We start from the raw sequence: 60,948 nt of genomic DNA on the forward strand, positions 1-60,948 counted from the left end.
TTATGGGAACAGTGTAGGGCAGAAAAAACTGGTCAGCTTTAGGTGTAATTTCATTTTTTTGACGGTATCAGCCCATTATGAAATGTAAATGTACATTCAGGAAATATGGTGGCTTTAACAACTGAAATGACTAGCACACTTAGCTGAAATAGCTGGCAAGCCCGAACAACTGGTTTGGTTTCTTCAATTAATGCTAAATGTGACCTTTCCATATTTCACTGCAAGTCTCACACACCTAGGATTCTATTCCACTGTACTCGAGAGCCTTGGAGACATCACCTCTCAGGTGAATGGAAGATAGAAATACATAACATAAGGGAGTTTCATACATTTGTGTCAATTGTGCAGTCAGAAATCTTTATTCTACTGCAACACCAGACTTCATCTTTCCTACTAGCAGTGAGCAAGGTAAATGTGTAAGAGAAACAAGGCAATGACAAAGTTAAGAGAAAAGTCATTTACTTCAGGGAGCCAACAGGTTTGTTTTTCCCTTTAGTGTGAGAGCAGTACTAATCATATAATGGAAAGATAAAGTATTTTAACTAGTAAAATAATTATATATATTTTCTATCCATCTTTTCTATTTTGTCTTGCAATTTTTTTTTTTTGTTATATTTGTTTATATCGCAGCTAAACTGATGGCTTATCTTGTGGTTTTTTTGCTCCTTTTCTCAGCTTCTGGGTATGCTGTGTGCATGTATTGTGCTCTGCAGAAGAACTCGTGATCCGGCCTATGAACTTCTCATCACTGGTGGAACCTATGCATAAATCCACTTGGTTACATTGCCCCCTGTGCTTTGGATCCTTTAGCCCTTATTCCTGAGGAATACGCTCTGGGATAAGATACTCTCCTTGTCCAAGTAGTTTTTACACCACTGGCTCTCGGCTATGAGTGAACAGTGGGTTTCCTCTGCCCCTGGACTGTTCTCTACCTTAAGCCTGTCACTTTAATAGAGTTTGTCTTTTGTTTTTTTAGATTAATTATTATTTTGTGCAGATTTGTAGGTTTTAGCATTAGTAACTGGTGTTTTTGTTCTAAGATTACTAGTAAAGTAAAGGCAGCACTGTGTTTAAGTCATTGCTGGGAATCCAGTTCTGCCAGGATCCTAGACTCAGATTAGCGAGTGATGTCTTAAGAACATGCTGCTGTGTGTGGTGTTTTTCTTCCCATTTGGCTGTGGAGGGGTTAATATCTAGAGATCTTTTACTTGCCTGCATCCTATACACCGTTTTATTAAAACTCATGCAGCAAGCACGGCCAGTATTTCCCAGATGTCTGAATAAGGTCTGAGTAATGTTCATACACTGTAACTTCTACACGTCAGAGGTGGGGATTTTTCTATTTCCATATGAGGAGCAAAATGTTGTCCTCTGGGTACTTTATACCTATGTAAAATTGTATCATAAGTGCATTATTCGAGTGGAGTGAGACTGAACACTGGATTGAAACATGTAGCACGCACAACATACTACTTGCACAGAGGACGGGTGTTAATAACTGTCATGCTTTGTAAATCCTAATGCGGAAGGCACTTTATATAGTATTTACTCGGCATGTGTACCTCCACCAAAAACTATCAACATTAAGCTGCCTCTTCACATAAATATTGCTACTTCCTACGTCCAAAGGTGTAAAGGAAAATATTCATGCAAGTTGGTCATTAACTTAATACACTTGTTAAAACACCATTAAGAGTTTTTGTTTGGTTTTTTTTTAACCTCATCATGACTTGTCAGAACACAGATCTTCTGGGACATGTTTCTGTTCTCCAAGGAGACAGAATTATGCAGAGGAGAGTGTGACTTCTGGAACACTACATGCACACTACAGATAAGCGTGAGCTTGCTCTTTTGTCCTGGCCCACGCTTTTTGGCTTTATACACAATCTGAGTGAGATGCAGTTGAACCTTTTGACATCTGTAGTATATATTAAGGTTCTTTGCTCAGAAGATCAATTTCTGTTGGTAATCACGTATGTGTAGAAATATTGTAGCAGCCTTAGCATTCCCTGGATCAATATTATCTCCATTTAGAACAAACGATTCTGTAACTGGAACTTGACCTGTAAATAGCAACTGATTCAATAAAATGTACATCTACCTTTTGTCTGTCTACATGTTATTTACTTATTTTCATACATTTTTATTTCATGTTAAAATCAGGAAAGTATACAGTAAAAAGAATACAGAAGGAGGGAATGTCCGGCTTACAGTCTATGAGAGAATGGGAGGGCACAAATAGGAAAGGTGGTTATACTGTGATGAAGCTATCTGGGTAACACAAAGGTGTAAGTGCAATGGTGTGCAGGGTTATTCTTAGATGAGGGCATTTGTGTCTGAGGAATAATATATAAGAGGGGGAAACCTAAATTAGTTTGGGGATATGGTAAACCAGCCTTAAACATTTGTTTGAAAAAATGGAGGTTGGATAGTAATCTGATTGATCATGGTAGTATAACTCCGGAGAAGACTTGGAGACTGCAATGGGGGTTCTGGATTATGTAGTCATGGTCTTAAATCACTGGCAGAACAGAGAGCATTGTCAGGGTGGTAAACGGAGATGAGGGGGGAGAGATGTAGGGTTGTACAGTGCTAAGGTGGACAGGCAACCTGTGCAGTGACTGGCACATACTGGAGGTATCAATGTAGCATTTTGACTGATAGTTGAGCTTGGCTGCTGCATTTAGAGTGCTTGCAAAGGGGAGATTAGAAAGTGGAAAAATGATGATTGTAAAGGAATTACTGTAGTCGAGATTTTTGACGTTTCTATGGTAATTTGAGGTTCGATTCTGGAGACTGTTGAGGTGCAACTGATAAATATAAGGGGTGAAAAAGGTAAGTCATATGTAACTCCAGGACAGAAGAAAACCTTTCACCACCCCCAGCAAATCCAGAGCTTTACATCAATTAATAGCTTCTGCTCCACCAATTCTGGGACAGTTGGAATTTTTTTTTCTCTAGACTGCATGGTCCCTGAACAATCAATGCTGTTAATTCTGGTGCACCATTGAAGCTCTGTACTGTTAGGCAGGAGCAGGCAAGGACTGTGATTCTGAGCTCTGACATTGGCTGCCTCTGACTGGAGCTTTGAATCACACCCCCTGCCTGATACCACCCTCCTGACCAAAATTACCTGCACCGATTGCTTGGGAATGTTGATGGCTAGAGAGAAAACTCCAATTGCGCTGGAATCAGTGGAGCAGTGCCTTTTAATGGATACTAAGAACTTGAATTGGTGAGAGGTCCTTGTAAAGAGTTATGAAAGACCACAGACTGCAATGGAAATGCCAGGTAGATGGATAGTGGAAACACAAGTAGTTTCATTTTTGAAAGATACTCTTGTATATATGGAAGGCATGATGTGACCGCAGACAATTACAGGTGTTTTGTAGTAGTTCTGGGGTGTCGGAGATAGATGCATTCAATTGGATGTCAGCATAAAGATGATACTGAAAGCCAAGTCTTCTTACGGCTTTACCAGTAGTGTCTCTATAAAAAAGAGAAGGGACAAGGACTGGGCCCTGCAGAACTCGTGACAGCAAGGGGAATAGGTAGAACCTGTAAATGGTACACTGAAAATGCAGTCAGAGATGTTAAGAGAACTGAGAGGCCAATAGAATAAAGCATACTGAGGAGGAGTTTGCAGTCTACAATATCAAACAGAATAAACAGGTATTAGATTTAGCTGAATGGAGCTTATTGTAGTCTGGAAAGGGCAGTCTGTGAGAGTGTGAAAGCCACATTGTAAGGGGTTCAGAGAAATGTAAGATTATAAAACAAATTTAAAATTCTAATTTGGGTATTTGCTGTGTAAGGGTACATGCACACTACGTAACGCCGGGCGTGTATGAGAGCCGTACACGCCGGCGTTACAGCAGGGCTGCCGAACACTTCCCATTCACTTCAATGGGAGCGCTCGTAAACGCCGCTGTTACGAGCGCTCCCATTGAAGTGAATGGGAAGTGTTCGGCAGTCTGCCGTAATGCCGGCGTGTACGGCTCTCATACACGCCCGGCGTTACGTAGTGTGCATGCACCCTAAGAGTTTGGAATCCTTTTTGTACCAAAATGCTCTTCTCTTGAAACTGTTTGCAAGCGGACAGACACCCGACGCTGATGTGAACCCAGCCTGAAACTAAAGCAATGATTTGGAAATTTTATGACCGTTGTTTTCGTAGTAGAACATGGACTATATATCAGAAGATGAAAGAGTGAGTCTTGCCAATCTATGAGAAACTGCATTTAAAAATTTCATAAGAAATGTTCTCTAATGTAAAGTTGTAAAGACTTGGAATTTCCCACCATCTACAGTACATAATAAAGATTCACAGAATCTAGAGAAATCCATGTGCACATGGCATAAGGCTGCTGGTTAACATTGAATGCTTTGTGATCTGTGGGCCCTCCGATATGAATTGATAAAGCAAATCTCTGCAAGGGATCAGGAATACTTCCAGAAATACATGTGAACGTCGTTCACCATGCAATCCACAAATGCACATTTAAGCTGTATTGTGCAAAGAAGAAGCCATGTAGCAATACAATCCAGAAATGCCACGGAATGCTAATAGAAAATTATGGCAAAATAGAAAACTCTCCTGTGGTCAGATGGATCAAATGTGAGATTCTGATTCTTGCCCGGCATCCCAACTTTTTGGAATTGGGGTTGTAGATCATTTTAAGAAATTATTTTAGACTTTTTGCCAATGCAACCTTTTTTATATGCCCAACCATGTAATAGCTGGAGTGAATTTATACAAATTACTTTTTAGAGTTCCCATGGGTTTGTAGGTTGCGCGCTTGGGAAAATGTATTATCACTCTAGCTAACACACAATTGTAGGCATAAGACTGCCTGTAAAGTACAGGTATCCTATTCCTGATTCTCCGGACATAGTGCTGCTCTGCTACTTTATACTGATGGTGCAAAAAACCCACACAAACATCCTCTATTTTCTATGGCAACATTTTGTTCAGATCTCTAGTGTTCCATGTATTAGTCTGGAGTGCTATATGCCCGCTCCATTAGTTTCTTGTACCATAATCAGTGTTGGGTAACTCTTTATTGTACTTTCAGAAAACAAGGCAAAATCCTATTGTTAGCAATGGACCATACAGGCTTTTGTCTGGGGCTTGGAAGCTACTCACACAAACTCCTTCTTGACATGCACATTTGTTATTCCTTGTGAAGAGTTCTCTTAATGCAGCAGATGCAGGTCATAGGTCTCTGCTTTCCCAAGAACTTTGTTCAGCCAATTGCAAGGCAGAAAAAGGGAATAGGATACAAACATCTTCAGAACGCTGGATAGATGATAGGTGGTTTGTAATATAAAATAGCTTCAACTTGTGGTTACATTCACATAATTATTGTCGTGTTCTCAAAAATAGTAAAATTGTGTAAACCATAATGCAAATCCAGTTTGTGAAACCAGCCTAATGTAGTCAGTCAGATCGGAGACGTCACTTGGAATCCTTTAGTAATAAGAAAAAGCTATGTGTAACCTTCTAATGGAAGTAAATGCAGTGTAAACTATATATATTGTATCACCAATGAGGCCAGTGACTGGATTAGACGGCAAGTGAACAGCTAACCAAAAATTAAGGGTGACTATATGTTCATTTATTATTGTCCCAGAGCCCCCAGCAGCTTGTATGTTTCTTAGCAGACCACTCCTCTCCAGGGGAGATTTATGAAAAGAAATACTGCCAGTGTTCGCTTTCACTTCATATTTTGTACTTGAAGCATGAAACACACACTTTGATTTCTGGGTATAGTAAAAAAAAAAAAAAAAAAGATTATTTTAGAAAGTTTGGGGTAAATATTGCACCTTCTGAGTGTCTCAGACTGTGTTCAATAAACCCCAGAGCCAGGTCTCTCTATCACAATGCTGCTCCCATTGTGACCAGCACAGAGCAGTTTCCACAGATTGTTTTTATTTCACACTTATAACTGCGGTAACTTGTTTTATATAACACAACATTGTTTTATTGGTTATAGTTCTGACTGTAGTTTCAGTTGATCCTGTTCATTGTACCAGCCTTTCAATGCTATGCATGTAGTGTGGTGTATGCCCAATTTGTACAAGTTTGTGCCTTGAGGCTTTGTCTTTCACACTCGCCCTTTATCAACATTTACTTTAATGTGTCATATTCACATATCTATTTCCTGTTCAGCGACTGCTCCAAGTGTGGGTGAAGTAAAGGCCTACACTGTATTGTACTGCACTGTTTGCATTTCACCAGCTGGATATTTTGTAAGCGTCCCAAGTAGTCGTCATACCAGAATATCAGATCCCAGGTAACAATATTCAATGCTTCATATGGGACTTGTAGTACTCTACTATTACAACTATTTCAGTTTTCTGGACTGGAGGACAGGTTGGTAGTGGGAGTCTTCCAGTCCACACCTCTAGTCCACTATGGGGTTTTCCCTAATTCCAGGTGTTCCCCGGTGAGGCTTCCTGGAATTCATTAAAGGGGAAGGAAGCCTGAAAAGGGCTGACAGGTTTGTAGCCTGATGGAGAAAGCACCCCTAGGATGGTTTGCACAGTTGGCTGCTGTTAGGAGATGTGTTTTTGACCTGCACTAGGTTAGTAGGGCAGTCTGGTGTATAGTTAGAGCCGGACAGGCTTAGGTTTTTGTTTTGTTTGCACAGTGACTTTTTTGTGCTAAAGCAACTAAACATAAGCACCCTTGGAGTTGAAACCTGCTACCTGTGTGAACTGTGTCATTGCTGACCCCACCGTGTGAGCTGATTCCCTATATATACACTGTATATATATATATATATATATATATATATATATATATATATATATATATATATATATATATAATGTGGTGGTCCTCCCATGCTCCCTTGGTTACTTGTCAGCCTTATGTAATAAATAAATAAATAAACTACTTGCTTAAAATAATTTATTTTTACACTCTCAATTTTTCAATGCATAAACATAATCTATAGACAATCTGTATCGGTGTGAGGAAGAGGCTGTCCTTATCTATATACCCACATTCTAGCACTGGCTGTTTAGGTGAAAGATGCTGTCAGTAGAGTTCTCCAATTTCCCTGACATCTGTAGTTTATCATATTGGGCTCTATTGCTAAAGTATAATATGATGATCTATAATAGTATGTTATATACAAATGGTTTCTACTGGAATATATAGGAATATTATTAGAAGTATATAAATGGAGAGCAGGACAGACAGAACCTGTAGTGGACAATCAATGCATGGCTATCGTCTGCTACTGATACAAGGTGCAAGGAGGCTACACTGGAATGATTAAAAGGACCAGAACGTGCCCTAAAATAACACAAAGAAGTCTGTACATTAACATACAGCAGTAGATGTTAAAAAGTTGTGAAAGTCCATTGATTTGGAATCTAAACTACTAGTGACAATGTATTACCTATATTTTACTAGTTCAAATGTAATCCTAAAACATTCTTTTTGTGGAGACTGGAGATGTGACCATCACTTTTTAGGTATCATCTGCCTCCAACTTTATAATAGAGGCATTACCTTTCCTTATAAGCCTGTCTGATGGTGAGATGACTGCCGAAGAGTGATCTATGTAAAGCAGGAAGAGGTAGCCTATTATGAGACATGGATTAGATGCATGATCTTGAGATTGTTTTTAAGTTTAGATAAATACATGGAAAATAAAAAAAAACAAAAACAAGCAAATATGTTTCACAACATCAGATCTTTTTGTGGTGATAAATTCCCTTTAACCAGCCAGTGTCATGACTCTTTTCAGTTAATACAGTGCAGTTTGACGAGTGGCTCTTTAAACATTTCATGATAGCTTTTCTATGAGATACTTATTGATGTATACGGCATTGAGTAGGCTGCACAATTATTCCTCATAACACAATTTACAGTATAGATTTACCATTTACAGTGAACACAAACACATTAACTGCCATCCATAAAATACTGAGCATAGAGAGTAATTTATCCGTACCATGGAACTTGTCTCTAACCATTATGTCTTATGTAACTGGAAGTCATTTTGTCACTTAAAGCTTGTTAAGGTAAGAGCCAGGCACAAGACCCGACTGTCCATTTCTCTCCACAGTCCACCAGCCATCTTCTCCTTCTTCTATGACCCGCACCACGTCGCCAGCACTAACATCCAGCTCTTCAGTGCTCTGGAAGAATCAGACATTGTGGGTGACATGTTTATATGGACATATAGATACAGATCACTGGATAAAATACTGATCATCTCTCGACCTTTTTATCCTGTGTGAAGTTGAAATACTGTAATGTTTCAATGAAAAAAAATCTAAATTATTAATATTAGTAAGATGGGTTTATGCAGTATTATTGTTAGCACTGGTGTCCTGTGTGTGAGGTGCATGGTCATTACAGAACCACTTAGTGATACAATAATTCCTATATTGTCTGAAAATAGATAAAAACAATAACCACTTGCTTTGTCCATTACCTGGGCGGTGTAGTCATACATGACAGTGTAGTCTGGTGATTCTGTCTCCTGCTCAGTGGGATCTTCTCTAGGAACTATGGGTATACTAGCGTACTCTGAATCCCCTGTTATGGAAAACCACAGTCAATATCTAAAATCAATAAATGTGTGTTCTATCTAAAATATATACTCTATTATGCTCTTACCTGTAGGCGGACTGCTGTTCAGTTCAGACAGGTTCTTGGTACTTCCACTACAGCCATGTAGGATGTTAGAAATTCTAGAAATAATAAAAATGTGCTTTGTTCTGTGAGTTGGTATTTATACTATTGTTGCTGTCAATAACATCCGGGTCAGATGTCACTTTAAAACAACAATATAAAAGTTAAAAGCAATGGATACCTTTGGGGGATATTTTTGTATTGTTGCACTGTACTGTACTGTACTGTACTGTGGGCAGAGCCAACTGCATATGCCCACAGGCTACAAGAAAATGGGCACTTACTGTGTAAGCGGCCGTTTTTCTTGTGGCCACAGGCATGTGCAGTAGGCTCTGCCCGAGGCCTACAAGTTTCAAAGCCTGCACCGGAAGAAGACACAGGGAGATGAGGTTCCTGACGAAGATGGAAGCGGCGCTGGAGAGTTCTCTGGCAGCATTGTGAACGCCCCCAGTGCTGTGAGAGAACTCATTTGCATACCGGCGAAAACCGGTATTTCAAGCGAACGGCGGCCCGGAGAAGACTTCTAAAGGTAGGAGAAGAATAGCCTTTCTTAAGGTTATGCCTATGTGATAGGAAGAAAAAAAAAATGGGTTTAAATGATAGGATCCCTTTAAGTTTGTTAAGTCTTGAGAAGAGGGGACGGGAGATATTATAAACCTATAGAAATATATACATAGTCCATACAAAAAATATGGAGAAAAGCTGCACCATGTCAAATCCCCTAAACAGACAAGGCGGTACTTACTCTGGAGAAAAAAAGGTTTATTCTCAAGATCCAACAAGGTTTCTTCACTGTAAGGGTAAGTTCATACGGAGATATTTGGCCAGGATTTTGAGGCCGTATCCGCCTCAAAATCCTGACCAAAAAGACAGGAGTTTTTTCCGGGAGTGAGGTGCGAGGTGCTCATTCTTCATGCCGAGTCACCTCGCGATTCGGCCTAAAGACACTCCCTCTTCCGGACTAGGCCCATTCATTGGGCCTAATCCAGAGTGGAGTGCGCGGCTGAATGCCGGTGCAGTGCACCGGCTTTCAGTCGCAGCTGAAAGCCTAAGGACTGTGAATCTGTGGAATAGCCTACTCCGGGAGCTGGTCACATCAGTCACAGCTGACAGCTTCAAAATAGGATTAGATGTCCTTTTACAGCCAAATAGCATTGATGGTTATGGAAATGTATAGAATACTTATTTTCTTTACTCGTGCCGTTTTTCAACTTTTTGTTGAATTTGATGGACATAAGTTTTTTTTCAACTGTATTAGGTATGTAACAATATCAGTAGAGGTAACATAGTTATTAGAGATGAGCGAACACTAAAATGTTCGAGGTTCGAAATTCGATTCGAACAGCCGCTCAATGTTCGTGTGTTCGAACGGGTTTCGAACCCCATTATAGTCTATGGGGAACAGATACTCGTTAAGGGGGAAACCCAAATCCGTGTCTGGAGGGTCACCAAGTCCACTATGACACCCCAGGAAATGATGCCAACACCTCTGGAATGACACTGGGACAGCAGGGGAAGCATGTCTGGGGGCATCTAACACACCAAAGACCCTCTATTACCCCAACATCACAGCCTAACAACTACACACTTTACACACTCAATACCACCTCTCTGACAGTAGGAAAACACCTTGAAACATGTGTATTTGGCACTTGCAGTGAGGAGAGCTTGTCACCAGCAGTGAATTTGGCCCTTGTAGTAAGTTGAGGTTGGCACCAACATTTGTTTTGAAAATCAGGGTGGATTGAGCCTCTAACCAGCAGAGTTTGGGCAAATTCATGGTGGAGGGAGCCTCTAAACACCCCAGTTTGGGCAAATTCATGGTGGAGGGAGCCTCTAAAAACCCCAGTTTGGACCAATTCATGGTGGAGGGAGCCTCTAACCAGCCCAGTGTGGGCAAATTCATGGTGGAGGGAGCCTCTAAAAAACCCAGTTTGGACCAATTCATGGTGGAGGGAGCCTCTAACCAGCCCAGTTTGGGCAAATTCATGGTGGAGGGAGCCTCTAAAAAACCCAGTTTGGACCAATTCATGGTGGAGGGAGCCTCTAACCAGCCCAGTTTGGGCAAATTCATGGTGGAGGGAGCCTCTAAAAAACCCAGTTTGGACCAATTCATGGTGGAGGGAGCCTCTAACCAGCCCAGTTTGGGCAAATTCATGGTGGAGGGAGCCTCTAAACAGCCCAGTTTGGGCAAATTCATGGTGGAGGGAGCCTCTAAACAGCCCAGTTTGGGCAAATTCATGGTGGAGGGAGCCTCTAACCAGCCCAGTTTGGACCAATTAATGGTGGAGGGAGCCTCTAACCAGCCCAGTTTGGGCAAATTCATGGTGGAGGGAGCCTCTAAACAGCCCAGTTTGGACCAATTCATGGTGGAGGGAGCCTCTAAAAAACCCAGTTTGGACCAATTCATGGTGGAGGGAGCCTCTAAACAGCCCAGTTTGGGCAAATTCATGGTGGAGGGAGCCTCTAACCAGCCCAGTTTGGACCAATTCATGGTGGAGGGAGCCTCTAACCAGCCCAGTTTGGGCAAATTCATGGTGGAGGGAGCCTCTAAACAGCCCAGTTTGGACCAATTCATGGTGGAGGGAGCCTCTAAAAAACCCAGTTTGGACCAATTCATGGTGGAGGGAGCCTCTAAACAGCCCAGTTTGGGCAAATTCATGGTGGAGGGAGCCTCTAACCAGCCCAGTTTGGACCAATTCATGGTGGAGGGAGCCTCTAACCAGCCCAGTTTGGGCAAATTCATGGTGGAGGGAGCCTCTAAACAGCCCAGTTTGGACCAATTCATGGTGGAGGGAGCCTCTAAAAACCCCAGTTTGGACCAATTCATGGTGGAGGGAGCCTCTAACCAGCCCAGTTTGGATCAATTAATGGTGGAGGGAGCCTCTAAACAGCCAAGTTTTGGGAAATTCATGGTGGAGGGAGCCTCTAACCAGCCCAGTTTGGACCAATTCATGGTGGAGGGAGCCTCTAAACAGCCCAGTTTGGGCAAATTCATGGTGGAGGGAGCCTCTAAAAAACCCAGTTTGGACCAATTCATGGTGGAGGGAGCCTCTAACCAGCCCAGTTTGGACCAATTAATGGTGGAGGGAGCCTCTAAACAGCCAAGTTTGGACCAATTCATGGTGGAGGGAGCCTCTAAAAACCCCAGTTTGGACCAATTCATGGTGGAGGGAGCCTCTAACCAGCCCAGTTTGGGCAAATTCATGGTGGGGTGAGCCTCTAACCAGCCCAGTTTGGACCAATTAATGGTGGAGGGAGCCTCTAAACAGCCAAGTTTGGACCAATTCATGGTGGAGGGAGCCTCTAAAAACCCCAGTTTGGACCAATTCATGGTGGAGGGAGCCTCTAACCAGCCCAGTTTGGGCAAATTCATGGTGGAGGGAGCCTCTAAACAGCCCAGTTTGGGCACATTCATGGTGGAGGGAGCCTCTAACCAGCCCAGTTTGGACCAATTAATGGTGGAGGGAGCCGCTAAACAGCCCAGTTTGGACCAATTCATGGTGGAGGGAGCCTCTAAAAACCCCAGTTTGGACCAATTCATGGTGGAGGGAGCCTCTAACCAGCCCAGTTTGGGCAAATTCATGGTGGAGGGAGCCTCTAAACAGCCCAGTTTGGGCACATTCATGGTGGAGGGAGCCTCTAACCAGCCCAGTTTGGACCAATTAATGGTGGAGGGAGCCGCTAAACAGCCCAGTTTGGACCAATTCATGGTGGAGGGAGCCTCTAAAAACCCCAGTTTGGACCAATTCATGGTGGAGGGAGCCTCTAAAAACCCCAGTTTGGACCAATTCATGGTGGAGGGAGCCTCTAAAAACCCCAGTTTGGACCAATTCATGGTGGAGGGAGCCTCTAACCAGCCCAGTTTGGACCAATTAATGGTGGAGGGAGCCTCTAAACAGCCAAGTTTGGACCAATTCATGGTGGAGGGAGCCTCTAAAAACCCCAGTTTGGACCAATTAATGGTGGAGGGAGCCGCTAAACAGCCCAGTTTGGACCAATTCATGGTGGAGGGAGCCTCTAAAAACCCCAGTTTGGACCAATTCATGGTGGAGGGAGCCTCTAAACAGCCCAGTTTGGGCAAATTCATGGTGGAGGGAGCCTCTAACCAGCCCAGTTTGGACCAATTAATGGTGGAGGGAGCCGCTAAACAGCCCAGTTTGGACCAATTCATGGTGGAGGGAGCCTCTAAAAACCCCAGTTTGGACCAATTCATGGTGGAGGGAGCCTCTAAAAAACCCAGTTTGGACCAATTCATGGTGGAGGGAGCCTCTAACCAGCCCAGTTTGGACCAATTAATGGTGGAGGGAGCCTCTAAACAGCCAAGTTTGGACCAATTAATGGTGGAGGGAGCCGCTAAACAGCCCAGTTTGGACCAATTCATGGTGGAGGGAGCCTCTAAAAACCCCAGTTTGGACCAATTCATGGTGGAGGGAGCCTCTAAACAGCCCAGTTTGGGCAAATTCATGGTGGAGGGAGCCTCTAACCAGCAGAGTTGGTGGAAATCAGGGTGGAGGGAGCCTCTAACCAGCAGAGTTGGGGGAAATCAGGGTGGAGGGAGCCTAGTATTAGCAGAATTGTGCAACGCTTATGGTGGATGAGTATGAGGATGCGGAGGAATTGGAGAGGTTGAGTACAGACATGGAGTTTCATGTTGGGGTGCTTTACACAGGTGGGCACAAAAATGACGGCTCTACCCAGTGGTGGTTCATTTTTATCAAAGTGAGCCGGTCGGCACTCTCAGCTGACAGACGGGTGCGCTTGTCAGTGATGATGCCACCGGCTGCACTGAACACCCTCTCAGATAGGACGCTGGCGGCAGGACAGGACAGCACCTCCAAGGCATATAGGGCAAGTTCAAGCCACAGGTCCAACTTCGACACCCAATACGTGTAGGGCGCAGAGGGGTCGGAGAGGACAGGGCTGTGGTCGGAAAGGTATTCCCGCAACATGCGCCTATACTTCTCACGCCTGGTGACACTAGGACCCTCCGTGGCGGCACTTTGGCGAGGGGGTGCCATCAAGGTGTCCCAGACCTTAGACAGTGTGCCCCTCGTTTGTGTGGACCGGTGAGAACTTGGTTGCCTACTGGAGGAACTGCCCTCCCTGCCGCCAACGTCACATGCTGGAAACATCTCCATCATATTCTGCACCAATTGCCTGTGGCAAGCATTGATGCGATTGGCCCTCCCCTCTACCGGAATAAAAGACGAGATGTTGTTTTTATACCGGGGGTCAAGGATAGCAAAGATCCAGTACTGGTTGTCCTCCATGATTTTGACAATACGCTTGTCGGTTGTAAAGCACCCCAACATGAACTCAGCCATGTCTGCCACAGTGTTAGTTGGCATGACTCCTCTGGCCCCACCGGAAAGTTCAATCTCCATTTCCTCCTCATCCTCCATGTCTACCCATCCGCGCTGCAACAATGGGACGATTCGAAGTTGCCCGGAAGCCTCCTGTATCACCATCACATCATCGGACAACTCTTCTTCCTCCTCCTCCTCCTCCTCCTCCTCCTCCATTAAACGCAGTGAAGCGGACAGATGTGTGGACCTACTCTCCAGCTGTGACGGATCAGATGCTATCCCTAACTCCTCTGTGTGATCTGAGTTATCCCTGATGTCAATCAGGGATTCTCTCAGAACACACAAGAGCGGGATTGTAAGGCTCACCATCGCATCCTCAGAGCTCACCCTCCTTGTGGACTCCTCAAAGACCCGTAGGATGTCACAAAGGTCTCTCATCCATGGCCACTCATGGATGTGAAACTGAGGCAGCTGACTTTGTGGCACCCTAGGGTTTTGTAGCTGGTATTCCATCAAAGGTCTCTGCTGCTCAACCACTCTATTCAACATCTGAAACGTTGAGTTCCAGCGTGTGGGGACGTCGCACAAAAGACGGTGTTGTGGCACATGCAGGCGTTGCTGGAGAGATTTTAAGCTAGCAGCGGCTACTGTCGACTTGCGAAAGTGGGCGCACATGCGCCGCACTTTCACCAGTAGCTCTGGAACATTGGGGTAGCTCTTTAGGAAACGTTGCACCACTAGGTTGAAGACGTGGGCCAGGCATGGAACATGTTGGAGTCCGGCAAGCTCCAGAGCTGCTACCAGGTTCCGGCCGTTATCACAAACGACCATGCCTGGGCCCAGGTGCAGCGGCTCAAACCATATTGCCGTCTCATCGAGGAGGGCATCCCTCACCTCGGAGGCAGTGTGCTGTCTGTCCCCCAAGCTGATCAGCTTCAGCACAGCCTGCTGACGTCTACCAACGCCAGTGCTGCAACGTTTCCAACTCGTAGCTGGGGTCAATCTAACAGCGGAGGAGGAGGCGGTGGCGGAGGAGGAGGCGGTGGCGGAGGAGGAGGCGGTAGAGGAGGAGGAGGAGGGGGGTGTTCTTCTCGTGTCCCTGCCAGGAATGTTAGGCGGGGAGACGAGGTACACCGGGCCAGTTTGGGAAGCAGTCCCAGCCTCAACTACATTCACCCAGTGTGCCGTCAGTGAAATGTAGCGTCCCTGTCCGCATGCACTTGTCCACGCGTCGGTGGTCAAGTGGACCTTTGTGCAAAGCGCGGAACTAAGGGCCCGCCTGATGTTGAGTGACACGTGCTGGTGCAAGGCGGGGACGGCACACCGGGAGAAGTAGTGACGGCTAGGGACGGCATAGCGAGGTGCCGCAGTTGCCATCAGGTCCAGGAAGGCGGGAGTTTCAACAAGCCGGAACGCCAACATCTCCTGGGCCAGCAGTTTAGCGATGTTGGCGTTCAAGGCTTGCGCGTGTGGGTGGTTAGCAGTGTATTTCTGCCGCCGCTCCAATGTCTGAGAGATGGTGGGTTGTTGTAAAGAAACGCCTGATGGTGCCTTTGATGGTGCAGGAGAAGGAGATAAGACAGGACCAGGGGAGGATGAGGTAGAAGTCAACAAAGTGGCGGAGGCAGATGAAGTGGTGTCCTGGCTCGTCCTCTGGAGTGCATCGCCAGCACAGTCAGCAGTGGCAGTGGCAGAGGCAGAGGCAGTGGCAGAGGCAGTGGCAGTGGCGTGAACGGCAGGCGGCCTTTGTCCTGCCGTTGCTGCCTGCCACTGATTCCAGTGCTTGGATTCCAAATGACGGCGCATTGAAGTGGTGGACAGGTTGCTCTTCTCGGAGCCCCTAATCAATTTCGAGAGGCAAATTGTGCAGACAACACTATATCTGTCCTCGGCGCATTCCTTGAAAAAACTCCACACCTTTGAGAAACGTGCCCTCGAGGTGGGAGTTTTTCGGGGCTGGGTACGAACTGGAACATCTTGGGAGATTCCGGGTGTGGCCTGGCTTCGCCTAAGCTGCTGACCTCTGCCTCTGCCTCTAGCTACCCTTTTTGGTGCTGCACCTGCCTCAACATCCACACTACTTTCCCCGCTTGACATCCCCCCTGTCCAGGTCGGGTCAGTGTCCTCATCATCCACCACTTCCTCTTCCAACTCCTGTCTCATCTCCTCCTCCCGCACAATGCGCCGGTCAACTGGATGCCCTGACGGCAACTGCGTCACATCATCGTCGATGAGGGTGGGTTGCTGGTCATCCACCACCAAATCGAACGGAGATGGAGGAGACTCTAGTGTTTGAGCATCTGGACACAGATGCTCCTCTGTTAGGTTCGTGGAATCGTGACGTGGAGAGGCAGGTTGAGGGACAATGAAAGGAGCGGAGAACAGCTCTGGGGAGCAGGGACAGTTTGGGTTATTGTTCTGTAAAGCTTCGGAATTTTGGGAGGAAGGAAGACAAGACTGTTGGGTAATAGGAGGAGAGGAGGCAGAGTCTGACTGGCTGCTGGACAATGTGCTGTAAGCGTTCTCTGACAGCCATTGCAAGACCTGTTCCTGGTTCTCGGGCCTACTAAGGTTTGTACCCTGCAGTTTAGTTAATGTGGCAAGCAACCCTGGCACTGTGGAGTGGCGCAATGCTTGCTGCCCCACAGGAGTAGGCACGGGACGCCCTGTGGCTTCACTGCTACCTTGCTCCCCAGAACCATTCCCCCGACCTCGCCCACGGCCTCGTCCACGTCCCTTTCCAGGAGCCTTGCGCATTTTGAATTCCTAGTTAGAAATTGGCACTGTATACCAGTAGTAAAAATTGTGGGTGCACGTAACCACAATATATTCTTTGAATTACCAGTCAGAAACTGGCACTATATGGCAGTAGCAAGAAATGAGGGTATTTGTATTCCCAATATATTCTTTGAATTCCCAGTCAGACAATGGCACTGTATACCAGTAGTAAAAATTGTGGGTGCACGTAACCACAATATATTCTTTGAATTACCAGTCAGAAACTGGCACTATATGGCAGTAGCAAGAAATGAGGGTATTTGTATTCCCAATATATTCTTTGAATTCCCAGTCAGACAATGGCACTGTATACCAGTAGTAAAAATTGTGGGTGCACGTAACCACAATATATTCTTTGAATTACCAGTCAGAAACTGGCACTATATGGCAGTAGCAAGAAATGAGGGTATTTATAACCCCAATATATTCTTTGAATTCCCAGTCAGACAATGGCATTGTATACCAGTAGTAAAAATTGTGGGTGCACGTAACCACAATATATTCTTTGAATTACCAGTCAGAAACTGGCACTATATGGCAGTAGCAAGAAATGAGGGTATTTGTATTCCCAATATATTCTTTGAATTCCCAGTCAGACAATGGCACTGTATACCAGTAGTAAAAATTGTGGGTGCACGTAACCACAATATATTCTTTGAATTACCAGTCAGAAACTGGCACTATATGGCAGTAGCAAGAAATGAGGGTATTTGTATTCCCAATATATTCTTTGAATTCCCAGTCAGACAATGGCACTGTATACCAGTAGTAAAAATTGTGGGTGCACGTAACCACAATATATTCTTTGAATTACCAGTCAGAAACTGGCACTATATGGCAGTAGCAAGAAATGAGGGTATTTATAACCCCAATATATTCTTTGAATTCCCAGTCAGACAATGGCACTGTATACCAGTAGTAAAAATTGTGGGTGCACGTAACCCCAATATATTCTTTGAATTCCCAGTCAGACACTGGCACTATATGGCAGTAGCAAGAAATGAGGGTATTTGTATTCCCAATATATTCTTTGAATTCCCAGTCAGACAATGGCACTGTATACCAGTAGTAAAAATTGTGGGTGCACGTAACCCCAATATATTCTTTGAATTCCCAGTCAGACACTGGCACTATATGGCAGTAGCAAGAAATGAGGGTATTTGTATTCCCAATATATTCTTTGAATTCCCAGTCAGACAATGGCACTGTATACCAGTAGTAAAAATTGTGGGTGCACGTAACCACAATATATTCTTTGAATTACCAGTCAGAAACTGGCACTATATGGCAGTAGCAAGAAATGAGGGTATTTATAACCCCAATATATTCTTTGAATTCCCAGTCAGACAATGGCACTGTATACCAGTAGTAAAAATTGTGGGTGCACGTAACCCCAATATATTCTTTGAATTCCCAGTCAGACAATGGCACTATATACCAGTAGCAAGAAATGAGGGTATTTGTATTCCCAATATATTCTTTGAATTCCCAGTCAGACAATGGCACTGTATACCAGTAGTAAAAATTGTGGGTGCACGTAACCCCAATATATTCTTTGAATTACCAGTCAGAAACTGGCACTATATGGCAGTAGCAAGAAATGAGGGTATTTGTATTCCCAATATATTCTTTGAATTCCCAGTCAGACAATGGCACTGTATACCAGTAGTAAAAATTGTGGGTGCACGTAACCACAATATATTCTTTGAATTACCAGTCAGAAACTGGCACTATATGGCAGTAGCAAGAAATGAGGGTATTTATAACCCCAATATATTCTTTGAATTCCCAGTCAGACAATGGCACTGTATACCAGTAGTAAAAATTGTGGGTGCACGTAACCCCAATATATTCTTTGAATTCCCAGTCAGACACTGGCACTATATGGCAGTAGCAAGAAATGAGGGTATTTGTATTCCCAATATATTCTTTGAATTCCCAGTCAGACAATGGCACTGTATACCAGTAGTAAAAATTGTGGGTGCACGTAACCCCAATATATTCTTTGAATTCCCAGTCAGACAATGGCACTGTATACCAGTAGTAAAAATTGTGGGTGCAATATTCCATTCAGGATCCTGGGAAAGCTGGGTTGCGGCGATTGAGCCCGTCAGTGCCACGTTACACTGACAAGCTTCTCCCTGGAATTTAGCTCTTATAAGAGCTGTTGGTTGTCTTCTCCTTCCTATCCTAGCCTGTCCCTGCCTACCCAGAATCTAAGCCCTAGCTAGCTGGACGGAAACCTCCGTCCCCGGTGAATTGCAAGCTCAGAATGACGCGAACCTGGGCGGCGCTGTTCTTTTAAATTAGAGGTCACATGTTTTCGGCAGCCAATGGGTTTTGCCTACTTTTCTCAATGTCACCGGTGTCGTAGTTCCTGTCCCACCTACCCTGCGCTGTTATTGGAGCAAAAAAGGCGCCAGGGAAGGTGGGAGGGGAATCGAGTAATGGCGCACTTTACCACGCAGTGTTCGATTCGATTCGAACATGCCGAACAGCCTAATATCCGATCGAACATGAGTTCGATAGAACACTGTTCGCTCATCTCTAATAGTTATATCTTTAGAACTTCATTCTGGTTTGTAACATTCACTGCATAGCCGCCGGTGTGATAGATAAGACCTAGAGTAAAGCTATGCTTAGGCTTCAGTGTTTAACAGTAGTAATAAAGTGTTAGATAACTCAATGGGATCTATAACCGTAACGTATAATAAAGCTATAGGTCAAAATATGAATCTTACCTTTTCATCACTTTATTGCTGTTAGAATGTGGATTAATTCCATTACTACTTCCTGGAAGATATCCATTACTATAACCTTCATATAACACAGGGCCTGGAGACAAACAATACGGAACACATCAGCTGTTTTTTTTCTATTTTTACTTTTCCTGTTAAGGAACTGAATTATTACATTTTTCCTGTATAAAGTCTACAAGTGCTGCATTTCATTATATAAATTGTTGTGTACAAGAAATCTGTGTCCTAACATTACTTTAGCCAGTGCTTAGTATACTTGGAGCAGTCCCAAGCAGAAAGAAGTTCCTGTCTATTTATGCAACTTCTCAGTCAATCAGATAACAAAACCATGATAAAATACTGAAAGCCTAAAAAACTGCACCAGTTGGGTGGGAGTTCTCATTGCCTGGGACTCCTACAGAAATGTTTCTTTGTTTTTTTTGGTTTTTTTTTAAAATAAATTCTTTATTTAAATAAAAACAATAACAAATACAACATTGAGGCGTGACAAGGCTGAAAGTACCGGCCCATCCGGGCTGGAAGTACCGGCCCATCCAGGCCGGAACAAACAATAATGCATCCAAAATAGATGAAGGGAACAGAACAAAACATATGCTAGCAAACAGAGCAAGACCATACTGTTACATTATATACAAGTTAGAGGGGGGGAAGAAAGGAGAAAAGAGAGGAAAAAAAAAATAAAAACCTCAGTGGGGGAGGGGTACCAAGGCTCCGGAGCAAAAGCCCCAACAGGCCAACCGCCAAGGGGTCTCATCCAACCAGGGTTTTGTAACATTGAGTGCCCTGGAAAAGTAGCCATGGCATCCAGGCGTCCATGTAGGCCGCATGAGCGTCTCGGAGGGAGGCTGTGAGATCCTCCATGATCCTGATGTCCTCCACCTTATGAACCCAGTGGCGGAGGGAGGGGGGGTTGGAAGATTTCCAGAGGGCCGGAACACAGGCCCTGGCCGCATTAAGCATATGGCGCAGAGAAGATTTACGGTAGGAATGTAGAGAAAGATACGACAAGTGAAGTAGAAAAAAGGCCGGGGTGAAGGGCAGAGAGGAGTGAAACACCTGACAGTGCAGAAATGTTTGTTCTGGTATTAAGTGACAGTAGAGCTTATCCTCCTGTGTCTCAGCAGGGGCAGGGTTTAATGGGGGTGTGACCAGTGGCGTAACTAGGAATAGCGGGGCCCCGTGGCTAACTTTTGACATGGCCCCCCTCGGACCAACGCCCGCCGAAGACCCAACCAACCCCCCCCCCCACACACACACACACACACACACATTCCTGCGCTCTCTATTATTCCTCTTAGTGGCCCATGTACACACTATTATGCCCCATAGTGGCCTCTGTACACACTATTATGCCCCATAGTGGCCTCTGTACACACTATTATGCCCCATAGTGGCCTCTGTACACACTATTATGCCCCATAGTGGCCCCTGCACACTGTATTATAACTCATAGTGGTCCCTGCACACAGTATTATACCCCATAGTGGCCCCTGCACACAGTATTATACCCCATAGTGGCCCCTGCACACAGTATTATAACCCCAGAGTATAATAATCAGAGACAGAGAGGGGATACAAACATTAAAAACACTGTTACTTACCTATCCTTGGCTCCGCTACAGTCCTCAGTGGGGTCGGCCTTCTTCAAAGACGTCCAGGACGTCACATGACCCGGGACGTCACATGAGCCACGTCAGGGAGCGTCCAGAAGTAGGCCCGAACCTGCCCGGAGCATAGAAAGGTAAGTAACATGATTTTTTATGTTACTTTACCTCCCCTGGACCTCCGATCATTATACTCGGAGGTCTGAAAAGACCTCCGAGTATAATAATGATGTTTATGGGACCCGTGGCATCACTTACCGATCCCGGCCCCTGCCAGGATCGGTAAGTAAATAGGGCCCGTTACCGGCTGGAGTTACTAGGAGTAATGGCCTATTAAAAAAAAAAGTACAAAAACGCAGGGGTAGCGGCTGTCGCTGGGCCCCTAATGTCCCGGGCCCTGTGGCAGCCGCTACCCCTGCTATCCCGGTAGTTACGCCACTGGGTGTGACCAATAAGACCCCCATGATATGGTGAGAGGTGTATTACCCACTTTATGCATTTAACATGATTGCAGCCACTGGCAGTTCTTCTGCATGCTATATCTAGCGTCTGTAGTTCTCTCTGAGCTGGTGGGTGCAGACTATCTGCCATGTACTGCAGGAAGTAAGTAGAGGAAAATCTGCTCTATAAATGTCTCTCTCACTCACAAACAGCCCTAGAAGCATGCAGGAAACATGTAGAAAGTACTGACCTGTACATCGTGCTTTATAGTTCCAACATCAGACTATCTGTTTAAATTATTTTATTTCCTGCACTTCTCCCTATCTATAGACTTCTATAGACACAAGTAAAGTGCATTCAGCCTGGAGATGGATATAGCAAGGATTTTCAGAATTAAAGTAAATTTAGCAGAGGGAGGAAGTCAGGAAACCAGACTGATACGAGCTGAAAGAGATCTCTCTCTGATAAGATATATTACAATGTTTCTTATAATCTGAAAAAAAGTAAGCAGACTGGATCTTACCACATCGTTCAGCTATCCTAGAGATGCCAAAACCAAAGCTCCGGACCATGGAGGGTAGCCAGACGTAGAAGTAGTACATAAGAAAAAGTGGTTTGCAACACTCTGGAGCTCTTTAAAACTTTGATGTCTTTATTCCATGCTGATTAAAAAATATTAATGTCTAAGAACAGACACTGACCAAATAGCTGTATATCATAGATCTAGTTCTGAATGAAAACCAAAAACTCCTCCCATCAAGTCACGTGACAACTGTTTTTTCCTACTACCACTGTTTATATGTTGTGTGAAAAACTTTTTTAATCAGCATGGAATAAAGACATCAAAGTTTTAAAGAGCTCCAGAGTGTTTCTTATAATCGACTGTACTGTTTATTTTTGCAAAATTTGTTAAAATGACCCTGCCTATTTAGAGGGAGTCTGTCAGCAGTCTGGGAGTCTGGCTGCCAGAAACCATATATGAAGTATACAGTCTAGCCCATACAGTGTAGAAGTGGCTCCTGGAACTGCAGCCCCATTGATATTTCCTTGAATAAGAGCAAAGCTGCTTCTGGGTCATATACCTAGTATATGATTGGTATGGGGCCCAGGTGTTGGACTCCAACCTCTGATCAGATACAGTATCAATTACCTTCAGGTCCTAGACAAAGCCTTTAAGTCCCAAGAGAACCATGATTTCTCACAAATGCATCCATTGTGCATGCAATTTATATTGTACTGTGGAATATGTTACTGTGATGTAAATAAAGATTAATATTATTACCAGGTGGGATCCGTCCTGTGGTTTTGCTCTGAATAAAGGAATTCAGTTCAGCTTCTACATCACATTGTTCCAGGCTCTGTCTGACCTCTTCCAGCATCTAGAATGACGGCAGTAAGTAAGTGCAATGTTCCTTTTATTTGGAATACTCATGTTATTTGCATTCTGCCATAATACATATACATGTATATAGATATGCCTATATTTCATAATAAAGCTAATGTGATGGTGTGACATCATAAGTGAGTTTCAGGTTCATAAGCTGCTGTGACATCACAAGTACATTTGTGTCAGGTAACAGCTGTGATATAAAAACCTCTTCACAGCACCAGTGAAGTTGTGGTGTTGTCTGTTCGGTACTCTGGTGCAACACCACAAATGTATTTCTAGTAAGTAAACCACTGCAAGCTCACAGTTGTGTTTCTGTCAAGTTATTACGACATCACAAACTATTTGTCAAATATGACATCACAAATGAGTTTTAGACATGTAAGTTACTATGACATCACACATGGGATCCAGTCAGACAAGTTAGGCTTAGTTCACACGTAAATTACGTGTGGCTTATTTTGGCACCGGAAAAATACGCTTCCTAATTAGGAAGCATTTTTTGGACCTTGGCCCACTTTTTGTGGAGCGTTTTTTTTTAAAAACCACTTTCAACAAGGCCAGGCGGTTTTCCCATCCCTTAAAAGAGAACGGGCCGCAAAAAACGTGTCGCGTTTTTTACCGTGCTTGTTTTTGTAAAAAAAACATGAGGCGTTTTTATGCGGTAAAAAACGCGCGTTTTGCGCTTCCCATTCACTTCTATTGCTTTCTTCAGGCAGAAAACGCCTGAAGAAAGGTCATGTCGCTTCTTTTTTCGCCTAACGTAAAAAAACGCTAGCAAAAAAAAAACAAACAAGCCCTCTACATAGACTATCATTGTATGGAGGCGGATTATGACGTGGATTCCGCTGTCAAAATCCACCTCCATTTCCCCATGTGTACTAGCCATTACAGTGAAATCACACATATGTGCAACTGCTGTGTCACAAGCTTTAGTGACTTCATAATCATTCATGCGGGCAGTGCGCGGCAAGCACATGGACCCCATTATAATCTAATATAATGTCTAGTATAATATGGTCTACAGACTAAATATATAAGTTTGGGGTTCTTTGTTGTACATATTTGATCAAACCAGATATGTTACAATCTGCACTAGCATGAATCTCCCAAGTGCAAAATAAAAAAATATCTCTCAGCAAGTGTTCGAGTGAGTTGGAGTGTATGTGCTTTGTGGAGAACAGTTGCTGCTTTTATATGAGATGGATTAGACTGTGGGCTGTAAGAACATGATGCTGCCGTTACCTCGTCATCCTTCACACACTGCATAGAAAACTGGTTGGAATGAACCCAGAGGGAGTTGCGCAATATACTGATCCGGTCCTTCTCCTGCTGTTCAAATGCCTGAAGTGCACAATACATAATTGATGCCTGTCACCCACATGATAATCCAGACACAATGCTAATGTACAATGACGTGTGAGTACCTCACAGGTGTTAACATGTTCAGTCTCCCATTCTAGTCGAGCTTTTTCCAGCAAAGTAATATTTTGTGTGTATAATCGGTCTAGAAAAAAACATACATACAGTGCTTTAAACAATAAAATACAGTATATTCAACTGGTAGGCTATGCTATTAACCAACTGTACAGAACAGGGGAGGATATACCATAGGTGCAACCTGTGCATTTGCACTGGGCTCTCTGGTAGTGGGGGTGCACTCAACCGACCCAGAGCAAGCAGGATAGTCTCTCATTTTGATTTTGCAATTATAGAAACGTTGGCTGATATAGGGGCAGAAAATAGGGGCATAATATAATAGGTATAATAGGGGCAGAAAGTCTGCTGAGGTTTTTTCTGCAGAGTTTTTTTTGCGGTGGCTTGCTACGTGGGGCCTTAGCCTTAGACAAGTAATATACTGTGGCATTAGTGAAACAACACAACTGAGATTTTCTCAGGCAAGTTCTGCAACACTGCAACTTTCCTTCTCAGGTATGCAGTTGTGACAACACAAGCGAGTTTCAGCCTCAAGACAGAAATTGAGATAAAGCCATCAGTGGATTCAGCAGAAAGAAGTACAAGTCTTTCTTCATATTTTCCACTGCGTTTAAATCCACTCCTGGCTTTGGCTAAAAAAAAGCACAGCAAAATCTGCAACAAAAAACCAACAAAAGCTCAGTGGGAGGATTGAGACCAGAAGACCAGAATATTGCATATAGTATACTGGTGGTGATGATCCCTGTGCCAGCGGAGAATAACCTGATTTATATAACCAGGCCTTGTCATACATCAGACTCATCCACCAGCGGGCCGCGGGCATAACTGGAACCTATGGCAGCTTGTAGCTGGTGTATATCTCAAGCATGAGTGAGGATAAATCTGCTGGGGCCATCAGCACACTCTAACCATGCACTCTTTTAGGGAAATTTGCGAGGGCCGCATAAAAACAGCACTTATACTGTAATAGAATAATTATTCAAGCAAGTGGCATGTAAAAGCCCCAAACTCCAGGTTTGTGACTTTTTGCCCTAGAAAAGTGGTGGAGACACTTAATGATTACCCTAATGCGTGTCTTCAGCCTCAGTTAGGAAAGCTCATGGAGAACATATATGTAACACCAGCTTAGTAATTGACTATCAAGGTGCCAATATACTGTTCTCACACAGGCGAAATTCTTTATGGATACTTGGACATAAAATATCTAAACTTGATTCGAAAAGATCTCACATTTTACAGTTTTGTAATATAATGCAGCATATTTATTTTTCGTAAAAAGGGGGTTTTGCTAGGGAGGACAGGGGGCAGGACCAAAAGATTTACATAAATGATGTGGGAAATGTATGCCAGCTATGAGCTGGAATGAATTTCCCCTCCATGGCATGAACCAGTGGATGGTTGAGGTCACGAAGGTATAAAGAAAAGAAGCGCACCCCATGGAGCATTTAAAAACACATACACTGAAATGGATAAGCGTGCCATCCATGAAAAATAAACAGCATACAGTTAGGGCCAGAAATATTTGGACAGTGACACAATTTTCGCGAGTTGGGCTCTGCATGCCACCACATTGGTTTTGAAATGAAACCTCTACAACAGAATTCAAGTGCAGATTGTAACGTTTAATTTGAAGGGTTGAACAAAAATTTCTGATAGAAAATGTAGGAATTGTATACATTTCTTTACAAACACTCCACATTTTAGGAGCTCAAAAGTAATTGGACAAATAAACATAACCCAAACAAAATATTTTTATTTTCAATATTTTGTTGCGAATCCTTTGGAGGCAATCACTGCCTTAAGTCTGGAACCCATGGACATCACCAAACGCTGGGTTTCCTCCTTCTTAATGCTTTGCCAGGCCTTTACAGCCGCAGCCTTCAGGTCTTGCTTGTTTGTGGGTCTTTCCGTCTTAAGTCTGGATTTGAGCAAGTGAAATGCATGCTCAATTGGGTTAAGATCTGGTGATTGACTTGGCCATTGCAGAATGTTCCACTTTTTTGCACTCATGAACTCCTGGGTAGCTTTGGCTGTATGCTTGGGGTCATTGTCCATCTGTACGATGAAGCGCCGTCCGATCAACTTGGCAGCATTTGGCTGAATCTGGGCTGAAAGTATATCCCGGTACACTTCAGAATTCATCCGGCTACTCTTGTCTACTGTTATGTCATCAATAAACACAAGTGACCCAGTGCCATTGAAAGCCATGCATGCCCATGCCATCACGTTGCCTCCACCATGTTTTACAGAGGATGTGGTGTGCCTTGGATCATGTGCCGTTCCCTTTCTTCTCCAAACTTTTTTCTTCCCATCATTCTGGTACAGGTTGATCTTTGTCTCATCTGTCCATAGAATACTTTTCCAGAACTGAGCTGGCTTCTTGAGGTGTTTTTCAGCAAATTTAACTCTGGCCTGTCTATTTTTGGAATTGATGAATGGTTTGCATCTAGATGTGAACCCTTTGTATTTACTTTCATGGAGTCTTCTCTTTACTGTTGACTTAGAGACAGATACACCTACTTCACTGAGAGTGTTCTGGACTTCAGTTGATGTTGTGAACGGGTTCTTCTTGACCAAAGAAAGTATGCGGCGATCATCCACCACTGTTGTCATCCGTGGACGCCCAGGCCTTTTTGAGTTCCCAAGCTCACCAGTCAATTCCTTTTTTCTTAGAATGTACCCGACTGTTGATTTTGCTACTCCAAGCATGTCTGCTATCTCTGATGGATTTTTTCTTTTTTTTCAGCCTCAGGATGTTCTGCTTCACCTCAATTGAGAGTTCCTTTGACCGCATGTTGTCTGGTCACAGCAACAACTTCCAAATGCAAAACCACACACCTGGAATCAACCCCAGACCTTTTAACTACTTCATTGATTACAGGTTTACGAGGGAGACGCCTTCAGAGTTAATTGCAGCCCTTAGAGTCCATTGTCCAATTACTTTTGGTCCCTTGAAAAAGAGGAGGCTATGCATTACAGAGCTATGATTCCTAAACCCTTTCTCCGATTTGGATGTGGAAACTCTCATATTGCAGCTGGGAGTGTGCACTTTCAGCCCATATTATATATATAATTGTATTTCTGAACATGTTTTAGTAAACAGCTAAAATAACAAAACTTGTGTCACTGTCCAAATATTTCTGGCCCTAACTGTACATACATGAATTGTAGACTTGTCTTTTTAGCCTAAAACCATTCTCATTTAAGCCTGGAGAACTGTATAAAATTCTCACAAACTTGTTCTCCCAGATAGCTGCTTTCTCCAATTCATTTTATCTTGTATATAGTCTGAGCAATATTTAATATATATACCCATAATAAGGATTACTCATTTTTGGTGTAGTCAAGTAGCCAGTGACTTGCTACTTACTAAGGGCTCGTTCACATCTGTGCCCGATCTCTGTTCAGCAGGTTTCCGTTTCCTGCACAAAACAGAGGCAGAGACCTGCAGGACTCTTTCATACCCATTCATTTGAATGGGTTTGAAAGATGTCCGGCTGTGAGCGCCGGTGAGCGTTTTATGCTCTCCGCTGCGAAACCGTTTTTTTAAAATTGGACACAGAGTTGGACATGCAGTACTCTGTGTCCGGTTGAAAAAAAACGGTTTCGCGGCGGAGAGCATAAAAAGCTCACTGCCGCTCACGGCTGGACCCGGTCTGACAGGCTTCTGTCTTCTGCATGCAGAAGACGGAAACCACAGAACGGAGACCCGAACGCTGGTGTGAACCTAGCGTAAGGAGTGTAAATATTTTAGGAATTTGGCTCTAGACATATAAATAGAGCTGTTTTCTTTTTTCCATAATAGTCTCAGTAGACAGCTAGCTAGAAAGGTACGTACCTCCATCTTGAGCTGCTTCTTTACAATGTTTCAGTTTGTTCTGCATCTGCAATGTAAAACAAGATTTAATGTTTCTTTTATTCGCCAAAGAAAAATAATGGTGCTAAAGCAACAAGTTGTCCATCAAGACATTTACACTACAGAGTGAAGTCTACGTTAGATATCCTTCTCTTACCTACAGTGCCTTTTTATGTCAATCACAGTGTGTCACCCATGGTTACCTCCACACCTCTCACCATTTGTAAGTGACACTACATACACATTGAACTATTGAGAATATGTTCAGGTGAAATATTTGCCATTTGTTTAGGGATCTGTTAAATCCAGTTAAGGCTAGGTTCACACCTGCGCACCATCTCCGCCTGGGGATTCTGTTCCCCATAGGGCTTTTCTCCCTGACTTTTTCAAACTTTTTTGGGCGGAAACCCGGCGGACCTCATTATAGTCTATGGGTCCACAGATTTCCGAGGGTAACCACTTTTTTAAGTGGATTAACTTTCCCAAAGTGGACCACCCCAAACGGAAACCCAAACGTTGGTGCCCAAATTATAAACATACTAGCTATAACCCGCGACTGCTGTCCCCTCACCCTTGCGCGAACCACCTGCAGCGCGGCCCGTGGCCCCCTACGGCCCTTTCCTTGCAGCCGGTGCGGGCCCCTCCCACAGCATCGTGGGCTTGGGACCCCGCGGCCCGATGCTGCACCTCCGGCCCTCCCCTTTCCCCCCACCCACGCACCCGGCCCCCTTCCCCCCTTTAGAGATTACAGTCACCTCCTACATCTACCTCTTTCCCCCCCACCACCACCTACCCATGACCCCGGTTACTCTCCCCCCCTTTGCACATGTGCAATTTGGCCCCCCTCCCCCCTACTTACCTTCTGCCCTCTGGTCCCCGCGCGCTGGCCACGCCCACAACTCGGCGCCAACCTAAGGGCTGCTGTGCTGGCTCCCTATCCCGCCCACACACCGCCATGCACCAATAGGAGTGGCGTGTAACTACCTGCGCTGACATCATGCCTGGGCTGACAGCAGAGCAGGAGACAACTTTTGAAGGTCGCGGTGGTGTTTTGGGGTGAGTGAGACACTTTTAAAGTAGCCCATTTTTCCTTCCTGGCCAATATCTAGGTGTGTGTGAAATTTCTATGAAATCCATTCAGCCGTTTGGGTGTGATTGAGGAACAAACATCCAAACACACAAACCCACAAACATCCAAACACACAAACTTTCACATTTACAATATTAATAGGATAAAATATTTATCCCATTCAATGAACACCGTAGTAGGGGGGAAAACAAAATAGCTAAACTGCTATTGTTTTACTGTTTCACCTCCCATCACAAAATGAATTCAAAATGATCAAAACATCAGATGTCAGTTTGTTAAAACATAACAAAACTATATAAATGTACAGCCATATACATAAATATATATATACCAGATCATAGCCCACAGAATACAGCTAATATGTCATTTTGGCTGCACAGTGAAGGCTGTAAAAATAAAATAGTTTTTTTTCTAAATCTATCCCATTCTGATTATATTCCAGCTTCCCAGTACATCATATGGAATATTAAATGGCACCATTTTGAAGTACAATACAGCTCTTTGAACAGAGAAATAGAAAAATTATGACTTGGAAAATGGAGAGTAAAAAACGAAGATGATGAAACAAAAATAGCTGGGCAACACCCTAGCTCAGTGGTCAGCATTGTAGCCTTGCAGTGCTGGAGTCCTGGGTTCAAATCCTCTCAGGAACAACATCTGCAAGGAGTTTGTATGTTCTCCCCGTGTTTGCGTGGGTTTCCTCCCATACTCCAAAGACATACTGATAGGAAAAAAAAAATGTCTGTGGCAGGAAGGGGTAAAAGCAACTTCATATATGCAATACAATGTATTGCATAGGTCAATGCAACACATACATAGTGCTTAATATAATAAAGTATTGTGTAACCAATATGGTTCTTATTCACAGTGCTACGCTCCCTTAGTTCTGCACTTATGCTAGCACTGTGCACATAGCTCACTCTTGGCTTAACTCTTCCCGCACCTGTCTCAAGCAATCCTCACACTCTGACAGATGAAATAACCAACTGTGTTCTGCACCACCCTCTGATAAAAAATAAAATAGAGAAAATTCCTCTCTGCATTGAAATGTCTGCAAACATAACTTTAATGTTCCCCCTTCATCTGTTTGTCACTGAGGATCTTCTACAGGGCTTAACAGTTAAGAACATTTTCTGCTCTGCAATGTCCACCCTTCAAGATCAGCAAGCGATATATATTCCAGTTAATAAAAGGCAATGGCTTTAGATGGAGGTTGGTCCTACTACACAATGTGTAATCTCTTTTACCAAATGGAATTGACTTGTCTCTCCCTCAGCCATTCAGAAGGAGATCTCTGTGACTGAGCCATGATGGACCATTGACTATATACAGTGTACCACACATTATAGTGACACCAATATAATGACCATATGGGATTGAATATTTTATTATTCAGCTATTTTGAACCATTTTATGCACAGAGCTCCTACAGGTTGGATAGTTTTATGATCTTTTCTGTGATTGACAATAACAGGTATTGGCTGCAGGTCATTCTGAGTAGTATCTACCTAGTGAATATATTCTTATACTCAAAGGTGTAACTTGGAGGTTTTAAGCCCCAATACAAAATCTGTAACATTGCCTCTTCCTATGAGGTTTGCTGTACAAATTCTGCTGTCCATTCATTTCAGTAGAAGGCATTGAAGTGAATGGGAGTAGGAAATGTTTCTCGTACTAGAAGCATTGATTATGAAAGATAAGTTTAGATTATAAAGGATAATCTGTTTTCCCTTAGTCATAACAGCAGCACAAGTGGGGTATTCTGCCCCTGTGTGCTGGTAGGACGGATGGAATTTTTAATTAACAATTAATTACAACCTGGCCCTATAAGAGGGCACAAGGACCTCCCACCTGCATGTTAATACAAGAGTACATAAATTATACAGTTCGTACAACAATAAACATACAATAATTATAGGGAGGGAAGCCTTGTGCTGCTGTTATGACTAAGGGAAAACAGATTATCTTTCATAATCAACGCTTCCCTGTTGTCATACCAACAGCACAAGTGGGGAGATAGCAAGTAATCCCCCCCTTAGGGAGGGTTTCCTCGGCCCATGGAGGTCAGGACCAACCGCCCGAAGGCCGTAGTGTCGGAAGCCCGGGAGTTTAGACGATAATGCTTTACAAAGGTGAGAGGTGAGGACCAAGAGGCGGCCGCACAGATGTGTTCTAGTGGAACCGCCGACCTCTCTGCCCAAGAAGATGAAACCGCTTTGGTAGAATGAGCAGTTAGTCAAGCTGGAGGGGAAAGGCCCCGGGACGAGAAAGCCGTCCTTATGGCCTCTCTCACCCAGCGGGATATGGAGGCCTTTGAGGCCTTTTGACCTCTAAACCTCCCAGCTAAATTAGTTAGAAGGTGCTCCAACCTCCTAAAAGACGATGTCCAGTTCAGGTAGATAAGATCAGCTGGTTCAAATTTGCCAGGGAAGGGACCTTGGGAGTAAACCCTGACAGAAAACGCAGCTGAACCCTGTCACTAAAGAGAGAGATATATAAGGCTTTTCAGAAGACAGGGCTTGAAGTTCCCCCACTCTCTTGGCCGAGGTGATGGCCAACAAAAAAGTCACTTTAAAGGTTACGAACTTCAGGTCCACCTCTTCCAACGGCTCAAACGGAGGGTCACACAAAGCCGCCAGAACAATCCCAAGATCCCATTGTGGGACAGGGGTTGATACTGAAGGTCTGATTCTCATAGCACCCCTAAGGAATCCTTTCACTAAGGGGTGTTGAGCTAAACGATTCCTCAGATAGGCGGACAAAGCGGCTACCTGTACTTTCAAGGTTGCTGGAGATAGCCCTTTGTCTAGGCCGTCCTGGAGGAACTCCAATATTGATTCCACAGGGGGGGTTGGACACTCCTATCCCGCGGTCCAGTCCCCAGGAATTGAAGATGTTCCAAATTCTGTGGTACTTCCTATTTGTGGATTCTGCTCTGGCGCAGGAGATAGTTCTCAGGATGGCCTCTGACAGTCCACTATGACTTAATAGGGACTGGTCAACCTCCAGGCTGCCAGGTTGAATCTCCTGAGATCCTGGCATCTCTGGCCTCCTTGAGTGACCAGGTCTGGGAGAGGGAGAAGCCTCCAATATACGCCGCGACTTATGCCTATGAGCTGGGCGAACCAAGTCCTCTTGGGCCAGAATGGTATTATGGCAATAGCCTGGACTTGGTCCTGTTTTATTTTCATCAGTACTCTGGGTATGATGGGTATTGGAGGGAAGATGTAAACCAGCCTGAACCTCCAAGGGATGGACAGGACATCCACTGCCAAGGGATCGTCCTCCTGGTACAGAGAGCAGAACTTCTCCACCTTGGTGTTGAGTCAGGTCGCCATGAGGTCGATGTCTGGAAGACCCCACATCTGGACAATTTGCTGGAACACTTCTGAATTGAGTGAACATTCTCCTGATATGGTAATACCCCGACTCAACTGATCCGCTACTATGTTCAGGGAGCCCTTGATGTGAACAGCGGATAACTGGGACAGGTTCCTTTATGCCCAGGATACAATTTGATTAGTTTCTCTCAGGAGAATGCTGGACCTGGTTCCTCCCTGTTTGTTCAGATACAACACTGTCGTCATGTTGTCCGACCGGACCTTGACCACCTTTCCTCGGAGGTAAGGGGCGAAGTGCAGTAACGCTAGGTAAACTGCCCTGAGTTCCCTCTGGTTGGAAGAACCTGCTTCCGGGCTGCTCCATCGGCCTTGAACAGTCCTCTCGTCCACATGAACTCCCCATCCTGAAAGGGATGCATCCATAGTCAACAGAGTCCAGACCGGCTGGACTAAGGACCTTCCGTCTTTCAGGTGTAGCCACCATTTGAGGGAAAGACGGGCACTGGGAGAAAGGCAGATCATCTTGTGGAGTCCTCTAAGGGACCCATCCCATGCTTTCAGTACCTCCGCCTGGAGGGGACGGGAATGCCATAAAGTCCAAGGGACCGCCTGGGCAGAAGATGACATTAGGCCTAGGACTTTCATGGCAGTTCTGATGGAAACCCGCTGGGTCTTGTACAAAAATCGGGCGCCTGCCTGAATTCTCGCCCTCCTTGGGCCGGATATAGAGATCTGCATAGTCTCCGAGTTCAACTGGAACCCCAGGAACTTCCTTTGGATGGATGGTATGACCTCTGACTTCTCCCAATTGATTAGCCAGCCTAGCTTCAGCAGGAAGGAGGTGGCAATCTGAAGATGTTGCTGGAGTACCGGGACTGATCGAGCTTTTATGAGCCAATCGTCTAAAGTAGGGAACTATAAACAGACCCTGAAGTCTGAGAGCGGCAGCTACCTTGGTGAATGTGAAGGGAACAGAGGTGATGCCGAAAGGAAGAGTGGCGAACTGATATTGCTCCCTGTGGCCGTAAATCTGAACAGCGATTCTGAGAAATCGTCTGTGTGGCTGAAAGATCGGTATGTGCAGGTAAACGTCTTTGAGGTCCAAAGTGACCCTGACGTCGCCCTGCTGCAGAAAAAAAGCTGAGTCGATGGATTCCATCCGAAAATGCCTTTTTATGATAAAATGATTTAAGTACCTGAGGTCTATGATCATTCTCCAGCCCCCTGATGCTTTGGGCACCAGGAAGACTGGAGAGTAGACCCCACCTCCTTCCTCCGAAGGAGGGATCTTTTCCAAGGCTCCTTTCTGGATGTACTCGAGGATGGAAGACTCTAGGATGGCTTGACGTGCAGCAGGTAAAGGGTGAGAGGTCACAAACCGGTCTGGAGGAGACTAGGTAAATTCGATCGCATACCCACGTTCGATGACCTGAAGCACCCAAGGATCGTGGATAAGGGTGTGCCACACATTTAGAAAACAAGAAAGACGACCTCCCACCGGGATAACGGCCACAGGGAGCAGTGTCCCATCAAAAGTTCTGTTTCTTCTTCGGGTCCTCTCTAGGGTGACCACGGGCGGGATCTGAAGCGCCTCTGCGACTGAGAACTCGGACGAGACGATCCATGTCCTCTGCCAAAACCCTCCCGTCTGCCTCTCGTAGCCTGGGGGAGGTTCTTCCCCTTGGTATCAGCGAGTCCTTCCATCAACTCATCTAGACCTGACCGAAGAATCTTCCCGGTTCAAATGGCATGGCGCAGAGCGCAAATTTGGAAGAGGCGTCTGCCCTCCAAGGCTTCAGCCAAAGGGGACTTCGGGTTGCGGTAGCCAGCGCCATACTTCGAGAAGCTTGCTTCAGTTGCTGACGGGAGGCTTCACCCAAATAGTCTGCAGCGGTAAACAGGGAAGACAAGGAGGCTAGAATATCGTCTCTGGGGACCCCGGAATCCACATCCCACTCAAGTTGGGAAAGGCGGGAGCGAAGGCTATTGGCCACGGAGGTGGAGGTTATGGCTACCGATGCCTGGGCGGTGGCAGCCACGTAGGCTTTCTTCAGGGTCCCGTCAGAGCGTCGGTCCAGGAGGTCTTGCAGGTTCGACCCGTCCTCCAGAGGGACAATCGTCTGACGAGATAGTTTGGCGACTGCCATGTCTACCTTCTGAAGTGGGCCCCACTGATCCAGCTGAGAAGAGGCAATAGGGTACAGTGCCTTGAACACCCTGGAGTAGAGATGGGCAGAGACAGAGAGCATCTATCCGTCCGTTGCCTTTTAGCAAAGTGGGATATGGAATCCTTGATATCCTTCAGAGATTCCTCCTGAAAAAAACGGAAAATAATTCCCATATAGAAGGCTAACCAAAACATAGCAGCCCCCCCCCCCCCTCCCCAGGGTATACTCACTATGAACTCCTTAACCCAGACCATCACGTCACAGGTGGATAATTCTTCAGGAGGAGGACCTCTGCAGGAGCGACAGCGGGAATCGCCATAGCCTGAAAAAAATTTAAATTTTCCCAGCATTAAAATACCTCTCCTCCGCCAAAGCTGGATACTAAAGAAACCCTCTTACCATCGGGAAGGGGAATGTCGCAATCAGCGCAGACTAAGTGTCTCCTTTTGGAGGAGGACTTCCGGCGTCTGTGATCGCCCGGAGGAGGGGTAGACGAGGACATGGCAGCGCTCGCTAGACCACTCGACTCTACGGGAATTTCATATTTAATCACAAAGAGATGCAATGAAGGAATTTGCAAGACCTGAAAGTATACTTACAGATCGACCGAAGTGTAGATCAATACAAACAGCAGATTGGACTTGAGCAAGATGCACAGGAACACCAGCTAGCCCCACTACAAGATAGGGAGGCAATGAAAGAGGAGAGAAGGAAGTTTAAATAGCCCGCTGACGTCGCCCTGCAGAAAATTAGGATTTTCTCCTGCTACCTCCACCTCCCTTTTTTTTTTTTTGGAGGGGGGGGGGGGGGCTATCACACCCTCACCCCCACCCCCAACTCGGGGAGGGGGGGGGGGGGGTAGGGGAGCGACGGCCTAAATATGTCCAGGGCCGAACCGGAAGTGGGCCCTGGACCGCAAAAAAGAGAAGTCCCCATTCAGGAGGAACAAGGATCTCCCTCCTGGTTCCAGCCCCCGAATTCTCAGGGGTGAAGGAGGGGACCTAGAGAAAGAGTGCCGCGGCCTCTGATGCTGATGGAGGTTGCGGCGGCAGCCACGTCACCAAGGCATGCTGGCCAACCAACTGCCAGCCGGACATGCCGGAAGTGACGCGGCCGGCCTACGAATGCCGGAGAAGGAAGGGATGGCCGTCGGAATGAAACTTCCCATCCCCGGCGGCCGCACCAGAACAAGGAAACTCCCCGCCGCCGGATACCAGACCTGGAGCAGCTGGAGAGAAAAGGTGAAGAAGGACAGGAGGTAAGAACCAGACCTGCCCAGAGAGGACACAAGGTCCTCCCACCTGTGCTACCGTCCATAGGACAGAAAAAAATCACGCAGGTGGGAAGTCCTCGTGCCCTCTCATAGGGCCAGGTTGTAATTAATTGTTAATTAAAAATTCCATCTGTCCTACCAACACACAGGGGCAGAATACCCCACTTGTGCTGCTGGTATGATGACAGGGAAGTAAGATTTCCACTGAAGATTTTGCATGATGGGTCCTGCCAGAAAATCCACTGTATGAACTTACCCTTTTTTCACACTGATCCATTCATTTCAATGAGCCTGTACACACGACCATGAATTTCACAGTCCTGTGTGCAGGCCAACAGTCTGGGTCACAATATATAGAACAGGTCCTATTCCTGCCCTATTTTGTGGCCCTTGCTTCCGTGGCTCCTATTCATTTAATGAATATGTCCTCCGTGTGCCACTCATTTTTTTAATTCATGGCCGGCCGGTTGCAGCACGGTCATCTCCAACTGGCCTTAGGCACAAGAGTCTGAATGATGCTGCCTTTTCTATACCATGTATAATTAATACTTTGCTTACACATATAAATATGTAACAAGACTTGGAAGAGTAGTTGTGAGAAACATATGTGGGTTTTAATAATGCTGAAATACAGGACATCGTAACTTTTAACAGGTATGTAAGTTATTGAACCTATCTTCAGCTTTTTCTGTAAATGCACCATTCATTTACTGAAAAAAAATCAATACAGATTTAGAAATGTGCGTGACAACGGGAAATAATACATTTTTTGGGAACTGTAAAAAGGAACCAGAGCCTGAATGTCTAAAACCCAGAAGAATGGCATGCATACAGACTTTTGCTTACCATGTCATTTTGGAACATAACAAATCCCAGTACACAAAGATTATAACACAGTTATAGGAATATCCCAACACCCTCAATGGCCAGATGTTGGGTAACATATTGGATTTCAACCTCCTGATTTTTTTTTGTTCTCGGGACATAAGCCGCTTGCAGAGAAGTCTGACAGCAGCTTCGTCCCATCTTCCCTTTAAGTACATGTGCAATGCTGAACTTAGCCAAGTATGCATGTGTATGGGGGATATAGTGATAAAGCACTCTGCCAGACGGCCAGTCAATTGACAGTTATCTTGTGTGTATGGCCAGCCATAAAAGGGGTTTTTCTCATGAACATAACCATTTTTTAATTTGTAGAAAATTTAAAGTACATCATTTTGAAAATATAAGTAATTAAACATTTTGCAGAGTTCTATAAAGATTTTCTCTAACCGTCTCTAATAGGTTGTCTTAATAGGTTGTCAAAAATAGGACTATTTATGCAGGAACTTCCTATGGTCTGGCAATGGTCAGAAGCCTTGCTGAGTTCCCTATTGTGGCTAAGTTTTCTCATGTCGAAGAGAGTAGGGACAGTGCATGCCTGAGAAGGTGGTGTCAGGTCATTCATATAAGGATTGTTTTATAACCTGTCTACACTATTTTTACACTGAATGTTTTTTTTACCTTTTGTATTAGCTTTATAAAGCTCTCTTTTTCTCAATCTATCTTAAGGCTATATCTTGGCTGGCCAAAGTGCCAATCAACGAGAAACACGTTGATCAACAATTGTTTTCACCGATGTAAAAGAAATGAGAGGCGAAAGATCTCTTCTGTGATCGTTTCTCGCCATGGATTATCAGTAGCAAATACCTGATCCGCAGCAGTACTACGGTGGTGACACACTATGTACTGATCGCAGTTATAACTGCCCTCAGTTCTGGGGTCAGAGGCGCTTTCCTTTAAAGGTAGGTGACATACTGATTCATTCTTGGCTGCTTTTCATTACTAACCTCATTAGCAGCAAAACGTCAGACAGTAATTAGCCTGGAATTAATTAGTCCCTCTGCCGGCATAAGGTTTAGGCTAATAAATCTGGCCAACGCACAGACTGAGTGTAATGTGTGAATCTAGCCTCGACAATTTGTCCAGTTTCAGCAAATTTATTCAGTCATTGTTTGTATAATAAAAAGTTGTACAATTTTCCAATATACTTTCTGTATCAATTCCTCACACTTTTCTAGAGGTCTGCTTGCTGTCGTTCTTAGTTTACTTGTAGTGGATACAAATCAGTTCATGGTCATGTGATGATACTATATGGGGTCCGCGTGGTTTCTGCCCAAAAAGGGTGAAAAATGCGGAGAGAAAAGCACTGCATGCAGAGCTTTTCTCTCTGCATTTTTCAAGCGGAGGTGGGAATGGAATCCCTATACACAGAGCCAACACTGGTGTGAACCCAGCCTATGGCTGAGGACCCACGTTGTAAGCTTTTTTTTGTTGTAGATTTTGCTGCCGTTTGTTTGAACCAAAACCAGGAGTGGATTAAGCAGAAGGTAGAAATATAAGTACTTCCTATATATTTCCCATTTCTATTGTAGCTATTCTTGGCTTTGGCTTAAGAAACCACCACAAAATGTGAAACAAAAAAAGCTTCATTTCCGTAATGTGGGGCCTCAGCCTACAGGGGGTTAAAGCTCTTCCTCTATGATCCACACTAGGTTTTGTGGTTTCAAACTGCATCTGAAAAAAAGAATGCAGAAACTAAAACTCAGTCTGGGCTCATATAATGCTAATGTTTCATTTACATGTTCAGTTACAGTATGTAGAATTTACTATGCATTTCATTATTACTTTGCCATTAACAGAGTTGTATTTAACAGCCATTAGATTTCAGGTGAAATGCATATTTACATATTGTAAATGCGGGACCTTTAGGGTCCATTCACACACAGGAAAATGGTGAGGAATTTGGTGTGGAATTTCAGCACTGAAAAAAAAGCCTACGCGTCACATTTTTTTACACGTGTAAAAAATGTCATTGAAGTCAATGGGAGTCTTATTTTTACACGTGTATTCTTTACACGTGTACTTTGCCAAAATGAGCGTGCGTTTACTCCGTATGAATGGACCCTCCCATTGACTTCAATGGGTTCCTTTTTCTGTGTCAGTGTTCAATATATATTTGAACACTGACACAAATTTTGGTATTTTTACCTGTATACTGAAACATATTCAAGTTATAGCTATATAATGGACATGGACATAAAGTCCAGACTTTCAACTTTCATTTGAGGATATCCTCATTAAAATTGGGTGAAGGGTTTAAGAGTTTCAGCTCGTTAAAGAGGACCTTTCACCTCCTGGGGCACATGTGGTGTAATACACCGCTAGAAAGCTGACAATGCACTGAATTCAGCACACTATCGGCTTTCACGTTCTGTGCTCCCGGTGAACAGCCGGTACCGTAGCTCTTCACTGTCAGAAGACTGTTAATGACAGTCAGTCAGGAACGCTCTTCCTCACAGCAGTGTCTATAGCGCTGTACTGTGAGAGCTATAGATGCTGCTGTGAGGAAGGGCGTTCCTGACTGACTGTCAGAAATGCCCTTCTGACAGTGAAGTGCTACGGTACCAGCACCGATAGCTCTTCACCGGGGGCACAGAACGTGAATGCGGATTTCAGCACACTGTTGGCTTTCTAGCTGTGTTTTACACCGCATGTGCACCAGGAGGTGAAAGGTCCTCTTTAACATGTGCCGTCCTGTTTTTAAAGGGACCAAACGGAATTGGACAATTGACTCTGTGACTGTCTCATGGGCAGGTGTGGGCAATACCTTCGTTATGTCATTCTCAATTAAGCAGATAAAAGGCCTGGAGTTGATCTGAGGTGTGGTGCTTGCATTTGGAAGAGTTTTCTGTGAAGAAAACATGCGCTCAAAAGAGCTCTCCATGCAGGTGCTACAAGCCATCTTTAAGCTGAGTTCACACAGAGTTTTTTGGAGCGGATTTTGATGTGGAAGTCTGCCTCAGAATCTGCTCCAAAAAACATCTCCCGCGGCTAGATGCCGATGCAGTGCAGTGCACCGGCATCCAGTCACGGTATTCCAATCTGAATTAGGCCCAAATGAATGGGCCTAGTCAGGAGGGAGTGTCACGCTGTGGACGCCCGCAGCTGATTCAGATGCAAGATAGGGCAGCTCGCTTCTTTTTTCCGCGAGCAGGAAAAAAACACTAGCGGAAAAAAGAAGTGAACAGCTCCCATTGGGAGGTGTTTTTTGGGGCCAGATTCTGAGGCGGATTCCACGTCAAAATTCGGACCAAAAAAACTCCGTGTGAACTCAGCATAAAGCTGGCAATACAGAAAAAAACCCATCCAAGAAATTGCAACTATATTAGGAGTGGCAAAATCTACAGTTTGGTACATACTGAGAAAGAAAAAAGTGCTGGTAAACTCCTCAATGCAAAAAGACCTGGATGCCCTTGGAAGACAACACTCTCCAGGATATAGGCGTATCAATATCCAAATCTACCATAAAGGTGAAGTCTACATGAAAGTAAATACAGAGGGTTCACTGCACGGTGCAAGCCATGCATAAGTCTTAGGAATAAAAAGGCTAGATTGGACTTTGCGAAAAAAAAAAATAAAAAAAAAAAAAAACATCTAAAAAAAGCCAGCACAGTTCTGGAAGAACATTCTTAGAACAGATGAAACCAAGATCAACCTATGCCAGAATGATGGATAGAATAAAGTATGGTGAAGGCGTGGTACAGCTCATGGTCCAAAGTGTACCACATCATCTGTAAAACATGGCGGAGGCAGTGTGATGGCTTGGGTATGTATGATTGCCAGTGGCACTGGGTCACTAGGGTTTATTGATGATGTGACACAGGACAGAAGCAGCTGCATGAATTCTGAGATATTCAGAGACACCCTGTGTGCACAAATCCAGCCAAATGATACATAATACAGATGGACAATGACCCAAAACATAAAGCCAAAACAACCCAGGAGTTTAATAAAGCAAAAAAGTGGAATATTCTTCAAAGGCCAAGTCAGTCACCTGATCTCAACCCAATTGATCATTTCACTTGTTAAAGACTTAATTTCAGCCAGAAAGGCCATAAAAAAGCAACTAAAAACCGCTGTAGTAAAGACCTGCCGGAGCATTAAACAGGAAGCACAGCGGTGTCTGGTGATGTCCATGAGTTCAAGACTTCAGGTAGTCATTGTCAACAAAGGGTGAACAGCCAAGTATTAGAAATTAATATTTTATTTAATTTGTCCAATTACTTTTGGGCCCCTGAAATGAAGGGATTTAATATTTTAGTGGATGCAGATTCTATAACTGTTAACTGGCTAGTGTTACTTATAAGAGTATTCTAAAACATTGGGCGAACCCAACCCTCCCCCTCTCCCCATGTCTCTATCATTAATTATTGCAGAAGTGGTCGGACATTTATTTCTTATGGATTTGCTGAACACAAGGTGCAAAAAGACAAACTCACAGGGCAGTTCTTCAATTATGGGTTCTGTATATAAAAATAAAACTTCCACTTTTCAGACAGCAACTTTATCAGTGTTTTAAATACATGGCAGGCAATTCTTTGGAAGTTTTACATGGCCAACATCCTTAGTTCCTATGACAGTTAACTGATAGGGTTGTGGGTGCTGGATGGGATTTAACGCTGTCTTACTATATTATGTCATCTTATCCTATTGATTTGACTTTCTGTTCCTATGTGGAACTGATTTGTTTTAACTCGTCAATTGAGTATTGTGTATGGTTATTAATTATCATATTACAAGTGCTTGAAAAACTCTAATAAAAAAAGTATACAAAACAAAAAAATACTAAATCTTGGTTTAAAAATATGTAATGTTCTGGTGACACATTCCCTTTAAAAGATGTTTAAAATTCTTTCTGCAAAAATGTAATGTTCGTCATGCTGCACTTTACAAAGAAAAAATAATATAGTAATACAAACCATATGTTTACATGAAAGTGTATATACATTTACATGAAGACTGTCCATGTTATCCCATCATGTGGTATGAGCCACGAGTGACTAAAACAAGTTATCCTTACCTTCTCTACTTGCTTAGGGTTTCCCGATACAGCCAGACGCTCAAAACTTAGTTGCGCTTCCTCTGCCTCTTTGCACTTTTGCTCATAACTTTTTTTTGACTAAATAGGAAATGAAAGAGAAAGCAAATATTAAAATACATTTATAAAGTTCACAAAATCACTGTTAGGGTGAGTTCACACTGAGTATACGCCAGCTTACTCTGAACGTAAGACACGTTTAGAATCAGCGGCGTATAAAGCAGTTCCCATTCATTTCAATGGGAGCCGGCATACGAGCGCTCCCCATAGAAATGAATGGGCTGCTTTTTTCACTACGAGCACTCCCATTGAAGTGAATGGAAAGTGCCGGCGTGTACGGCTCCCCATGAGCAGAGCTAGCTGTACACGCCAGCACATCCCATTCACTTCAATGGGAGTGCTCGTAGTGAAAGAAGCAGCCCATTCATTTCTATGGGGAGCGCTCGTATGCCGGCTCCCATTGAAATGAATGGGAACTGCTTTATGCGCCGCTGATTGTGAACGTGTTTTACGTTCAGAATAAGCTGGCGTATACTCAGTGTGAACTCACCCTGAAGGGAATGGAACCACTAACCATTCTCATATAGCTATATAAGACTTTTACCCCTTTAAGGGTGCATTTGCTAGCTTATTCTGAACGTAAAACACGTTCAGAATAAGCGGCGTCTAAAGCAGCTCCATTCATTTCTATGGGAGCGGGGATACGAGCGCTCCCCATAGAAATGAATGGGCTGCTTCTTTCACTCCGTACAGTCCCATTGAAGTGAATGGGGAGTGCCGGCGTGTACGCTCCGGCATGAGCAGAGCTTGCCGTATACGCCGGCACTCCCCATTCACTTCAATGGGACTGCACGGAGTGAAAGAAGCAGCCCATTCATTTCTATGGGGAGCGCTCGTATCCCCGCTCCCATAGAAATGAATGGAGCTGCTTTAGACGCCGCTTATTCTGAACGTGTTTTACGTTCAGAATAAGCTAGCGTTTACTCAGTGTGAATGCACCCTTAGGCTTCATTGATTTCTCCCAATCTGTGAAGCCTGTGCTATTCTAGTATACTCCCAGTCATGGAGATGTGCTGATTAGAGCCTAATCTGTATAATAATGGATAATGGTGCCCAAACCAAATGAATGGTTCCCTTTAGGCTAAAAAAGTGCTGTATGAAAAACCGCAGCGCAAAGCAAAAGTTTTTACCACAGCACTGTTCACATAAAGTCAGCAGAGGTTTTTTACAGTTACTCTGTAGTGCATGGGATTCTAGTGAATCCCATCCCCACAGTGCAGTAAAACACACGCAGTTGATACGCTGTGATTTCCAAAACTGTTGCGGCTTTGGAAATTGCAGCATGTCAATTATACCTATGGAAACTCTGGCATTTTCCCTATAGGTATAATTGAAGCAGACATAGGTAACCTTTGCGAACTTTCTGTGCAAAGCGTTGCAGGAAAAACTGCAATGTGTTTCTACTGCAGTTTTTTCCACAGTGATTTTTTTTCCTGCGGGACGCTACGTTGGGACCTTAGCTTTAAGTGGTATTCTTTGTAAAAACTTGTAATATGTCCACTGGGTATATCCACAGACCAGCACTGGATGTCCCTACGTGCATTAGCCAAAACCTTTCATTATGGCCTTTAAGTACCAAATCAGATGTCTCTTATTCATAAAGTGCTAGGTGAGCAGAATTGGTGCACATCCACTCCCAAAATCCACATAGCTTCTATAACATTTTAGCATTATCAGATCCCTTCCCTAGACAACTTACCTCCATTGTCTTCTTGTATAACGTCACTTTATTCTTCTGGAGTCGCTCCATTGCATTTTCATACTGTATGTAGGAAATTGCAATATAGTTAGCTACAGAATGAAGTTCTTGTAGTAGTAGTAAGACTATAATATCAGTAAGGCTGGATTCACACCTGCATTGGAGTCTCTGTCCATAGGAGACTCCGCTGCAGAATCTGCTTAAAATTGGTGGAGAGAAAAGTCCTAGGGAGAGAAATACTCTATGGGGTCCGCAGGTTTTTTAAGTGGACAGGGTCTCCATCTATCGAGTCCCTATGTAGAAGCAAATGACAAAAACTCGGATGCTAGTGTGAACTTAGTGTTAGACTAAGACTATGACAGTGATAATCTATGTGTTTAAACCAACACTCAATGGAAAAATATTCTCTGATATACTTAAAAATATATTCAGGAAAAAAAAAACAAAAAAAAACAAAACATCTAGTTATATAGTTATAGGTTTATAGGAAATATCTCCCCATAGGCCATCATTAAGAGTGCTACAAGTTATGAGCAAGTGAAACCTGGGCCATATGTGAGGGTCCCAACTATTGGATCCCCTTCAATCAGACATTCATGGTATGATGTCATTTTCTGTTAGTCACTGTCATTTCTACGATCTGAATTCATTTACCCATAGGACAGAAAACCCCTTTAGGCTAAGGCCCCACAGGACGTATCCGCAGCTCTAAAGCGCTGTGGGAAGAACCGCTGCGTGAACGCATTGCGGTTCTTTCTGCAGCTCTTTCAACAGAAAGTTCGCAGAGTTTTCCTCCAGAATTTCTGTTACAATTATATCTATGGGAAAGCCACCGGCGTTTCCGTAGATATAATTGACATGCTGCGATTTGCAAAGCCGCAACGACTTTGCAAATCGCAGCATGTCCGCACTGAGTTTTTTTCTGCAAAGTGGGCATGGGATTCGCATGAATCCCATTTCCTTTGCTTGCACTGTAAAACGCTGCGATTTTTCCTGCAGCGTCTCCGCAGCAGGCAAATTGCGGCGTTTACGTCCCGTGGGGCCCTGGACTTAATGGACCAAAGAGAAAAAGCTGTTTAGTGGTAAAAAAAAAAAAAAATCCTTTATATTAAAATATGTTACACGGGATTAGTTTACTTGTTTTATGAGTTTTGGATAGGTTTTTGTAAGTGTACAGAACAGAGCAAAGTCACATCTTAGGCGGAAACGCGCTGGAAAATATTCAGCAATAGGGAAATGGTAAAAATGTTTCAGAGATTTCTCGCTAGTCTGTTTGATAGAGAATTACAAATACAGGGAATATCAATCATTTTTAATATGTAAAGATAACATTCTATAGTTAGTATTTAATTTAGCTCAATCTAATGTCCTGTGACTTTCTAGATGTTAGATTTTGACATGATATTTCTATGGCCATTTTTACTTTTCTTTTAAACATTCACCTTTTTCCTCAGCTCCTTCTGCCTCTGTCTGAAGTCTTCTAAACTGTGAAGCTCTTCTCTTAATGTTGTTGCAAGCTGGATATGAGAATTACCAATATTCTCAATTTCTAAGGTAAAATCAGTGATAAATTGTAGTCAGGTCACAAGAAATAAGCTTTATCGAACATACAATTTTGCAAACCCCTGAAGTTCTGATATCAGATTCATATGAAGGATCCCATACAATATATTTGTCAAGATTTCTTTATTTCATAGTTATGCTTGTACACAAATCACAAGTATGACCACATATAGACTATTGAGCCCAATTTTGGGCCCCAGTGTACAAGAAGGACACAACTAAACTAAAGAGAAGTACGACCAAGATTATTACGGAAATGGGTAGATTGGAACACAATAACAGATTAACAAATATTCAGTTTAGAATGAAGATGACTACGGGAAGATCTAATCCCAATCTACAAATGTATGAATGGACATTACAAAGGCTTTCTAATGATCTTTTTACTCCTCCACAGATGACAGTGATAAAGGGATATCCTCTACTCCTACAGAAAATAACATTTCACCAACATCATAGAGGGAGATCCTTCTAGCGAGGCTATGGCACTCACTGCCATAGGATGTGGTGATGGTGGATTCATAGTTCAAAGAGGGCTTGGATGCCTTTATTGAAATAGTCCAGTTATAGATTTTATATTTTTGGTAAAAGCAAGTTGATCCAGCGTTTTATACTGGTTTCCAGATTTGGAGTCTGGAAGGAATTTTTCCCCTTACATGGAGTAAGTGGCTTCAAGACTATAGGGTTATAGGTTGGACTTCATCAATGGACATTTGAAGAGAGTCATACATACAAGTATACTGTATGTTGCTAGTGATAATACGAATTCCAGCAGTTTCAAGATTAGAATAAAAATATAAAACAGCTAAAATGAAAACATAGATTACTTACGTTGTTTAAGGGTATCAAAGGATTCACGTAGTTTGCTAGAATAAATATACATAGAGCCTTTGTAAATAAATTGTAGTTCACATAGATGTATAAGTATGAGGATTATTTGCATCTTATTACCTATCTATTACAGATTGTATGGCTTATGTTATACCACAGTTGTTACATATTGAACAGCTTAATAATTCATTTTTATTTATTTATTTATTTAATCCTATAGATATAGACTCTATGCTAGTGATTGGCCTCAAATTCAGCCCCAAATCATGATATCTTCTGATGGAAATTTGGGGCACATTACATAAAGCCTGGCCCCCAGGGAGGATCCTGTAGTGATCCAGCTCAACAGTGTCTCAGGCCAAATGTTTCCAATGGCATGGGAGTCACCTGTGATTAACAGTAAACTTTTGGAATAACTTTCTGGGTGAATCCTCATGCGGATCTATGGCACATAAAACTGCACAATCCAGCCTCATATTTCTACCACGTCCTCTAGTAAAGACAAGTTGGATATGCTGTAGCAAAATAGAGCATGCATGAACATAACCAAAATAGACATCTGTCTAGGCCAAGCAGTTCTGTCTAGAACTGGCATCATAAAAAATGTGGGATTTAAAGGGGTTATTCAGGTTCCAAAAATTATCTGCAAATAGATCCACGACAGTGCTACATACTCACTGTTCCCTTATGCACCCCTTTCTTGGCTTTATTTTACATGCTGCTCCTTGTATCACTGTTATTTAAAGGCATTGCATCTGTGAACAAACTACATTTCCTATGATTCATCTGCCTGCTCTCATGCTCTGTATTTGCGGCCCACAGGGGGGAGGGAGAGCTAGCTTGCAAACAGTGGCGTAACTAGGAATGGCGGGGCCCCGTGGCGAACTTTTGACATGGCCCCCCCCCCCCATCCCAACTGACGCCGAAGACCTCGACTGACCCCCTCCTCCGCACTCTATTATGTCCCTTACTTACTTGCCCCTGCACACAGTATTAACCCCAATAGTGTCCCCTGCACACACAGTATTAACCCCAATAGTGTCCCCTGCACACACAGTATTAACCCCAATAGTGTCCCCTGAACACACAGTATTAACCCCAATAGTGTCCCCTGCACACACAGTGTTAACCCCAATAGTGTCCCCTGCACACACAGTGTTAACCCCAATAGTGTCCCCTGCACACACAGTGTTAACCCCAATAGTGTCCCCTGCACACACAGTATTAACCCCTATAGTGTCCCCTGCACACACAGTGTTAACCTCTATAGTGTCCCCTGCACACACAGTGTTAACCCCTATAGTGTCCCCTGCACACACAGTGTTAACCCCTATAGTGTCCCCTGCACACACAGTGTTAACCCCTATAGTGTCCCCTGCACACACAGTGTTAACCCCTATAGTGTCCCCTGCACACACAGTGTTAACCCCTATAGTGTCCCCTGCACACACAGTGTTAACCCCTATAGTGTCCCCTGCACACACAGTGTTAACCCCTATAGTGTCCCCTGCACACAGTGTTAACCCCAATAGTGTCCCCTGCACACAGTGTTAACCCCAATAGTGTCCCTCTGTGTACACCCATAAACAATTATTATACTCTGGGGTCTTTTCAGACCCCAGAGTATAATAATCGGAGACTAAATCGGGAATAAAAACATTAAAAAAAAAACCCACTGTTGCTTCTTACCTGTTCCCCGGCTCCTGTGCTGTGCTGTCCTCCTCTCGCGTCCTTCGTTAATGACGTCGGACGTCACATGACCCGGGAAGCATGCCGGGTTCATGTGACGTCAGAGACGTCAGACAGCAGTAGGACGGAGGCCTGGCAGGATCGCGGAGAGGTAAGTAACAGTTTTTTATGTTTATTACCTCTCCCGATCCACCGGTCATTATACTCGGGGGTCTGCAAAGACCCCCGAGTATAATGATAGCCTCTGTGGGGCCCGCGGTGTCACTTGCCGATCCCGGCCCAGCCAGGATCGGCAAGTGAATAGGGCCCGTAACTGCCTATTGAAAAAAACCGCAGCGGTAGCGGCTGTCACCGGGCCCCCTAATGGCCCGGGCCCTGTGGCAGCTGCTACTGCTGCTACCACGGTAGTTACGCCCCTGCTTGCAAATGAAACATAACAGCAGCGTATGACCTTGGATGTGGGAACGCGCCCTCACAGTACAGCGCTACACACATTACAGGCAGGAGGGACGTTCCCATTTAGACTGTCAGGAACACCTTCTGACAGTGAAGAGCTCTCTGTAATGGCACCAATAGCTCTTCCACCAGGGCACACAACAGGAAAGTCAACAGTGTGATTAATTCAGCGCACTGTCGGCTTTCTAGCGGTATATAAAACCGCATGTGCCTGAGGACATGAAAGGTCGTCTTTAAATCGGATGACCTTTTTTAAAAGGGTGACATTCTTTATGCACAGTATAAGAAGAGTCAGCAGTGTAAGAACCCCAGCAAAATCTGCAACAAAAAAGTATCTTTTCTGCAATGTGGGGCCTAAGCCAACCGTATAAATAACCAGATATGCTCAATGTTTATTTTTGTGGTCTTACTTGATTTCTGTTAACCCTGAAGCTTTTTTTGCAATTTGAACTAATTCTTTTCCATATTTTTCTTCTGCTATCGCCCTGGTAAAAATAAAAATGAAGAAATAATTTGATGTGGTTAGAATAATGTCATTTAAATAATAAAGTGTCTGTAAAGTAAAGGCAATAGGTGGTGATGAAGTATGGAAATTCAGCAGCAGCAGGGCGCAGATTGGGACCTAAAATGGCCCTGGAAAAAAATGCAAATGGCGGAGTCAATGCAAGTAGGCAGGGCCAGCAGAAGTAGCTGCTCCAAAAAGTAATTTTGCATAGGACTGCTTTACATAGAGGCAGCAGTCCTGTGTAAGTGACCATGTCAGACTGAAACTGTAATTTACCCAGGACTGATGCATCTCACTCCATGTAAATCAAACAGGGTTGCTGCACATGGCTGCCTGATTTATATGTAAAGGAAGCAGTCCTATGTAAGTAAAGTTACAGACAGTGGGATCTGCGTGGCAATTAAACTGTAGGTGCAGTAGTCACTGCCATCACACTCACAGTCCACACTCCTCAATCTAGAGCCTTTCAGGATTTGGACAAACTCTGGAGGGGCCTGGGGCAGGTGTAACATAAAAAAAGAAAAGCACATTCCTTGACACTCTGGTTCTTCTGTCGCAAACTGTTGTTTGATTGAACTCTGTTTCGGCCCTAGGAACCCATGCACCCCACGTGACCAATGAGGCCAATTGGCAGCTGCAGCAGTCACTGGAGAAGGACTAGTGACATATGCGAGTGACATTACCTATCCCTCTCCAGCCTAATTGGCCTCAGCAGTCACATGGGCTGCAGAGGGAATGAGGCACAGTGTGCGACCGAACAGACTGAGATGTCAGGCACTGAAAGGCTGGGGACAGACAGCCCATACTCCAGATTAATATACATAGCCAATCCGCCCCTAATCAGCATTAATATCAGACAATTTGGGTTTTTAATAACCTTTATTATCTTACCTCACAAAAATATTGTGATCTGATGGTGGTTTCTATGGCCAAATGACTATTAAAGGGATTCTATCATTCAAACTCATTTTTGTCTCACTAACACGTCGGAATAGCCTTAAGAAAGGCAATTCTTCTCCTACCTTTAGATGTCTTCACCGCGCCGCCGTTCGCTTGAAATCCTGGTTTTTGTCAGTATGCAAATGAGTTCTCTAGCAGCACTGGGTGCGGGCCCCAATGCTCAAACAGCACTGGGGGTGTCCCCAATGCTGCGAGAGAACTCTCTCCAGTGCCGCATCCATCTTCTTCAGCAATGGCCTCTTCACTCGTCTTCTTCCGGTGCGCAGGGGGGGGTCCAAATTCAACACATGCGCAGTACGCTCCTGTAGTTCTATGGAGTACAGAGCATACTGTGCCTACTCGCATAAAAAATAGCCACAAGAAAATGGACACCCGCATGTGAAGTCAGCTCTGCCCGAGGCGTGCTGGCAGAGCCAACTTGCACATGTGTTGAATTTTGACTCCCCCCTGCACGCCAGAAGAAGATGCGTGAAGAGGCCATTGCTGAAGAAGATGGAGGTGGCGCTTGAGAGAGTTCTGTTGCAGTATTGGGGATGCCCCCAGTGCTGTTTGAGCGCTGGGGCCCGTCCCCAGTGCTGCAAGAGAACTCATTTGCATAACGAAAAAAACAGGATTTCAAGCGAACGACGGCACAGAGAATACAGCGAAAGGTAGGAGAAGAATAGCCTTTCTTAAGGCTATTCCGACGTGTTACTCAGAAAAAATGAGTTTAAATGATAGGATCCCTTTAACATCAGACTTCCTTATTTTATATGTAACCCAGACTATGTTTTATGTGCTAAATCTTTTTATTGAGTTTCCCTGTTTAGGTTGTTGTCAAGTGACTTTGTGGTATTATGCAGCTGGGATATGGTAGGCATCTGACTGTCACACAATATTTACAGCATGCTGTGGTTTTACGCTTGTGTTTGGGCAGCTGACCTTCTTATATAGACCTTTGTGAATCTGCCAGCTAACCAGGCATTGGAGTTCTGTGGTTTAAAGGGAGAAGCGACCCAGATCCCCATACTGAAGTTCATTTACATAGTTATACTTTTATAACATAACATTTCTGCATAACACTACTTCTGAAACTATATAGAGACCTTATTGGTGAGGAATAAGGTAAGGATATGTATGAAAGCTTAAGGGGAGTCTTGTCAGATGGTTTTCCACCATAAAATGCACCAATATGTGTAGGATGAAGTTTCCATTGGTGTCCTCTGTAATCTTCCTGTTTTAGTAAAGTGAAAGTTATGTGTTTGAAAGCATAAACATGTGAATGCAGATTAACCTAAGTAGTCACGGTGGCCAGGAGCAACGTCAGCCTAGTCACAGTGTCCGCTCGCTAATGTGCCTCTTGGGTGTGATCTCTCTCGTGACATCATGGAGTGAGGGGTCTGTAAGGGAGTTGTCAATGTGTGTGTGATTAGAAAGGGGGCAGCATGACTATACTGAAGCTGCTCTCCGCCCATCCCAAGTTCCCTATGTGAGCCATGGTATGCATGTTTGACCTGTGATCCTTCAACATTTATTACAGTGTAAGAGATATCCATCCTAGAAGTTCCATAGAAGCGGATGGCACATTGACAAAGTTTGCACACCACTGCTCCACTGGCATGAGGCATTTAGGCAAACTTTCTTACAATGATCAGATCCTGAAACCACCATAAGGCCAGAGCCCCATGTGACGTAAACACCGCAGCAAAAATGCCACGGCAAAAAAACCTGCATTTTACAGTCACTGAAAAGTGGATGGGATTCGGTTTTCGAAATCGCAGCATATCAATTATACCTAGGGAAACACTGGTGGTTTCCCTATAATGAAAGTAGAAAGGAAACCTCTGCAGACTTTTTTGTGAAAAGCGCTGCAGGAAAAACCGTGATATGTTGCTGCAGCGGTTTTTCCCACAGTTCTTTTTTTTGCTGTGGCCCGTTACATGGAGCCTTAGCCTAAAACAGCACTTTTTAACTAATAAACATATTTAGTTAATAAAAATGCCAGATAAAAAGACATTCTATAATAGCTGTGACACAAGTGATAATAGACAATAAAACGAAAACTACGATAAAATATTCTATTATTGATTCTTGCCTTTGCTTCAGAAGGTCCTCCACATCCTTACAGAACTTCCTGCCATCCAGTAATCTCTGAAGAATGACTTCATATCCTGTATTCAGAATCAAATCTGTACACTACGAGGAAAGAAAGAAGATGGTTCACTTATGTCATGAAAAACAAGTATTTTTATCCATATCATAATCAGACTAGTGTGATAATGTAATGCAGTCTCTGAGATTCTTCTACTATTGAATTGTTGAAGCTAATCCAATCTCCAGCAGTCTGGGGACCACCAGTCAAATGGATATACCATTAGAGATGAGCAAACAGTGAAATATTCGAGATTCGATATTCGTTTCGAGTAGCCCCTCAATATTCGACTATTCGAATGAATCTCGAACCCCATTATAGTCTATGGGAAAAAATACTTAGTTTCAGGGGAAGCCACACTTCGACTCAGGAGAGTCACCAAGTCCACAATGACACCCCAGGAAATGATGCCAACACCTCTGGAATGCAACTGGGACAGCAGGGGAAGCATGACGGGAGCATCTAACACGCCCAAGTACCTGTATTACGCCACTATCTCATCGGGATCCCTGTCAGCTTGCAATATGCAGGAGCTGAGTTTTTCCCATAGGAATGCATTGACCAGCGTTGATTGACCGAATGTCATACAGAGTACAGCATTCGGCCAATCAACGCTGGTTCTGCCGGAGGAGGCGGAGTCTCCATTCTGGTCCAATCTCAGATGTAGCAGTGTTGAGCGCACAGCTCTGCTACACCGGAGATGTATCAGAGCAGACCGTGCGCTGAGCTCTGCTACACCGGAGATGTAGCAGAGCTGAGTGTGTGCTGAGCTTTGCTACATCCAGAGATGTAGCAGAGCTGAGTGTGCGCTGAGCTCTACTACATCCAGAGATGTAGCAGAGCGGAGTGTGCGCTGAGCTTTGCTACATCCAGAGATGTAGCAGAGCTGAGTGTGCGCTGAGCTCTACTACATCCAGAGATGTAGCAGAGCTGAGTGTGCGCTGAGCTCTACTACATCCAGAGATGTAGCAGAGCTGAGTGTGCGCTGAGCTTTGCTACACCAGAGATGTAGCAGAGCTGAGTGTGTGCAGAGATGCATGTAGCGGATGTAGAAGATTTCAGCGCACACTCAGCTTTGCTACATCTCTTGATCTAGTAGGGCTCAGTGCACACTCAGCTTTGCTACATCTCTGGATCTAGTAGGGCTCAGCACACACTCAGCTCTGCTACATCTCTGGATGTATAATAAGCATAACGTCAAAGGAATAAAAGGGTCAAAAAAACATACCTAATTCCTTCTGCATGGGTCACAAAGTAACTTATGCATACCTAATTCAGAACTAGGCATAGATCACTAGGTGGAATATATAGATAGTTAGAGAATACACCTACCCATAGTGACTGTATGGTGCAGGACCAGGATCGCCCCCAGAAGAAGGCAGCGACGAAACGTGCGTTGGGGTAGGGTTTCCTCTGATCCTGGTCCTGCACCATACAGTCACTATGGGTAGGTGTATTCTCTAACTATCTATATACTTCATTATGCCATTACTGTGATATTGATCTTCTACTCTCTCTGTATTCACACTGAGACTTTATTACTTTGTGACTATTTTGGCATAACTATTATTGGTCTACTTGCTTTATGTGATTTGCCTTATATGCATTGTCTGTGATACTTTGCTTATGCAGCCACTAGTTGCATGTCACCTATTGATCTATACATATGCTTACTTCCTAGTTATACTATATTTAGACTTAGTCATTGTCTTATATTACTGATTCACTTGTATCACTAATCAATTTATTGCATCTCTGTGGTTTGCATATGCTAGCATTAGTTCGCTATAGGGCGTATTTACTATTATTGTGACTATCTTTGGCATAATTACTATTTGTCTACTTGCCTTATGTGATTTACCTAATATGCATTGTCTGTGACACTTTACGTATGCAGCCACTATTTGCACGTCACCTAGTGATCTATACATATGCTTACTTTCTAGTTATACTATATTTAGACTTAGTCATTGTCTTATATTATTGATTTACTTGTATCACCAATTAATTTATTGCATCTTTGTGGTTTGTATATGCTAGCAGTAGTTCGCTATAGGCCTTATTTACTACCTATCCCTAGTGCTGCTTATTTAGTTACAGTCTTCCATTTTATTGGATATTTACATAAATTACATTCTACATTTTGGACCATTATCTGTATAGGATTCCCTTCTTGTCTGTTGGTAGATACCTTCCCATATATATTTTTATACACTGTTTCTCAAGAAAGATATTGTATTTTAATTGTTATCTATGTTGAGTATTCCTTTCAGCTTTGTTTGTTGTTGATCTCTGGATGTAGCAGAGCTCAGCGCACGGCCAGCTCTGCTACATCTCGGACCCCATAGACTATAACAGGGTCTGTGTGCTTGCCGTGCACTGCTCGCAAGAATAATACACCAGATCTCGGGTATTTAGATATGGCGGTCGTTCAGGAGTTGAACGGCCACCATAGCCACCAGGTTTCTGCACATTAAGGCCCATGGCACCTCGGTCAGCATTTTCCCAGTGGCGCATGGGCCCCTCCGATTTCTTTCAAACTTTTCCAGGCGTGCCTTCAGTTGCCTAAAGCCAACCACACAATCTGATTGGTTGGTTCTATTGTCCAAGTATGAGGGCACCCTGTTTTTGAGAATGCGAGTTCCCAATCCCCATGATTGGAGCCACACTGGCTATGCTGACATGTTCATTTCCCATTACTGATTATGCTATTCTTATGTATTAAAGTCAAAAGTAAATATATATTGTAGATGTGGCCTCTTCTGATTAATACAAGACACATTGGACATGTACTGTAAGGTGTATGCACTGCCATAATAAATAAAATAATTTCTTATTGCAGTTAAAGCAGTACTATTACAGTAATCCTAATCCCACTAGAGATAGATAGTTTACCAAACTGAATTTCTGTACATATTTCACAAGCTGGGGAAATATTTCAGCATAAACATTTCCTTCCTGTGCTCATTTAAATCATTCAGCTTCCTTAGTGTTTTCTGTTCTTCCTCATCTTAACAATGTCTTATGAATCATACAGTTACTAAAATGTTAATCTGATGAATACAAACGTGACACCGTGCTTCATTGCTTTGCTACAAAATATGGTATATAGTAGCTCAGGCAATGTCTCAATGTTCCCTACAGCAAAGGAATGTTGGAACTGGCCAAAGCCCATTCCAAAATTAAAAACTTAATGTAATGTATCTTTTGTTTTTCCCAAGGGACAAGAAATGGTGATAGGGGTCCTACCTCATTTAGTAGGCTACTTCCAGAAGTAGAGATCTAAGGGCCCCTTCACACGGAGTAAATGCGCCGCGCATTGTGGCGCGTTTACGGCGCGTGTACGCCGCGTTTTTTTATGGTGCGCGATTACGCCGCGTTTACGCGGCGTTAACGCGGCGTAATCGCGCACTGTAAAAAACCGCGGCGTACACGCGCCGTAAACGCGCCACAATGCGCGGCGCGTTTACTCCGTGTGAAGGGGCCCTAAGGATCTGTGGTGGATTAGACACTTAACTGAGCAACAGTATCCCTGTTATTTTGTCTCACGGTACTATGCCACATATAGATTTGGTGTTGGGTATTTCTTGGGCCCTACATCTCACTCCTGAGACCCAGTAACTAGCAAATAGCCTATCAGATCACTCTCCTGTGTTGGTTCAGTTGACATTTTTACTAACACCAAATAGGTCACCTGTACTGTGGAGATTCAACCCCATCTGACTGCGCCTCCTCCCTCCAAATGCAGGAATCCCTGAACTTTTATGGGAATTCTTTAGGTACAATGATGGTTCTGCCCCAATAGTATGGGACCCTAGTTAAATATTGTTAAGACTACTTCTAGACAACAAGAGGAGGCATTCCATCAGGATGTGTGACTGGCAGTGGAGGCTTATGTTCTAAATCCTGTGGAGTCCAGGCAGCTTCAGTTAAAAAATGTCAGCTTTGACAGCAAATGTTGACACTGGAAGTTCTTTTGCAGAAGTAGAGGTGCTTTGAGGATGGAGAGAGTAGGTTAGCTGTTGGTAGTAGTGTGTGTAGGGCTCTGAAGGGAGTTGGGAAGTTATATTGACTCGCAGGAAATTTGATGCAAGTTTCTCATGGAATCCTATCAGTTCTGAAGGACTTTCATGTCTCCCTGCATTGTCCAAGACTCAGCAATGCAGCCATTTTTCTGTGGGTCCTGATTTGAATTCAGTTTGTAGTGTATGGTTGTCCCATCACAAGGATCCTATCTATACTGCTTGTTAATGTGGATGTAAGACTTTTCCTAAATACACTGCTTCAGCAAAACTGCTTTATTTGGCCACTATCTTAATTTATTCAATTCATTGTTGACACAGCCCTTGACTTATCTGCTCAAAAGTCAAGTGATGTAGCTGCCTGCTCTCAGGGGGGGAGGGAAGAGGGGCTAAGTGCAAGGGAGCGATCCTGTGTTTCTAGCTATTCTTGTGTCTACACCACGTGACCTAGCTTCCTGCTCTCAGATAGGGGAGAGGAGCTGCTTTAATTTCTGAACTCGTCTTCTGTTCTCCGACTAGCTAATTCAATTGTGTTCATTATGGCAGAGACAGGCAGTCTCTGTATGTAACACAGAATGGAGTTGCTCCTGCCTGTACTTCATAGTCCAATATTATGCATATAGTGTTCTTTGAGGACCTTTGATGACATCACAGGCCCTTCAGCCTCCCCATAGGATCAGGCTATGTGGTGGGCGGAGCCACACTAATTTGGGGGTGGAGCTAAACGGGAGGTTGCATATGAAACCCCGCCCACCAAATGACGTAAGAAACCAGGAAGAAAGAAGATTTTACAGCAGTGAAGATTGGTGAGTATGCGACGTGGGAATACCCCTTTAAACTTCTGGGTTGATTCTGGGTCCAAATTCAGCTCAAGACCATCCAACATTGTTGTGAGCTCTTGTGAAGACGTTTGAGTAGCCTTAGATTCTATCTCCAAGTACTGTGTGAGATTTAGGTAGCTTCTTATTGGAGCATCAATGTTGAGGTGCAAGGGATTTAACAAGTAATGCATTTTTATTTTATTACATATATTGGTAGAACTTGTTTTTAGCACATAGACAGCCCTTTTAAATTGAGGAGTTAGCCAGCACTAACATCTACAAGCTATGCAGGCGCTCAGCCAAGAAGAAATGATAGCTTACTAAAACATATCCCCTTATTTTGTCAGGTCCATATACATATGCAGGCCTTTGTTGGTGGGATTTCTTGTTCCAGGAAGTGGTCAATGCATCTAATTCTGAAAACTACAAATCTGCCCTGTATGCCAGCACATAAGCACAGACAGAGTTGGAACTAGAAGTTCCTGGGCCCTAATGTAAAATCTGTAATGGGGCCTCCACTTACCATGTGCTATCTATAATACGTGTGCCTTCCTCTATTGTAGAGGCCTTTGGGCCCCCTCAGCTTCCAGGGCCTGCTAGCGAATGCTACTTCCACACCCCTAAAGCTATGCCCATGGCAGTCATATTAGGTGGTAGATAAAAGGAGATAATCACCTAACAATTCTGGATACAATGAAATAGCTTTTATTTATGTCCAAACATTAATAACATATGCTAGGACATAGACCTGTATTGTGTTCAAGCAGATAAAGTTGCAGATCCAACTGCAATGTTTTTGCAGTTGAAGTTGGAGGAGAGAGAAGGAGTAGTGAGGCTCAGCAAGGTATATGGCACAATCTTTGGTATTTGGTATTATAGTTGGCTTCCTGTATCCAAGACCAGTCTCAAGATTAGACCCAAAATGTATGCAGTTCATGCTTCGCTGTCAGCTGTCTTGGCACCTCGCCAAGGCATCCAAATGCTGGAAAGCCTTTTTCATACCAACAATCTCTCCCCCCCTCTCGCCCTTACAGACATACTGCTTGTGCATTATCGAGCAATACTGCTTGTTGAATAAGGGCCCCACTGAAGAAGGGGGCCTGTTGTCTTGATGATTGTTATTTGTCACTAGTGTAGTTTTTTAAGTGATTTTTCACAAAATGGGGACAAAATACAGTGGTTTTAATGCGATTTAGCAAAATTTGTGAAAAAACAAAAAAGCTTTACCATGCGAATATGCCCTTCCAGTGATAGAATTGCTCACTGCAGTTGACCCACATACAGGAACCTGAGTCATTTGTCACCAAGCTCTCTGATTTTCCATGGTGACAGTGGGTACGCTTTTAATGTTTGTGGGTATATGGAATAAAGTGCTCTTATGCTAATTTTAAATATAGTCTACATGGTGCACTATGTAATTGTTCCATTTAACGTAGGTTTTCTCTGGTCTGTATATCGCCTCTACAGTAAGACATTTTTAAGTGTGTGTTCCATGACAAGCTACAATATGGAGAGACAAATGGTTGGATGGAACTTGAAGAAATTACCACTGCATCTTACTGACCTTTGTGTATACCATCTCATCTTCCTAAACTGCTTGGTGACAGATAAGTCTTGCTATAACTGCATCACCACTACACACTGTATTTAATTTCCTGGTATTGAGCTTTAAACAAATAATGTTGTTTTGGGGCTCTATGTGAATAGGAGTCTAAGGGTATGTTCACACAGAGTATTTTGCAGGTGGATTTTGATGCGGAATCCGCCTCAAAATCTTCCTTCTTGAATTAAAGCCACTGCTCTATAACGCATTGCAAATTATTATGCAAATTATATAAATATATTTTTCTCCGACACACATGTTGTCAAACGTTTTGAAAAAGCTTGCCAGTGTGAAATGGACGTTGCCTAGCATTCTATGTGCAGTCTCTCTCTCCCATACGTTTCCTATGGATATGTTTTTATCGAGACTGAATAAAAGGACGTTTTTAGAAGAAAAGTACAGTTTGGTGAGTGCTCCGTTATTTCTTTTCTCCAATTTTCCGCAAATAGAAGTCAGTATAATGTTCAAATCTTCAGTATAAATCAAATTTTATTGGACAAACCTCCCAATGATAACATTTTTACTTTCACAAAATAGTAAAAATAAAATCCACTGTTCCAAAAGACAACAGAGTTTCTAAACAATGTATAGATTATAGCAACAAAGTGAACCAACCACACAAAATATATGAATAAAAATTAACTTTTATTAAGTGCTCCTAAAAAGGTGTAGCAACATATATACATACAAAATATATAAACAAACATAAAACAAAATCATATAGGGGTAGACAATGCTACAAATACCAACTTGTCAGCCATGGAATGTACACTGGATGGCAACACTAATATCATGGTACAAAGGGCTCAACCATAGCTAAAACTGAAAGTGTCCAATAATAAAGTGTTGTAAATGAAAACAACAAATAATCAGTGTAATAACCCACAGATAGCTATGAGACTGCCCACATAGGATGATACAAGATTAGCCTCCATACATACCAACAGTAAAGGGTCCCTTTACTGTACAAAGGGCTCAACCATAGCTAAAACTGAAAGTGTCCAATAATAAAGTGTTGTAAATGAAAACAACAAATAATCAGTGTAATAACCCACAGATAGCTATGAGACTGCCCACATAGGATGATACAAGATTAGCCTCCATACATACCAACAGTAAAGGGTCCCTTTACTGTTGGTATGTATGGAGGCTAATCTTGGATCATCCTATGTGGGCAGTCTCATAGCTATCTGTGGGTTATTACACTGATTATTTGTTGTTTTCATTTACAACACTTTATTATTGGACACTTTCAGTTTTAGCTATGGTTGAGCCCTTTGTACCATGATATTAGTGTTGCCATCCAGTGTACATTCCATGGCTGACAAGTTGGTATTTGTAGCATTGTCTACCCCTATATGATTTTGTTTTATGTTTGTTTATATATTTTGTATGTATATATGTTGCTACACCTTTTTAGGAGCACTTAATAAAAGTTAATTTTTATTCATATATTTTGTGTGGTTGGTTCACTTTGTTGCTATGGTCATTTACCCACACATAATTTGTTATATTTGCCTCTATTGTTTACAATGTATAGATTGTAAAGAACTGAAAATGATCATTTGTTGAATTTGCAGCATTACGAGGTCACATTTACTGAAATTAAGAGCTATTTCAATCAAAAACATCGTAGCAGTCCAAGTTAAATGTTAACATAGGACCCTTATTTGTTATCACTTACAGAATTCTTGTTTACTAAAAAAATCACGCATGGAGCTGTGCATGATATGCATGGTGCAGATGCAAATACAGGTAGAAAAATCTGTGGGGTTAGGAGAACTCTGTTGGAGTTGCTCAAAGCTTTTCAACACCCATTTCTGCAACAGCTGCACTAATGGAGTAGATACCCTTCTTTTCCAAAACCTCAAATCCTTTCAGTTTATGGAATTCCGTAAGCTTTGGGTTGTACAATATTGCTGTATGACTATGAATCCCCAGGAGGGCCTTCCCCCAATCCCAGACTTTATGGAGTAGTATCAATGTATGGGCACTGCAAAATAAAGCCATTGGGAATCCTGCCTCCAATATGCATAAGGGATATTTCCATTTAGCCAACTGAGAGAGCAGACTGTCTGTAATACCAGCACCTTCATCTTGATCCCAACCATGAAACTACTTCAATTGGTAAACCAAGCATTAGGGATGACCAGTCCCCATTCGACTTTGGCAAGCTGGAGTGTCACTAATTTAATGCCTATTGTTCTCCAATAAAAGGACCTGTTTTCGATCAGTGAGCACCGCCAATATTCTTTCTTCTTTCTCCATTGTCGTTCCCGGGTTCCTTTTGGTTTACCGGTGGATATAAGGCGTGCTGCCCCCTCCATCTGCTCTTTCAGCCCATTATGGCAAAGCTCTAAACGTGGTTGTGAACGCAATTGTCACAACCGGAGCAAGTGAGAGGCCATCTGGTCTATTAATCTTTTTTTGTCTATATATTAGATCGTTATACAAAAATACTATACTATCATGGGTTTGCTCGGGGTCGTTTTGTGTTCTCTTTGACTAATTTAATCCTGGCATACTGTTTCTTTGGTATCAGTTTTCTGAACAGGCTGTGAAACATACAGATATAAGATGTTGGAACCC

General features: G+C 43.6%; 2 protein-coding genes across 2 annotated transcripts in view; one reads left to right on the top strand and one right to left on the bottom strand.

The window, feature by feature from the left end:
* The window catches only part of TSPAN3 (tetraspanin 3), a 20,277-nt gene extending 18,172 nt beyond the window's left edge, over window positions 1–2,105 (top strand). Inside the window, exon 7 of the mRNA XM_075273767.1 lies at window positions 676–2,105. Coding sequence (XP_075129868.1) covers window positions 676–768 — 93 coding nt within the window. The 3' untranslated portion in view covers window positions 769–2,105. The remainder of the gene's footprint in view (window positions 1–675) is intronic.
* Window positions 2,106–6,984: 4,879 nt separating this feature from the next.
* PSTPIP1 (proline-serine-threonine phosphatase interacting protein 1) lies at window positions 6,985–56,947 on the bottom strand. Its single transcript, XM_075275851.1, has 15 exons — window positions 56,765–56,947; window positions 51,857–51,957; window positions 48,728–48,802; window positions 46,173–46,207; window positions 45,221–45,327; window positions 43,779–43,841; window positions 42,002–42,100; window positions 28,210–28,255; window positions 24,362–24,441; window positions 24,180–24,278; window positions 22,830–22,926; window positions 19,485–19,578; window positions 8,642–8,715; window positions 8,457–8,560; window positions 6,985–8,157 (listed from the first exon to the last, which is right to left on the bottom strand). Exons 1-15 carry the CDS (start codon window positions 56,945–56,947, stop codon window positions 8,026–8,028), a joined length of 1,389 nt encoding a protein of 462 aa, XP_075131952.1. The 3' UTR covers window positions 6,985–8,025.
* Between the last annotated feature and the right edge of the window lie 4,001 nt (window positions 56,948–60,948).

Source organism: Leptodactylus fuscus, chromosome 5 (assembly GCF_031893055.1).
Source record: "Leptodactylus fuscus isolate aLepFus1 chromosome 5, aLepFus1.hap2, whole genome shotgun sequence".
Taxonomy (NCBI): Eukaryota; Metazoa; Chordata; class Amphibia; order Anura; family Leptodactylidae; genus Leptodactylus; species Leptodactylus fuscus.

What these genes read in the sequence shown, in the direction of transcription:
- PSTPIP1 (XM_075275851.1), bottom strand. Translation starts at nt 56,947, where the DNA reads ATGCATTACTTGTTAAATCCCTTGCACCTCAACATTGATGCTCCAATA. An exon ending in TATACAAGAAGACAATGGAG is followed by an intron (nt 42,101 to 43,778) that starts GTAAGTTGTCTA and finishes TTTCCTATTTAG; the next exon opens with TCAAAAAAAAGTTATGAGCA. An exon ending in AGCAATAAAGTGATGAAAAG is followed by an intron (nt 8,716 to 19,484) that starts GTAAGATTCATA and finishes TATTATTTCTAG; the next exon opens with AATTTCTAACATCCTACATG.